Consider the following 72,089-nt stretch of genomic DNA (forward strand, 5'->3'; position numbering starts at 1 on the left):
GAATGGACTGGTTGGATCTCCTTGAAGTCCAAGGGACTCTCAAGAGTCTTCTCCAGCACCACAATTCAAAAGCATCAATTCTTCGGTGATCAGCTTTCTTCATAGTCCAACACTCACATCCATACATGACGACTGGAAAAGCCATAGCCTTGACTAGATGGACCTTGGTTGGCAAAGTAATGTCTCTGCTTTTTAATATGCTATCTAGGTTGGTCATCTGAGTTAAATTCTCCCATTCCAGTCCATTTTAGTTCACTGATTCCTATAATGTCTACGTTCACTCTTGTCATCTCCTGTTTGACCACTTCCAATTTGCCTTGATTCATGGACCTAACATTCCAGGTTCCTATGCAATATTGCTCTTTACAGCATCAGACTTTGCTTCCATCACCAGTCACATCCACAATTGGGTATTTCTTTTGCTTTGGCTCCATCCCTTCATTCTTTCTGGAGTTATTTCTCCACTGATTACCAGTAGCATACTGGGCACCTACCGACCTGGAGATTTCCTCATTCAGCATCCTATCATTTTGCCCTTTGATACTGTTCATGGGGTTCTCAAGGCAAGTATACTGAAGTGGTTTGCCATTTGCTTCTCCAGTGGACCACATTCTGTGAGACCTCTCCACCATGACCAGTCCCTCTTGGGTGGCCCCACATGACATGGCTTAGTTTCATTGAGTTAGACAGGGCTGTGGTCCATATGATCAGATCAACGAGTTTTTTGTGATTATGATTTCAGAGTGTCTGCCCTCTAATGCCCCATCCAATACCTACCAACTTATTTGGGTTTCTCTTACCTTGGTTGTGGAATATCACTTCACAGCTGCTCCAACAAAGTGCAGCCGCTGTACCTTACCTTGGATGAGGGGTATCTCCTCAAGGCCGCCACTCCTGCCCTTGAACATGGAGTAGCTACTCTTGGCCCTCCTATGCCCGTGTAGCCACCACGTCTTGGACATGGGACAGCTCCTCTTGGCCACCGCCCTGACCTTGGGCGTGGGGTAGCTCCTCTCGGCCATGCTTCTGCACGTGGTCGGATGTGCCGAGCCAGCGTCTGACCATTATATCTATTACTGTGGGCAGGGATCCCTTAGAAGAAATGGAGTAGCCATCATGGTCAACAAAAGAGTCCAAAATGCAGTACTTGGATGCAATCTTAAGAAAGACTGAATGATCTCTGTTCGTTTCCAAGGCAAACCATTCAATATTACAGTAATCCAAGTCTAGGTCCCAACCAGTAATGCTGAAGAAGCCGAAGTTGAAAGGTTCTATGAAGACCTAAAAGATATTTTAGAAGTAACACCCAAAAAAGATGTCCTTTTCATTATAGGGGACTGGAATGCAAAAGTAGGAAGTCAAGAAACACCTGGAGTAACAGGCAAATTTGGCCTTGGAGCATGGAATGAAGCAGGGAAAAGGCTAATAGAGTTTTGCCAAGAGAACGCACTGGTCATAGCAAACACCCTCTTCCAACAACACAAGAGAAGACTCTACACATGGACATCACCAGATGGTCAACACTGAAATCAGGTTGATTATATTCTTTGCAGCCAAAGATGGAGAAGCTCTATACATTTAGCAAAAACAAGGCCAGGAGCTGACTGTGGCTCAGATCATGAACTCCTTATTGCCAAATCAGATGGAAATTGAAGAACGTAGGTAAAACCACTAGACCATTCAGATATGACCTCAATCAAATCCCTTATGATTATAAAGTGGAAGAAAGAAATAGATTTAAGGAACTAGATCTGATAAATAGAGTGCCTGATGAACTCTGGACGGATGATCATGACATTGTAGAGGAGACAGGGACCTGGATCATCCCCATGGAAAAGAAATGCAAAAAAGCAAAATAGCTGTCATAGGAGGACTTACAATTAGCTGTGAAAAGAAGAGAAGCGAAAACCAAAGGAGAAAACGAAAGATATAAGCATCTGAAAGCAGAATTCCAAAGAAAAGCAAGGAGAGATAAGAAAGCCTTCCTCAGTGATCAATGTAAAGAAATAGAGGAAAACAACAGAATAGGAAAACAAGAGATCTCTTCAAGAAAATTAGAGATATCAAGGGAACATTTCATGCAAGGATGGGATCGATAAAGGACAGAAATTGTATGGACCTAAGAGAAGCAGAAGATATTAAGAATAGGTGGCAAGAATACACAGAAGAACTGTACAAAAAAGATCTTCACGACGAAGGTAATCATGATGGTGTGATCACTCACCTGGAACCAGACATCTTGGAATATGTAGTCAAGTGGGCCTTAGAGAGAATCTCTACAAACAAAGCTAGTGGAGATGATGGAATTCCAGTTAAGTTATTTCAAATCCTGAAACATGATGCTGTGAAAGTGCTGCACTCAATATGCCAGCAAATTTGGAAAAGTCAGCAGTGGCCACAGGACTGGAAAAGGTCAGTCTTCATTCCAATCCCAAAGAAAGGGAATGCCAAAGAATGCACAAACTACCACACAATTGCACTCGTCTCACACACTAGTAAAGTGATGCTCAAAATTCTCCAAGCCAGGCTTCAGCAATATGTGAACCGTGAACTTCCAGATGTTCAAGCAGGTTTTAGATAAAGCAGAGGAACCAGATATCAAATTGCCAACATCGGCTGGATCATGGAGAAATCAAGAGAGTTCCAGAAAAACATCTATTTCTGCTTCATTGACTATGCCAAAGCCTTTGACTGTGTGGATCACAATAAACTGTGGAACATTCTGAAAGAGATGGGAATACCAGACCACCTGACCTGCCTCTTGAGAAGCCTGTATGCAGGTCAGGAAGCAACAGTTAGAACTGGACAGGGAACAACAGACTGGTTCCAAATAGGAAAAGGAGTACGTCAAGGCTGTATATTGTCACCTTGCTTATTTAACTTATATGCAGAGTACATCATGAGGAACGCTGGGCTGGAAGAAGCACAAGCTGGAATCAAGATTGCCAGGAGAAACATCAATAATCTCAGATATGCAGATGATACCACCCTTATGGCAGAAAGTGAAGAGGAACTCAAAGGCCTCTTGAAGAAAGTGAAAGAGGAGAGTGAAAAGGTTGGCTTGAAGCTCAACATTCAGAAAACTAAGATTATGGCATCTGGTCCCATCACTTCATGGGAAATAGATGGGGAAACAGTGGAAACCGTGTCAGACTTCATTTTTTTGGGCTCCAAAAATCACTGCAGATGCTGATTGCAGCCATCAAATTAAAAGACGCTTACTCCTTGGAAGGAAAGTTTTGACCAACCTAGATAGCATATTAAAAAGCAGAGACATTACTTTGCCAACCAAGGTCCATCTAGTCAAGGCTATGGCTTTTCCAGTCGTCATGTATGGATGTGAAATGTGGACTGTGAAGAAAACTGATCGCCGAAGAATTGATGCTTTTGAACTGTGGTGCTGGAGAAGACTCTTGAGAGTCCCTTGGACTGCAAGAAGTTCCAACCAGTCCATTCTAAAGGAGATCAATCCTGGGTGTTCATTGGAGGGACTGATGCTAAAGCTGAAACTCCAATACTTTGGCCACCTCATGCGACGAGTTGACTCACTGGAAAAGAGTCTGATGCTGGGAGGGATTGGGGGTGGGAGGATACGGGGACGACAGAGGATGAGATGGCTGGATGGCATCACTGACTAGATGGACATGAGTTTGTTTGAACTCCGGGAGTTGATGATGGACAGGGAGGCCTGGCTTGTTGTGAATCATGGGGTCACAAAGAGTCTGACACGACTGAGCGACTGAAGTGAAGTGAGTTTGGTCATAACTTTCCTTCCAAGGAGTAAGCGTCTTTTAATTTCATGGCTGCAATCAGCATCCGCAGTGATTTTGGAGACCCCCAAAGTAATTCTGACACTGTTTCCACTGTTTCCGCATCTATTTCCCATGAAGTGATGGAACCAGATGCAATGATCTTATTTTTTTGAATGTTGAGCTTTAAGACAACTTTTCCACTCTCCTCTTTCACTTTCATCCATAGGCTCTTTAGTTCCTGTTCACTTTCTGCCATAAGGTTGGTGTCATCTGCATATCTGAGTTTATTGATATTTCTCCTGGCAATCTTGATTCCAGCTTGTGCCTCTTCCAGCCCAGCATTCCTCATGATGTACTCTGCATAGAAGTTAAATAAGCAGAGTGACAATACACAGCCTTGACGTACTCCTTTTCCTATTTGGAACCAGTCTGTTGTTCTATGTCCAGTTCTAACTGTTGCTTCCTGACCTGCATATTGGTTTCTCAAGAGGCAGGTCAGGTGGCTCTAGATATCTTAAAAGAAGATAATTTTCTGGAAAAATTATTCAAAGTCACATTTAAACTTTTTTTTTTATGGGAACTAATTCTTCAGGACACTATAACATGGGTTGATAGAGGATTGATGGCATGTCAGAAATAGGGAAACTTAGGATGTGACCTTTTTTTGCCGGCATTTGTGCCTTTCAGACCTTCTTAGATATTGTCTTACTTCTGCTTGATGGAGCTTTTGTGGTATTCTGGACTTTATAGAAACCACTAAGTCCTGATAGACTGTAACTGCTTGGTGTTCCAAATTTATTTAACTTCTACTAGGGAACAGTGGTAAATGGTTTCTTAAAAGCCGTGACTTGCTGTAGAAAGTTTGGCTTTCCTACAAAATTCTGATGGCATTAGTCATAATTCTCCTAAATAGATTTTTAGCAGCCCTAAAGAGAGTCCTGAAACTAATGAGACCCTTTAAACACTGTAGGCCCTACAGGGCTATAAGGGGCAATGGGATTCTATCATGGCCTGGACCAGGTAAATGGTAACACTCCTCCTCTGGCTTTCACTCAAACCTGGCGAACTTTCAGGTCACTGAATAAGTTAATCTTTGCACACCAGACTGTAGAGTGTGTTGTTTTCAAAATTCAAACAGGCCCATGCAACATGGGCTCTTTCTTAGTGTTGGGAGGGACAAAGTATGACAAATCTCTCCATTCTGGAGGGAATGGAACAGCACATTTTGAACAGTGATTCAAATTTACTTATTCTTGAATTTTGTATGGACAGAATCCTGCATAATGTATCCCCTTATGTCTTCAATCAATCATCAATTACAGCTTTAAGATTCACCCATAATGCTGTAAATAGCCCTGGTTGATTTATTTGTTGTCCATTATATCCTTTTATGGGGCTTCCAAGGTGGTGCAGTGGTAAAGAATCCACTTGTCCATGCAGGAGACACAAGAGAGGAGCGTTCTTTCCCTGGATCGGGATGATTCCCTGGAGTAGGAAATGGCAAACCACTCCAGCATTCTTGCCTGTAAAATTCCATAGACAGAGGAACCTGGCAGGTTACAGTCAGTCCATGGGGTCACAAAGGGTTGGACACGACTGAACACATATCCATTATATCCTTTCATGAACATACCATTTATTTATATATTCTGTTATTAGTGGTCTTTTGTGTTCTTTCCAATTGTGGATCATTAAAACGCTTCTGAGAACAGTCTTGTCTGGTAGATACATATCAGCTTCCCATTTCCAACTATAAAGGGAAAATATTCAGTGTCATAATTGAGTACAGTGTTTTCTCCAAAGGTTTTGAAAATACTCATTCCTAGGGTAAAGAAGGGCTTTTTTATTCCTAGCGTTCTGAGAGTTTTAAATCATGAACAGATGGTGAATTTCATCAAATGCCTTTCTTTCATCTACTGAGATAAACACATCTTTTCTCTTTTGTTCTATTACTGCTGCAGCAGGAGCTGCTGTGGTCCACATCAGATGAACCTCAGCACTTCAGTGTATTCAAGCACATTTCTCATTGCCAGTACTTGCAGTCCTTTTCCTGAAGATTGTGATGAAAGGTGTAGAGGCTGTTCTGCTTGTGCACAAAGCAGGCTTCAAGGGTATGGAAATGAATCCCATTACCCTCTTTCTCTACTAGGGACAGCCACACTCAACTGATTGCTGGCAGGTCTAGTATTTATTCCAGCTTCTCCTTCGCATGAGGGTAACTTTGAGGTGTGTCTTATACCACTTGCTTCGTTTCCCTGTTGGACTGACCTCTGGTTCCCATAGTGGTAGCTGACTTGATGACACAGCCTGCCTTTCCTTCTTTGTCTTACCTCCTCCTCCTCTAATCATGATTCAAGAGTCCCCCAGGCAAATCAATTAGACCTGAATCCTGGTCTTAGTTATGTTTCTGCGGACAGTAATCCAAGACCATTGTTGGCTTTTCCAACTTTGCATTCCTGATATAAGCTGTGTTCATTCCATATGATGTATTATATATTATATATTCATGAATTTGTTTTTATTCTATGGATGACTTTTGAATCCACATTCATTAGAGCCTGTAATGGCCCTTTCTCTCACTGCCACTGTTGGGTTTTCTAGCAAGGCAATGCTTGTCTTATAAAATGAGTTGAGAGCGAGCCATATTTTTCCATTTTACTGAAATACTTTGTAGAAGATTGAGATTATTACTTCCTTGCATGTTTAAAGGTACTCTTGAAGCCATCGTTGCCCTACATTTTTTTTTAATAGAGTTTATCTTTTATCCTATAGGGTATATTATTAAGGCCTCCAGGGTGCTGTTTCTTCCTGAGCTCCAGATCTCATCAACATGCTGCCATCACAGTAGCACAGCCACCAGGATATCTGAGGGGCTGGTGAGGCAGGCTAATTGAGGCCCAGACCTGGAGAATCAATGTAACTTTGAGTCAAGATAGTAAAGGAGCATTTTCATCCCTTCCATGTTATATAAAAAAAAAAAAAAAACTTTATTCTAACTGCAGTAGAGAATTAATACATTTTTAATCTGAGCTCTGCTGATTTGTTCTCCAGTAAGCGCTCAGGAAGGCTGTCCTGGTTCCTTCTGGAGATCTCACAATCAACCAACCATTCAAAACTGGGTCAGATGGTTCTCATCATCTTCCTGGAGTCACTTCTTATTGTGGTCACTGCACATGCCTTTCCTCTAGTGGTTAAATACCACTGCTCGCATGTCCTCCAGCATTCCCTTGATCTCTGGGGACGACTGGGAGTGGATTTCCATGTGCTAGCATGCCACTCTCAAAAGTACTTCTCAGCCTTGAAGAAGGAAAGGTCTCTTGGAGGACCACATCAGTTGAAACTAGGAATGGGGGATATCTCAAATATAGGAAGGGGTTTCAGATGATGATAGACCAGAAAAGAAAAAGACAGGAACTTAAAACAGAAGAGGAAGACCACAGACACAACAGCCTAATCACTCTCCTGTCCTGAACGTGATTCATGCCATGTTATTTTTATTTCCCTTGGAACACCTCTAACTCATTTTTTTTTTAAAGCATAATAAGAGTTCAGAAACTCAATTTATTGTTTCATAGTATTTACTGTCATTTAATTAGCTCATCATTTGTATCAAATTTTGAAATAAAGTACACCTGTAATATTGTTTTCTTCAAACTTGCTTTGTAAAATCAATTTAATATTTTATGGCACATGTTAACAAAACAGAAACAGAACAACACAGAAAATACTAGAGTGCATTTCAATGCATGCACAAAATAAGGATAAATATTGTTTTCTGAAACTTTTGCTTCCTTCACATACAGTGAAATGCAATAAAATATTCAATGATTCTTTGGATTTAACACTTTCACTGCTCATATGATAGTCAGCTTATATTTATTTATTTTAAAATTTATATATTTTTTTGCCAACTTATTTTTAACATCATATTTGATTCCTATCTTTGTTAGAGAATTCAAAAATACATATATGCTATTTTTCTTTGACCCCTGACTATTTCAGAATAATTTTATTCCTTCAAAAATGAAAATACAATTTAGCTAAATATAAAGTTATTTTGTTACAATATTTTCACCATTATATTCTTTAATCCATCGTCTTCTAAGATTTGTATTATAGAGAATTCTAAACACGTATTTGCTAATTTTTATCACTTTTTTTTTTTTTGGTGCACTGTTTTAAATTACAATATTTTACCAACAAGTGCCTAGGAGTGAGTCTCGTTTCTTTCAATCTGTCTGCACTTTCAATTTATATACTCACACTTTTAATTCGAATAACATTTGTAATTATTGTTATTATCAGTGCTATACAAAAGCAGTCCTGATCATCTTTGAATCTGTTTCCTCCTCTAAATCGTCAATTTTAAATTGGCATCAAACTGTTGAGTTCAATTTTGTCATGCTTAATATAACCCTGCAGCTTCTATACAAATGTATAACTTGACTGACTACTTGAAGGACTCAGTTTTGTTCCCAAGGATGTCTTGTTTACAAGCTAAAATCAACCCCAAAAGAAGCGGGCTCCAGAAAGCAGAATAAAACCTCACCAGGATTTTCTGACCTCCTGTCAGGGAAGTCCCCTGACTTCCCACACTCCAGTGCTCCCTCGGGCAGGGGTTTTGCACAAGTAGTTCCCTATCTCTGAAGCCTCTTCTTCCAGATCCCTCTTGACTGGCCTCTCATCATTCAACTTTTACACAAATGTCACCTCCTCAATCTCCCTTGACCACACCTAGTCAAACTCTTTAAGAAAAACTGGGTTTTTCTTCTTAGAATTTACCAATGTCTTATATTTTCTTCTTTATTATTGCTTATTTTCTCTCTTTATATACAGGAAAGGATCTTATCTATTTCATCCCTGAAACTCTGAGGTCTACAACACTTCCTGATTAATAGACTGCTTCCTTCATTAATAAGGAGTCTTAAAATTAAAGTTATTTGGGTTTAATATTTGAAATTATGTACCTACATATTTTGTAGCTTCACAGACTTAATTCCAAGATGCAGTCATCAGTTTGTTATCTGAGACAGATTGCATTTGCCCTTTCCAATTATTTTTCTCATAGAAATTACCATTAATATTTTCCCTTTTATAAAGGATCAGTACCAGAACTGCTTTTTTGAATAGTATCTTCTGTGTATATTTTGTAAAGTTATATTTTAAGATTTTAACATTGATCCTAAAAATTCAACAGATATCATGCCATATTTATTCATCTATGCTGTGTATCATAAATTTAATAAAAATTTCCTGGACTTAAAAATATATGCTTTCTTCACCAATATAGATATACTATTTCCCTTAACATGTCCTGCTTCCAAGAACTTTAAGATAAACTAGTTCAAAATTATAATAAGTAGGCCCTTTCAGGGGCTTCCCTGGTGGCTCAGCAGTAGAGAGTCTGCCTGCAATGAAGGAATCAGAGGAGAAAGGGGTTTGATCCTTGGGTTGGGAAGATCCCCTGGAGGAGGCATGGCAACCCACTCCAGTATTCTTACCTGGAGAATCCTATGGACAAAGGAGCCTGGCGGGCTACAGTCCATTGTGTCACAAAGAGTCAGATACGACTGAAGAGACTTAGCACACATGCATGCAGGTCCTTTTAGTTGCTCAGAAGTATCTAACCTTAGTTTTAGGTCAGCAAATCATAATCTAATCACTTTCAGAATCAATGGATGTGAAGGACAATCTCCATTAAACAAATACACATGTGCAAGAATATGTGTATAATTTCAGTGGGTTCATGGACTCTGCTAATTTTATTTACTAACTCAGATTAAGAGCTCCTGCCTTAGATGATTTTTGTTTATTTTATGTTCCAGCATTTTCATTTGCATTGCCTTATTTTTAAGAAGTTTGTAAATTTTTAAGAAAGGACTCAAGAATTTGACTTAAATTCATGTAAGCAATTTGAGCTTTTTGTGACTTTAATAAAAATATTCATCATATAACCTTGGAAGTCAAGGTTAAGAAAGTCAAATAACTTATTTTTCAATCTTTATTTGCTTCTATAGTCATAGTTACATACCAAGTAATTAGTCCCAGAGGGACAAAATATATGGTAAAACTAGACATCTCTTTGTTATAGTTTTTGTTCTAATATTTAAGATTCACATTAAAATTTCCAGCTTGGAGAAATAGATTGTATGCCATGTTCTTGCTCAAAGAACTCAGTAAGTCAGACTCTTGGTAGCACACTGACAAAGAACTCTGTTATTTTGTACCCTGATGCAATGAGTGTAATGAGAGTTCTTTCCAACCAGCATAATGTTCTTTATTACAAGCGAGCATGGTGAACATCACTGATACAGACACAAGTCCATCTTGCCTTAGAACCGATCTCATGACCTGAACTTTGTGTAAATGTAAATTAAATGGTGGATTTTCCCAGTATGACTGAATTTGAAAATTTATAATTATTTATGTTTGAACATATACAAACATTAGAGTCCAGATAGACTTAATAAGTAACATTTATCTTGTTATTTCATGCATTTTAAGCATTAACCTTGAAAGAAAATAAATTTCTAAGTTAATAAAATAGTGCAATCAAATCTTTTATTTATTTTTTCTCATTAGACTGAAATAGTAAGCCAAGTGAACAAAAAAATGTCAATAAAAGATTTAGCATGAAACATAATTTCTCAGAAGATAATGTTAAGGATATTATGAAAATATCACATTGCCTGTAACTGAATTGCAGAAAATTAATGCATTTACCTTTGAAAAGCAGAGGTATTCATTGCTTCAAGCTCCAGTCTAGGACCTTAGGCTTGGTGCTGCTGGTCCTATAGAGATGATCTTCTGGTTTGTTATGAATGAAAATGGAAGAATCTCTCTGGAAGGAAAACTCAGGTAATTTCTATCTCAACCATATCTATTCCATAGTGTATATGGAACATAATGCTAGTTCTGCCTATCATTCTTTGCCAGAGCAGAAAACAGTTTCCAAACAGAATAGTCATAAAGCCCCAAGTAAGAATGAAATATTAAAAATTATAATTCACTTAATTAGTGAAAACTGAACATAATATCTTCTTTAGTTGGGGATTTGTAATCAACTTTTGCATACTATATTTAGCCAACAACCAAATTTTAATTTTAATTAGCAGACATTAAAATATAATTAGCAAGTAACAGAATAACAAAGCTAGAAAAATTCATACAGATCAAAGGAAGCAACATTTTTTTAGCCATAGCAAAAAGTGTTCTTTCATGAATTTAGGGACTCATGATGACTACTTCACTTACCCCATATCCCCTTCTCAGGCAAATTTCATAGAGACAACATTGCTTTTTGACAAAAATGATGGTGATACAGGAATGACTGTCAAAACGAGAGCATGTACATTCTCAGAGTCAAAAGATCCTCAAACTTCAATAACACCTTATATAAAGAAACATAGCAAATTCCAACACAGGATACACACAACAAAATTAATTCATTTATCAGAGACCAATACAATTTTGAATATGCATTTTCCAGAAGGAAGCAGGGGGCAACAGAAGCCACCTGCAACTGTGAAGCCTGTGGAAGTGAAACAACGCATTACAAAATCCCCACCAAATAGGAATTCTAAGTGAAAAACAAATGCTTTATCCAAAAAGAAAGTTGGTTCATGGTCCAACATATAGATATTTATTTGTATATATTTATATAGAGAATGATAAAAATCAGCTTGCATGAGGCTCAGAGTCTATCTACTTTGAAGTTGTATCACACATACTATAAGCAATTTACAGAATTTGTCATTTGCGTATACAAGAATTGCAAAATGACTTAAAATGCACTGAAATATAGGCTGCTTAAAATGTCTGCATATAAACCTCCCAGGATTTACAGGGATTGGCCATAATCAGCATTTGCCAGCATGGAATAAGAACTACAATCAAGAAAAAGGAGACAAACCCAAGAAAAAGGGGAAAATTAAAAAAAAAAAATTCTCTTTTATTATTTCTTATTTAAAATTTTTATTTTTTATTTAAAATAATGTTGTTGACTTGCAGTGTTGAAAATTTTGTTCTTGCGCCCAGCCAGGGGTTTTGTTTGATGATAGTTTATGTTTTGTAGCCTTTTGATCTCTGCTTACTTTCTGCAGAGGAAATCAGTCTTTAGTAGGAAATCAGTGGTGTCTGTGGTCAATATTCACTATACCGAGGACGGTCAGGCCAACCCCTGATCAGTCAGTGAGATGATGCTTTGAGTAGCCGAAAGAAAAGGAAAAATATAGATGTTGCTATTAGAAAATGTTCTATCACTTCACACTAATTCTCTTGAAATAAAAGATCAGCGATTTGCCCAAGAAAATGTTATGAACAAAGCGTGAGACAGCCTCTTCGTTTATGCTTCGGAAAGCAGGCGCTCCTTGTGTAGGTAATTAGAGTACAGTGGGTGCAGAGTGGTGCTTGGAGTTTAGGGTCAACTTTGCTGTCCGCTCCGTAGATTTTACAGGCGATTTGCTCTTTGCTTTAAGAAGAGAAAGTGATATTGGAAAAAAGTCAGCACTTTAGACTAAAGCAAAGCACCCTTCACAAAGCCACAGACAAGAAGCAGGACAGAAAGTCCATGGCTTGTAGCTATCCTCGCACCTGCGGAAGAAGTTATAAGATATTCGCTCATCTCGAAGATTTCCAATGCTCCTTATTAGGCTGTTTTAAACACATACATATATATATTTAATTAGCTCGCCAGCTTGGCTCTGGTGCCCATGAATGTCTTGGCATGCACTGCAAATAACAACACATACAAAGTATTTCAGTCCCAGGAAGTGGTCTTGTTTGCTTTGTCTGTTTTCAAACCATGCCATTTCACAGTTGGGAACACTGAGAGGAACAAATGCAGATACTTTTTCCTCAAGCAATTCTGTGAGGATTAATCCCTATAGTCACTTGGTTGTTCCTAAATGGGTGTTTAAAAACACATCCCGTTTTACCACTGCAAGCATAAAACCCCAGGAGGTAAAAACCAAACCAAGGGCAGCAGGCTTCTCAAGGGCAAGGAAAATAGGCTGGAGTGTGTGCATTTGGGCATCTGCTTTTAGAGGAAGAGTTTTGTCAATATTTTATCCTTAAAATCTGAAGAAAATTTAGCATTATCAAGAACTGGGCATGTTTGACAGCTCTCTGAGACTACATAAGGGAGGGAATGAAATTGTCCTTTTGCATTTTTCTTCACATATTTTATCCATGAATGTAAATGATATACCTTTACTAGTAATAATCATTATTGATAAGAAAACAAAAATATGATGGACCTTAAAGCATTTCTTTTCTTTCTTCCTTTATTTTAATTCAAGAAAACTTAAAAGGGTTTGAAGGGAGTGAAGGCAGGCAAATTCAATCTTTTGAATATTTCAGCTAAATCATGTTCAAGTCCTCATTGGTAGTGACAGAAATTAAGGTGAAAGCACACACTCTCAAAAAGTCACTGTAGAGTAAATATTTAGGGTTCTAAAGGGGTGGTTTAGCAGACTCACATTAATGTTTCCAATTAGGTTACTTGAGTGTAGCCATTGATTTGCCTTGTTTAGGGGGTGAGTCATGAACACAGAAACCTGATGACTCAAAACCCAAGATCAGTGGTGGGTCTCTGGAGTGTGTTGCTTCACTCAAGCTGGGTGGCAAATTTCAAAAATGCAAAAGTAAAGGTACAGTCCACGTGTGGCTCTAAACATAAAGATTATGCAAGGAAAATATAGACAATCCATGTAGAATCACTTGCATCAGAACCAAAATTAAATATTTGCCCTTGTTATCTTTGAAGGGAGACTCTTTGACAGGAATTCATTTAATTAAAAGAAAGAAATTCATGTAATTAAAAGGAAGAAAGAAACAAAATGATTACATGACTCCTTAAATTGCCAGTAGTACTTGACACAAAGTATGTCTGATAGTGAACAAAGGTTTGAAAAATACTAAAAACAATAAAACCAAGGAAAATGATTCACTCTTCAAAAATGATATTTTGTGAAATAATGTTTCCTTTTCAGTATAAGCATTGCGGATTGGCTCAAACTTGCTGAAACTGTGAATTAGTGCCTCCTTTCTCAACTAATCAACCCTTCACAGGAGATGTCCATCATTCTTGAGAATGATGAGATTCGAAGGGAACAGCTACCATTCTGACACAACATTTTATATTACACTGTGTCCAGTATGTGTGAATTAAAACAAAATTTACATGGGCAGTATAACTGCTGCTGCTGCTGCTAAGTCACTTCAGTCGTGTCTGACTCTGTGCGACCCCATAGACGGCAGCCCACCAGGCTCCCCTGTCCCTGGGATTCTCCAGGCAAGAACACTGGAGAGTATAACTGCAAACAAACCCAATTACACACTGTAAAGAATATGTTAAGGTTAATATTTTGAATTGCCATCAGATATTCAATAAATCATCGCAACACATAACATTTTTTCAGATTGTAATCATTCATCCACTTTAGACACTTGCATTACTAGCATATTGTTCATTAAGTGAAATTTATTTCTGTCAAGCCAATTATGTTTTATTTTTCCCTATACAGTAAATTCTAGAACAAATCTGTTTTGTCATCAAATCACAGATTGTTTCTCTCTTCTTTCTAAAGGTTTTATTCATGTCTCGAAAGAAGGGATATGTCCTTCTTCATCTTTTTAACCCCAAAGATTTCAACAGTGAAATCTGAGACTCTAAAATGCTATACTGTGTCCTATGTAATTTTAACAAATAATCGTCATAGTCAATTTCATTTAGATGCACACTATTCTGAATATATAGGAATTCCCAAGTGGTGCTGGTGGTAAAGCCAATGCAGAAGATGTAAGAGATCTGGGTTCAATCCTTAGATGGGGAAGATCCCCTGGAGGAGGGCATGGCAACACACTCCAGTGCCCAGAGAATCCCATGGACAAAGGAGCCTGGAAAGCTACGGTCCCAAAGAGTCAGACACAACTAAAGCCACTTACCACACATAAGCACACATTCTGAATATAATATTACTGTATTATCAAACATGCTGTGGTTTATTCTAAAGAAAATTAAAAAACAATACATTTTTGTAAAGTGCAAACTTTGGCTACTCATTATGCTCTATTGTTGTTTTTGTTTTGGAATGATGAGAATCAGGATTGCAATCAGGAGCCCTGGATTTCTAATTTCCTCTGCAGCCACTCACTTCTGAAATCTCAAAAAAAAAAAAAAAAGTATTTATTTCTTTGATGTTTCCTAAAATGTGCATATCAACTGTTTGCATTTTATTGTTTTATATATATTTTCTCAAGAGGAGGCCGGAAATTGTATTTGGTCATCTGTTTTGCTTTATTTGGTTTCCTTTTGCTCTGTGCTCAAACCAAGCTAGATAACCTGTTTTTCCCTAAAAATGATCATTCATTTAAGCAACTCTTCCCCTCAGATAACCTGTATCCTGCTGTGTCTGTTCCCATGAAGTAGCTGTAAGCTCTCTCTCCTCTAATCTTCCTGGTGATTCTGGTTTTGCCTCTCTTATGGCCTTAACAGGGCTCATATTGACTTATAACTCATTATATTTGTATCTTACCCCACTGATTACACTGTAAACTCATTAAAGGCAAGAATAAAATTTTAGGAATTTTTTTATTATTCTTAAAGTGTAAAGCAATGCCTTGAGTTTTTAAACTTTTGTCCCCAACACAAAATACCCTGTGAAGATGAAAGGGAGATGCTATTATCCAAATTATGCCTAGGAAATGTGCACATAACATGCTTCGATGAGGAGCAGTCTAACAGAATCTGAAGATTTTTCTCTGATTCAGAATGTGATTTCATGACGTCCTTTGACTTCAGTGTAATAATGACGCCTTTCATTTGTTTTTATGTTTAAAGATTCCTCAGTGCTCTCTCAGGTGCAATTTCTCATGCCTTTGTAAGGTAGGGTGAGGAGGGATTTGCTCCATTTTGCAAATGGAAAAGTCTAAGAAGTCTTCTTAGAAGTCTCATGAGTACAGGCACTTAGGTTTCTTCTTCAGCCCTTTTTGTTTCTCGTGATAGTGCATCACACTGCCCTCACTGGGATGCGGATAAACAAGACCGCTGCCCAAGACCGTGTCTGTGACAAACGAGTTTGGCCAATGAGAAATAGGAAAGAAAAAAGCTTCAAATATTTTATCTTCACTATGTACAACAATTATTTCAGAGAATAACAGAAAATTCCATCTACTTCTTTTATAAGAAACAAGACAAATAAGAACCTATCACAACAATGCAGAGTTGAGACCTCGGAGTCCTTTGAGATCAGGTGGAGAAGAAACTATTTACCCACGTTCTCAGTCACTGCCTTCCTCCTGCCTTGATTGACTCAGCACAGCATACGAACTGGAAAGCCTGCCTGGCCCTTATCTGTTTGCAGATGGAAGGACTTGGCTCCTTTTTTGCACCTTCCTTTTTAGATGGTTCCATCTGAACCCTGCATCTACAGCCATGAGGCTGGAAGACACTGGACAGATTGAACAATGCTGCACCCTCTCCTTCGCGCCAAACTGGAAGATTCAGCACCTACCATGTGTCAGGGAATACGTATACATGTGACATACAAATATTGTCTTAGTTTACCCTCTCATTAGGCCCATACAGTGAACACACAGATTGGGAAAATGTAACTTAGTGGGATGGAATAACTCAATCTAGGTTACACAGTTAATAGGTAATTAAACAACGGTACAGAAATGAGGACACAGCAAAGCAGTCAGATCAACTCAGGGTCTGGATGTGCTTTTTTCTGAAACTCCCTCAGGCATTGCAACCTTGCCTCAATGCCTCCACATGTTAGATTAAGTTGTGAAACTATTATTTAAATATACAATAATCTTTTCAGAGAAAATGCAACTTGCTTTAGGGAAAAAATAAACTTCTTTCCCTAAGACTGAACTGATAATTATTGGATATGAAAACATCAGCTTGTTTTCCCTAAACATTAATAAATAAAGTTTGTTTTGTGCCATACAGTATGCCAAATGTCTGATGATATAATATTATTTTGAAATTTTCATATTATAGTCTTTTAGATCTTAAAGGTTCCTCCAAATTCATTTAAATATTTGAATGAGACGTGGTCCCACCCTTCTTACATGTTCTCTTCTTTCTATGAACTCTTTTCTATATTTTTAATCTAAATTTGATAGCCTGGAACCAGGAAAAGTTAAGCTGATGTTCAAAGTACCACCATTAGTGATGGGAAGAGAAAGACAACCAAAACTTCTGACCACCAGGGAAGATATGGGATGTGGATATTTAATTCAAAGAAGTAAGCAGAGCATTGAGACAACTATCTAGATAATTTATCGCATCTAAATCTTGCCAGCTCTTCAAATATCCTCTTCCTCTGGGCTGAGACTGTTTTGATGGATTAATTTCCTATGTGAGGACAACTCTTGGTTTTGAGCTGGGAAGAGTCACAATTCAGGGAACCGATCCACAGATTTAGGTATAATCCTCATAGGTTTTTATTCTTGTTTGAGTATCTAGTGGGATTAAAAGGAGCAAGAGAAGAGAAAGGACACAACTTATGTCCTGCTGTGGCTCTCTGATCTGGCTCCAGAATCTTAATTTTCTCAAAGTGAATATTTGTGATGCTTATCCTATGAACAAACTTAAAATAGAAAATTTCCAATAATAAAAGAAGCAAAACTGAAATGCCTGTGAAGAGGCCTAGGTTACAGCTGTAGGGACAGACAGGCCTTGACTAACCTCTTTTTTATTATAGGTGTCAGCTTTATGATATGAAATTAGCTGTGAGAAAATCTGAGCTATCTTTTAATTCAGGTTTGCATATACTAAATCACGACTTAAGGGGAAGGGTCAAATAATAGGATGATTTTATCCTATAATTTTTTGAAAAAAATATTTTTTTATTAGATTCCTATGGAACTAATGCCAATTTCTTATAGAGATCCATTTTTTAAAACAAATGTGCTTCATTTTGACCTAATACATAAATCGCCTATTTTGCCCAGGCATATTGGCAGCAGTTGTTTAAATTTCCTTTCCTGCTTTCTGTTAGTCAGCAGATTTACACCTCTATTCTAGTTACGAGGCCTCTTGTAGCTGAGGGAGACAAGCACAGCTGCCCATGTACACAAAGGTCTAGGTGACAAGGTGAAGAAGCGATACCCCATTCACCACAGAAGGTTCCAGACTTTTTTGCTTATAGCAGGCTTTTGGGGTTCATACTTTCCACAGCAACTCAAGAATGGGCACATAAAAGTGAAACTGCCTTCCGCCTTCTAGGACCACAGTGCATCTCAAAACAGCACATTTTCACTGTAATTGATTCATCCAAGGAAGAACTGATATTGGTGCAGACAAGTTGATGATTAGGACAATAGCAGCTAATATTTCTTTACCTCTGACTGTGGTCCCAGGAGGCTGCCACAATCATTCTGCTGATTAAGGAACTGAAACTGAGAGGGGTTATACAATACACTGTGCTCAGAGAGCAGGTGAAGGACTGCTACTCAGGAGTTCTGTCTGAGGCAAGAAACTGATTTGCATCTTCAGATATGTTTGTCTGAGCACTTAAAGAAGCACATTCAACTCAAGAATAATCTACGAGGACGATTGGTGCCAAGGTGGGATGGCTTTGCTGAGTTTTGATCCCATCACAAGTAAGGACAGTGTCCTAAGGGTGTCCCTAGCTTTTGTAATTTGCTTTATTTCAATCACTGAGAGTTTAACCTATACTGGATCTTTTAATGCAGATAGGATTCTGAATTCATACAGAAATGCTCTCTCGGACTTTTTTGAAGCAGTCATATGAAATAAAACACGGTTAATATGTATAAAATCCCCCAGAGTATTGACATTCCCTGGTGCCCCTGGTGAAAATACCATTGCTCATCACTTTGATCTCCCTCCAAATTGGGGGCTCAGTCAGTCACATTATAGAGAGGAAAAGTAATTGCATGCAATTTTATTTAAAGACTTTATATGTGCTTGATTTATTTAATCAATATAAATTTATCAAGATAACACCCAATAAGAATAATCTGATGGTCAGATTCTCCAACCAGCTCCCAGGAAATAAGATAAAATGCTCTTAATTTCAATGCTACTAGCAATTTCTAGGGACACCACTTTCATCTTAGTGCTTTTAATATACATACACACATATGTGTATATACATGTGAGTTTTTTTGTCATAAACTTCACAATTACACAAAACTTTTACTTTTCCTTTGTTTATTTGTTAAATATATTTTCTTTGTTTTCTCTCTCAAGAGCTGTCTGACACTGGCTTATTTTTAAATTTGGGCAATTTAAAATATCTTTTTCTCATGAGAAAAGTAATAAATCATCAATGTACAAATGTTATCAATACAAACAAAATAATCAAATAATTTGATGGGCATTTTCATATTATTTCTTGTCATTTTCTATGTAAATATCTCAGATTGACTTAAAATTTAGTATTCTTTATGTTTTCACTTTAAAGTTCTTTGTCCTATATTTTTTCGCATTCTATTACATATTGCTTCTTTTCTAATTTCATTAAACTTTCTTTGAAGACATGAGTCTAGAAGGTGCTTACTATCCATTGTATGGTTTTGCCATGTGCACTGGGACACTTCCCTCCTATTGGTCCTCTGAGAATTTCACACTGTGGGCAGAGCTCTGTGATATGCATTCCAGTTCACAGGTCTGGGTCTGCCTCACTCCTGAGCTCCTTGGATTTTCCTCCAAGAGCATCATCTCAGGGCCAACTTCAAACCCTGAGACCGATCTTTCTTGCCAATTTCCCTCCAGAAGGGAAGTATCAGTTCACCCTGCAAGCAATGATATAGCAGAATACCTGAGTCACTGTAACCTTGCTGACATGTGTTGATTATTGAGTGAAAGTGAAAGTTGCTCAGTCGTGTCCGACTCTTTGCAACCCCATAGACTATACAGTCCATGGAATTCTCCAGGTCAGAATACTGGAGTTGGTAGTCTTTCCCTTCTCCTGGGTATCCTCCCAACCCAGGGATTGAACCCAGGTCTCCCACATTGCAGGCAGATTCTTTACCAGCTGAGCCACATCTTTGCCTAATTACATTTGTCAAGTTTTCAAAATTGACTAAGGATTTGACTGGGAATGCAACAAATCTACAAACACTTTTGAAAAACTTGACATATTTCCAGTACTGAGATTGTTCATCCAAAAACAGCATATTTTCTCATTTATTCAAACCTAAACTCTTCTAACAAAGTGTTCTAATCATTTTCATATTTATACTACTTATTTGCTATACCCTTTTCTTTTTACTACTGAGGATTATATATTGTGCTGCAAATATTTTCTATTTGGTTATTGCTGTCATATGAAGAACTGATTTAAGTTTATATCTTTGCCTTGAGCTTATCAATATTACATGATCACTTTTGATATCTCTAAGTCATTTGGAGTAGATTACATAATCATTTGCATCTCTAAAATGGACATTTTCACTTCTTTCCCTGAGTATTAAACACAAATATTTCCTTGTTTATTACACCACTTATTAGTTACACTTCATTTAATCAAATGTTTTAAATTATTTATAGTACAATGTTACTTTCACTTGTATATTTTGTAACTTTAAACCTTCTTTAGTAACTTTAAACCATCAGGCCTCTGTTTTTGTGCTAATCTTCCTGTGTCAAATTTTTCTTTTCTGCTCAGCTCTTTATTTAATTGAAGTTCATTTGGATATGTAGCCTAAATTGTAATATCTTTTTTTGTTATTTATTAAATAAATTCACCTTTAATTATTATATTTTAATTCATCAGATGTTATTGTATTTTACTATTTTAGAGCCTTCTCTGTTTATATTTATGTTCCTTTATTGCCCTCTTTATACATGGTTATTTCAGAGAACCAAAAAGTGATGACCTCACTCATGTGCCAGGTTTACTCTGCGAGATGTTTAAAATATATCATGACACAATGCTAAAATGTTATTTGGGGTACATGTGTCACTACCTCAGTTTTATAGATAAAGACTCTGAGGTTCAGAGAGATTTGTATGCAGCTCACTCAACAAACAAGTTATCTAGGAAACAATCTGTTATCTACTACTACTATGCCATTCTTATTATAAGGTTCTAAATCCATTTTGCTTTTCTCTCTTTTTAAAGCTTTTAATAATATTCTTGTTTATGTTTTCAGATGCACCTATGGGGTTGCAAGGAGTCGGACACGACTGAGAGACTTTCATTTTCACTTTCCATAGTTATTTTGTGATTTAAAATATTCGGAGGGTCTTTTCTGAAAGCTTGAATTTAATCACAATAGCAGACAGTATTTATAAATTCAGCTTCCCAAAACATATTACTTATTCAGGTCACAGTTCAAAGTCCTAAAAATCCTTTAAATTTTATTATTTTGTAACCAATAAAATCAACCATCTAGTTATAACCTTGGTCAAGAGAGCTGGTGGCTAATGTGGTATGGTTATGTAGGGGACAATTTATCATTAATCAGCATCAGTGTGACAGAAGAAAAAAAGGAAGCTCTGAAATTATGAACAGTAAAATGTAGTCAGGAATGAAGACCCATTCTCCCTTCTTTAGGTCATCACCTACACACAGCCAACTGCTGCTGCTGCTGCTAAGTCACTTCAGTGTGTCCGACTCTGTGTGACCCCATAGACGGAAGCCCACCAGGCTCCCCCGTCCTTGGGATTCTCCAGGCAAGAACACTGGAGTGGGTTGCCATTTCCTTCTCCAATGTGTGAAAATGAAAAGTGAAAGTGAAGTCGCTCAGTCATGTCTGACTCGTAGCGACCCCATGGACTGCAGCTTACCAGGGATTTTCCAGGCAAGAGTACTGGAGTGGCTTGCCATTGCCTTCTCCGAACACTTGTCACTTATCCAGAGTTGATCAGTGACACGCTCTCTATGTATATAATTTCATTTAATTCTCAATACCATGAGGATCATTCCTATTAAATAACTGAGGAAGCAGAGGTACACGCAGCTGTGAGTGATGGACATGAAACGAGAACAGTCTAACAACTGTGCCCACCACCTCCCCTGGTGAGAGAACCAACTGGTCTAAGAAGCACTTTCCCCTGGATTTCTGCCTCTTTGGTGGCGATGTAAAGAATCTGCCTGCCAATGCCGGGGACCCAGGAAACGCTGGTTCGATCCCTGGGTGGGGAAGATCCCCTGGAATAGGAAATGACAACCTACTCCAGTATTCTTGCTGGAAAATCCCATGGACAGAGGAGTCTGGCAGGCTACAGTCCATGGGATCACAATCAGAAAGACTGAGCTGAGCACGCGCAGCTGAAATGAATACACCTGTGACAGGCTATAGGTGGCAGCAGTGTTCCTTGGAAGAAGAAGCCCTTGCCTTTCTTGAGAATTCACGCTATTTTGACCAACAGAGTGAGGTCTTTCCAGCAACTTCTCAACCTTTGGTCATCTATCCAGATAAAACTCCTCTGGCAGCTTCCTGAAACCTTAAGGAGAATGAAATCATTCGTGACAAGATTTTAAAACACTGGCAAATTCTGCTTCATGGCGCCTCAGTCACAGAGCCCTAGTAATCACAAATGAACCTTGCAGAACCCTTAAGTGTCCATGCACTGAAAAACCCTTACAGCACAAAATGGAGCCTTGGTTTTGCAGACACAGCTAGTTACTGAATTTCAACCAGTTAAATATAGTTTACAGGAGAATTTAGCCAGTACAGACTCTTACTCTGCATAATTCGAGCTCTAACATAGCTCCAGCAGATCTTTTGACCTGTATTATCCAAAGCATTGCTTCAAATATATTTTTCATCTTATTCATGACTGCTTGATTTACATAGCAGCCATTTAACTGATAGAATTACAATGATCAAATTAATTTAACCTGTGTAAGCAGTCAAGTTGGATTATTAAACCAAAATCAACATTGAGGTCTGGATTATACATGTGACTCTCTACGTGGATATCGTGTACTATTTCCTCATATTTTAATTCAGGAAAATAATCTCCAGCAAGACACTGAGCCCCTCATCTACGTCCCCTCACCAGCTCTGAAATCTGTTGTAAGACCATTTCTCTAACTTTGACCACTTTTGGAAAGCTGCTACATTTGTAAGCCAGAGAGGAGCTTCCGGAGCCCTTGATTCTAGAAGCTGGAGCAGCTGCTGCCTGTCAATGCTCAGGTTCACATCATGTTGAAAACACAACAATCATTATTTCTCAGTTCAGAGAATCAGTATTCCTGCTGAGCAACCACACGTGGAAACATAACTACACCTTAACTATGGCCAGTTTTCTTATGAGTGCCAGCTTGAAGAGAACAGCTTCACAAAAGTCCAAAACAATACTGGAAAAAAACAATAGCAAAAGACCAGTTTCTAAAATTGTATTTTTTAGTATCACACACATGCACACACATCTCATAGTGTGTAATAAATTTTTTTCTCTCACTCATAAGAACATTTTAGAGAGAACAATTCTCATAATTAACTACACATAAAAATGGATATTTCTGCTTCTAGACTCAGACATTTGTTCTGGGATATGAACTTTTTAATAAGCTTCCTTGTAAGTCTGGCATAGGACATCTGCACTTTGAAAAACACTGTTTAGGAGTCTTGATCATTTTTGAAACAGAGGCAATGTAATCGATTTATGCAAATATAACAAAAAAGAAGACAAAAGCAAAGTTATATCTGCCCTCTCTCTTCCTTTTCTCCCCAGACAAGATGTCCACTTGTCCTAGGCACTTACAGGAAAGCAAAAGAAGTGGTGATCTCTGTAGCCAAAAAGCCATCTTTAGGGTGACTACTATTTTGTCTGTGTGTCAGGTTTCCCAGAAAATGGGACTTCTAGCACTGAAAGGAGGAATGCCCCAGGGAAAAGGGTACAATGAGGACTTCAAAGTAAGTGTAAACAAGTTGCTGTGGGGACCTGAATGAGGAAACAGCCAGTTCTGACTAAGACAACAGGAGAAAGTTTTATAAAAGAATCTGCATTTGAGTATGAGTCCAGCAAAGAGGGAAAGAAAACATCATTTTCAAAGTCATAGAGGTAAGAAATATCTGAAAAAAACTTTATGAAAGAGCAATTTAGAAGATTATGTGTGAGGGTTAGGAAATCAGGAGAAACAGCTGGAAATGAGACCTTGAAAATCTGTGATGGTGCTTTGGAAACGATAATTATTTAATACTTATGTTCTGTTGTGATGTGTTCCACATATTGAGATAGTCAAGATTTCCTTATTACCTGTGATGGTGTTATTAAGAGAACTGGGGAACACCAGAGGAAGAAAATTTCTTTTTGGTGAGAAAGCTAAAATAATAAATTCAAGTTTTGAATATTTAGGGACCTGATCTAAATATTTATTGCTTTGAAACAAGCCACCCTAAAACCTAGCTCCTTAAGACAATTTATTATTACATCTCACAGGTCTGGGGGATGGTCAGCTGGGGCTCAAGTCAAAGGCTGGCTGCCTTCAGTCAGCACCATATCTCAAGGCAGTTGCACTTGGTGCTCAATGACTGATTCTAAGGCCACAGCAGAGGCTGCCTATCCTCTTGTAGGAAAGGTCTGAAATTGGCTGGTGAGGCATTACTCCTTCCTATTTCATTGTCACAGCAGTCACAGTCCAGTCCAGGCTCAGGGTGGGGACAAGTGGCACATGTGTCAACAGCTGCTGTCAACCACTGTGCAGGGGCTCTGCTCTGCACACGGCTCCTGGGACAGACATGGCGGTGGTGAGGGGACAGCAGGAGCCCTAGTCTAGGTCTCCTGAGAGAAGTCAGGATTAGACTATCAATTTGTTAGGGGAATCACTGACCAAAACCACCTGCCTTGGCCAGGCACAACAGCAATCACTTGCATGAGTTATCTTACAACAGGAAGTTCTGTAAGGAACGTGGAACTAACAAGCTACCACCGACAGGAAGGATTTGGGAAAGGTCAAAAGAAGAGAGGAGATATCAGTTCATATGTCAGACCTATGAGGTCCTACCACCTCCCAGAATCCTACTCACTGGAACCCATCTTGGCTGAGCGATGCACAAGACACCAGTAAGGACCCCAAGTCACCAAATATGGGCCAAACAGGATGATTTGCCACAGACAAGCTGGCAACTAACCCCATTACCATAAGCCCAAGACTGAAAGTCATGTGGTAGAATTTCTCCTGGGTTCTCATACCCTGCTGCTCTCCACCCAGGTGTCCCCTCCCAATAAAGTCTCTTGCTGTGTCAGCACATGTGTCTCCTCGGACAGTTCATTACAGAGTGTTACACCAAAGCCCACTCTCAGGACATGGAATGGGTTTCCCTTTTTGCAACAGATTGAGAAATTTTCTAAGGAAAACTTAGTAGTTGAAATCATAGAAATGGATGAGACTGGAGCATTGAGAATGGGAAAATAACTACATTTAAGAGAGGAATTTAGTTGGAGAAGTCCACAGAGAGAAAGGGGAATGCTAACAGTCAACTTGAAGGGGCCAGAGGGGAGTTCAGGAGACCAGCAGCTGAGGGGTGGGGCTGTGGGTGTGACCTTTAGGGGTGTATCTGCGAGGCTGGGGTGGGACTGGGCCAGGCTGCATTCACAGCTTCATTGGCTTGTTGGCAAGGGTGTGGAGAGGGGATCCATAGAAGGGAATATAGGCTGGGTGGGGAAGGACAAAAGTAGGAAACTGGGGTGGTGGTGGATGGAGGGGATGTTTGGCTTCTGTATGAAGTAGATATTCTCCATGAGACAGAAAGAAATGAGTAGAGAATGGTGTAGTTTATTGAGGTACTTGGGGATCTGTTCTTAGTGCAGATGGAACTAAACCAGTTCATGCTAGAATCAGCACTTGTTACCCTCAGAACACCTATAGGACATTCTAAATGTTAGTTATTGCTACAAAGATTGGAGAAGAGAAAAACCTAAGGGACTGCAAAAGCCAAGTTCTGTTTATTTGCTTTATGATTTTTCTTCAGTATTTTGGTCCTAATTGTGGATTATCAAATGTAGGTAGAATTTAAAAAATTAAAAATAAATACCATAAAGATACAGCTCAATTGGATAGTTACATGTGCATTAGCTTTTGAAAAAATATCTGGTAAAGTAGTTATATATTTTGTGATATACAGATAATAAAAGACTATTTTTCCATATTTTTGACATAAATTTCTGCTCTAGGAAAATTGAGTAATTTGACTGTTATAATATACATTCAGAATTATTTTCAGCTAATACTTTTCCTTCAAAGAGAGACAGAATTACTTTGACAGAACGAAGTATGAATTAGGAACTGAGTATTTCAAACTAAATAGTTCAGTCAACTAAGTAAAAACTGTGATGAAAATAAAAGGCCAACAGCCCAGCTTTTGGTAACAGGTTGGTATTATAGTGTCACAGACACCATGGATGACACATGCCTCCCTATGTCAAGTGAAAAAACAAAAGGCTAACATAGCTCTTGGTCTATAAAGGCAAGATTTCAATTATTTTTTCTTCATCATGTCTTGCCTTTAATAAAACAGGAAAACAAAGATGCGTGGTCAGTGTAATTTACAAATATTTTGTTTTCTCACAAATAAAAATATAAAAATGATTAACTCTTTGAAGAATGGAAGTATGTCTTCCATTTTTGTATCATTGTGCTTGGCATACAAGCTCTTGAAAGGATGGAGAGTGAATAAATGAAGCATGGGTATTGAAATCAGCTTTATTTGAATATAACCTTGAAAATCATAAAGTGAAATTACAAATCAGGATGTGGGTGTTAGAATAAATATTATATATATATATATCTAACTCAAATACTTTATCTTATGCAATAATTGTGCAAGCACAGAGACTTACACATGAATAAAATGAGTGGCTGGGCCACCATAGCTTCTGCACTAGAAGTTAGAAAACATTAAATGTATATAAAATATTTTCCAGTATTCAATTGTAGAAGAAAATAGAAATGAAAATTTTGGATGTGTTTCAGATTAACCTTTGCTATTGCTGATAATTTTTAGTGGAAATGGCTTTGGATGGATACAGGCTTCCATGAGCAGTACACCCTGTTCCTTTAGAAGAAGCAATGGGTGAGGCTGGTGATGGGTAGAAAATGAGTGGTGATTTCTCTTTGAAAATTGTTAGATTTGTATAGCTTTTGCCATTTAGCACCAATCACAAGACTAAGAAAAAGATATTAAAATGAAATGAATCTTTTTAGAGTACATTATTCAATCCAAAATGTAAAGAATTTAGAAATAGAACTTTTCATCTTATGCTTAGAATCTTTCATCTGTGATAAGTAATTTGATTCCATAAAATGGATTTATGATTTACAGCTTGGAATAATCTATGTAGGCTAATAACTTCAGTTCCATGATTTGGAGTCCTCACCAGTTAGGCTGTAAATTGTCTGTGGAGTGGTCTCTGTAATTTTGCATATAGGATCTATGTTCTTCTTTTGACAGTGAGAAAGGGACAAAGACAATGTCTCCAAAAGTATAAAATCTTTACCAAATAATGGCTTAAAAAATAACAACCGTTAAGTTTGTGTGTGTGTGTGTGTGTGTGTGTGTATACATATATATGTGTATGAGAAGGGAATGGCAATCCACTCCAGCATTCTTGCCTGGAGAATTCCATGGACAGAGAAGCCTGGTGGGCTACAGTCCATGGGGTCGCAAAGAGTCGGACACGACTGAGCGACTAAGACACACATATATGTGTATATATATATATATATATACATATATATATTTTTTCAGCTATGGTTTTTTTCTTTTGGGAACAAAAGAGATGATAAAGAGGAAAATGAGACAAAGTCATACAAATCTGACTTCAAAGAAGCTGTCTCCTTTCAGCATGGCATAAGGTGCCATAAGCAAGACTTGCTGGGAAAGCTGCTTACCTACAACACAAGGACCCTTAATGAAGCTCAAAACAAATAGTGTCCATTAGCACATGAAGCCTAAGGATGAATCTAGGGTGGCATATATTATTTTTAAAATATTGTTTATAAATAAGGATTTAAAGATATACACATGCACATGGGCTTCCCAGATGTTTCAGTGGTGTTTACCAATGCAGGAGGCACAGGAGACACAGATTTGATCTCTGGGCTGGGAAGATCCCCTGGAGAAAGGGGAGAAATAGCAACCCATTCCATTATTCTTGCCTGGAAAATTCCATGGACAGAGGAGCCTGGCAGGCTATAGTCCATGGGGTCTCGAGTTGGATGCGACTGATATTATATATGTACATATTTTTACATATAAATGTAAAATATATATTTAAATGTTTATTTATATATAAATAATCCTGATAAAATGATGAAATTTTAAAAATCTAGTAGCTAAAAATAATTTGAATGTTAGCAATATAATTTTCTATTACAATAGTAGTATCAATAATTCTTCAATGATAAACTATAATGAGACAAACTCAAAAATGAGAAATTCAATATTTTATGCTCCCTTCATCCTAAAATACTGCATCAAGCATTTGAGCAGGATACAGAACAGTCTAGGGTGTTGTAAGGTACTGCTCATTCTATGCCAAGGTTAAAACTTCAGTGAGTTTCCATTGGCTGAATCAGTACATAAATTAATGCTATTCAGAATAGCTTTGACTTGCACAGCTGACTTAGGAAATGTGTGACTAAGCTTCTAAATTGGCATCGAAGCCACATTGACAGGAGCTGCCTTATCACTGTACCACTTTCTGCCTTTCACCCCCCTTACTTCCTCCCGTTACCATAATTACTTTCATCACAGGCAGCTGAAATTTCTCCTTCAAAACAGGAGCCCTTGGTAACTGGTCCTGCTTAAAGCTATGGGTCCCTGAAAATGTGGTGTGTCTGTTTCATTTACATGTTGATGAAGTGAAAGTCTCTTAATTTGGGTCATTATCGATACATAAATCTGTAGAGAAAATGAACATGCATTTATAATGCAACCAAATGCACATGATTTATTGTGCTTATAGAGTGTAAATACAGAAGGAAAAGAAGTCCAGCCTGCAGATTCCCTGGACATGAAGCACTGCCAGCTACTAATGGGGCAATTCACACCCTCAGGAAAGGTCAGTCTCCGACTCTCATAGCTCATCCTCATTTTAACTGAACTAGCTCTCCAATTTTAGAGAAACCGTCACACATAAATCTGTCTACACTGACCAATCTTCCTGTGGAGGGTTTGTGAGTGGTAAAATGGGTTTCCATACCTGATTGTGGACTTTGTTTGGGGATTTTGGCTACCTCTTGAGGGCTGGAAGTGGAGGGCACTCGCTGGTTGGCAGAGCTGTGCATGCTGCTGGGAGCTGCCACGGAGACATTCTTGCGAGGTTTCATATCTTGCAGCCACATGGGCGAGGCCTCGAAGGCCTGCATCCTCCGGGCGTGGCTGTTGGCGTTGACTTTTAGGTAGGCCTGGGCTTTGTGTTCCTGAAGCTCTCCATAATTGGCATCGGTCACCCTGCACTCATATAAGCCTTCATCCTTTTTCCTCACTTTGGAAATCTGAAGCTTGTGAGAGATGTCATTGCCTTGGACTTTCACTGTCTGAAAAATTGCAGGTAAAAAAAACAAAGTGCTACATCAAGTGATTTGATTCCCATGTCTTGTCCTGAGCTTGCTAATGTTGGAAAATTAAAAGGTCTTATTGGCTTCACAGCCACAGTCAGAAAGCTTTTTATTTCCTCAGCAGTCTAATTAGAAGATCTTATTTATCTTATTCTATGAGCACCTAGATTCACAAGATCATGGAAACATGAGTTCAGTCCGGCTGAACCAGATTCCATCAGCCACACGGTTTGCATTTGGTACCAGCTCTACCATGATCCCACCATGGGACTGGCCTCTGCCAGGTGAGCTCAACTGAATGAAACAGGACCTAATGCGTGAATAGTTTACAAAGCCTCTCTTCTTCACTGTAGGCTACCTACCACTCTGAGAGATCACAAAAACATGCTGTTGGTCACAGCTGAGTTTAAGTGAGAATGTGCTTTTAATCCCCACTTCAGGATGATTACTAAATGGACTGACAAAATGGACTTGGATAGTAAAGTTTTTACTCCAGCTGTTGGTGCAGTCTGACCTATAGTCATGGGGTGGCAAGACTCAGGGAGCAAATTAACATCACCTGAAATCCTATGACTCCGAGTACATGCCCCTGCAACCACAGAGTCTGTGTGCTGCTGGAACTTGAGATGCCATTAATTACAAACAGCTTTGATTTTCAAAATAGAAACTAACTCTCACTTCTGATATTGTTTACACCAGATTAATACCAAGGAGATATATATATAAATATATGGTTATATAGAATATATAAAATTCTATATAATATGCAATAGATCTGTAAGCATCTTTATCAGAAGAGGTAGATTTGATATACATCATATTATCATATTATCCATGACTGACAATGATGGACTTCATATGACATTCAAGATCTGCATTTGGATAATTTCCAAATTAATTTTAAAAGACAAAGAAGAGAAGTGAGAAGGCAGAAAGTTATTCCTGTACTGGGCATTACACTTTCAAATGGCCATAAATAATTTAGAAAATTTGGGACGTGTTCATCTGGTTTTTACATATAGAGTTGTAGATATAAATAGTTTTCAACATCTGAACCATAACCATAAGTATGCATTTATGTACATGAAAATTACACACAAATATTATTAAGGCTGTAAAACTAATGGGAAACAGTAGTTTCAAATATATTCTCAACCTAGTCTCCTGATAATGTTGGGGTAGTCAGAGTGCTTATATGTTGTTATTATCCCATTTTATAGTAAACTGAGGCTTAGGGGGTTTGGGTCAGTGCATGTCAATGTTGACTGTACACTAGAATCATCTGAGGAGGTTTAGAAAATACTCTCATTTGGATTAATGCAGAAACACTCTGTATCTCTCCAGGGCAAAGCTCATACTATATTTTGTAAAATCTCACCTGGGAATTTAAATTAACTGCTGGCTTGGGACCTATGTTCAAGGTTACACACTGCTTTCTACTTCTGTGTTTAGAGCTCTTTCCAGTTGACCAGACTGTATGAACTCTGGGCACTGATAATGCTGTTAGCAGTTGTGTGCATGACTATGCAACTAATTACATGCTTCTCTCGGTCTTCGGAGGATTGGGGTATAGGCGAAGAATAGAAGATGACTAGGAAATAAACAATCTAATTATATGTGTATACATAAACGAATATTTAAGAAAAACATCATTAATAACTGATCTTACCAATAAAGCTTTTCTAGCACTGTTGGAAAACAACAGATAATGTGATATAAGAATAATTAAATTGAAAGAGTCTAAAAAGTCAGTGAGTTTATGAAAAGAAATTGGGAGTTTCTGGTCTATATCTGATTTTTGATATTTTCTTCCATGCTGAGATTATACATTTAGATTAGATAATTTGATTGTATTATCATATTTTTACACTTTTAATTATGATGTAACCCCAATATTCTATCACTTTATATGCTCTTAAAATAGCCTTGGAATAAATTTCCTTTTAAAATGTGATTTTTAGATTCCTGATACACATAGTACTTCTAGTAATGGAAACTTGTTTACTAATTATCAACAAACTGAGCAATTCTATTAGTATAAAGTGATTCTAGATGGCTTCCTCTGAGACATAGTAATTTTTTTTTCTAATTTCAGACAATTATGACCAGTAATAACCAGCAGAGTAGAAACACATCTCTGTATTTTCAACAGGTTAACCTCCTCTAACAATGCTTTTATATTTATACTGGCTTTTGGTCTTATATTACATGATTTTGAACACTGGCATTAGAAATGCCAATGACATGGAAAGTCGAGTTATTTTCATTACAACTTCAACACCCTGTTGGATGTTTTAACTTTTTTTCTGCCTGGGAAGATTTTCATCTTTTACTTGCTACTGAAGGATAATTATTGATATAAATTTGAATGTACATTATTAGTATTGCTTCCTTTTACTCTTATAGTTAATAAGAGCAAGAAAGTGTCACATTCCTCTTGGGCTGCAAAATGATTCCAAGTAATTTTTCAAATATTTACGCCATTATGATAAATAATTTTATTGTATGAATTCTAAATTTGCTTCAATGTGTTTGTACCCAGTTAGGTAAGGTAAGACAGAGCCAAAGGGCTCTTGTCCTGCGTGTGCAAATTTCCTCCACTGGGAACAGTAAGTAAAAACACTTTTGAAAACCGAAATTCACTAACTGGTGCCCGAGTGCAGTGGTTGCGTTGACACTCACGCTGATCTTGGTCCCATCTCCGTCAGGGTCCCGGTCTGGCAGCAGCTCAGCCTGCAGGGAGGGATGGGGAGGGGGGCACACGGATGTTCAGACCTCGCCCAGCCGGAGCCCTCCGCGGCGCAAACCTGGAGGGAGGGGCGCTGCCCCAGCCACCCGCCAGAGGACCAGTCCCTGTGGCTGCCCTCGTGAACGCAGGAGCGGTAGCGGGGATTAGGGGACGGGGGAACTCGGCGGGTGGGGGTGGGGTGAGAAGTCGGGGCGGGCGCGGGCGTGCCCGGACTCGGGGGACGGGGACTCGGGAACTCGAGAAGCTGCATTCAGGTCAGTGCCCGGGGTGCGCAAGTCTGCGGGGGATGGGGGACCTGGGAACTCGGGGGACTGCATTCTGTCATTCCCTGCTGTTACTCCCACAGACCTTCACTCGCCCCCGCACATCCGCAGCCTCTTTTGCAGAACTACCTCCTTCTCTGTTCAGACCGTAGTTTCTCTACCCGCCCCCTCTTCTCTCCTCCCCTCCCCGCCCCCTCTCCGCTCGAGTCGCCTTGGGTTCCTCCGTCACTCCCCATTCCTTTTTTTCCGCCGTCACCCCGTCTCTCCTTTCCCCATCTCCCGCCTCCCTCCTCGGTCTCCTCCCACCTCCTCTCTCCCCTTCCATTCCCCCTCCCCTGTCTGTCCGCCTCCGGTTCAGTCTCCCGCTCCTCTCCATCTCTCTCCCCGCTCCCTCCCTCTGCGTCTGGCAGAGGTGGTAAGAACCCAAGGGGTTGGGGGTGGGGGTGATGGAAAAACCGACAGAATTTGCCCCCATCCCACCATACTGAAGGGATAGCGAGTGTCCGGGGATGTATCAACGCAGCAGTGCCATCACGGGCTGCTGACAATGTCCAGTACTAAAAGGTGGAGTCTATTCCCAGTTCTTAACCGGGATAGACTAGACAACCTGCTTTCCCTTGCGGTGTCGCCAGGACAGGGCTCACCCCCTGGCATCCCCAGGCGCCATCCTTGCTGCCAGGAGAGCCAGGGGTGTTCCCAGGGGCTCCCCAACACCATCTTGGTCAAGATCCCGGCTGGACACTCAGGAGTCTAAGTCAGTGAGTGGGCCGGACACCAAGCAGGCAATTCGGGTGACGCAACTCCGCTACCTGTGCCCCGGCCACATCGGCCCCAGGCTCCAGGTCCTCTGGCCCCCGCAGGAACCACCACTGGATCTCCAGGTACACCGAGGCAGAGCCGCTCTGGAAAGCGCAGGACATCTCCACATTCTGCCCCTCGGTTGCTGTCACATTCCGTGGAAACTCGGTAAATTTTGCTGCAAAACAGAAACGCACCCTTTTGGAACATGCACTATGCACTCCACTCTTGACAGCATCTCTTGTGAGCTCACTACATTTCCCTGGGTCTTTAAAAAAGAAAAAGCAACAACCCCCACCCCGCTATGATATCCCCGAGGCTCCCCCCCACCGCTTTCCTTGGCCTCTTTCTTGTCTTATTTTTGGTATTATGCCTAAATCATTTTGTTGTTGATCAAATCCAGATAATAGAAAGGTTAACAAGCTTGCCAATAACTCCCCTCTGCTAGCCAGGCTGCTCACAGTTAGATAAAAATACCTTTTGTCAGACTGCAGTATTCCCCAAAACTTACTGACGGATTCAGGGAAGTACATTTTACACAAATCTGTCAAGCTGATGCATGGAGAGAGCCTCTTATGTCCAAGTTTCTAAACAATCTGTGACTAACTGGATGTTCCATGTGATAGAGAAAAGATCACGATTACCTGTCAAAATTTACATTCCTGATATATATCATATTAGCAGTTGTGATTGGAGGGCTACAGCATTGAAACAAGTTGCACACTTTCTAAGCTGTGGATATTTCTTTCTTCCTTTCAAATTAACCTTCATATCTGTTCCCAACAAGCTATTGTACTGTAAATTGTCACACATCATGGGATGTAAGAATCACACACCTGGGCTTGGTTCAGATTAAAGATTGCTCTAAAGTCACTAGAGACATTTTCTTTTTTTTTTTTTTTTGAGCCTTTTCAATACAAATCTTGACACTGCTAGTTTGCAAGATTCATGGAGTCATGGTGAAACTCACAAAAATATGTTTCCTCTCTCCCAAAGGCACTTCCCTAACACGGAATGCATTGGATGGTTGTTCTTATCTTGTCTAAGAGGCACTCTGAGAAAGGATGATGATTCCTTAAAAGTCTAGGAGATATTTGTAGCTTAAGGAAGTGCACAGCTACAATGCGTACTCATGGGGAGGAGGACTGGGGGGCTGCAGGGTCGATTTAGGGTGGATGCACTTTGCCTCCACTTTTTAAAGCAAGGCGCCATCAGTGTCTCTTTTAAAAAATTATAAAATCCCAACATGATTTCTACTGAAATAGAACTGTATTTATACTTAGAGGAAAAGGGAGATGTTAAGAAGACATTCTGATCTGAAAAGGACTTTTCCGTTGATGGCATTTCTGTCTGCAGAAGTGATGCAGTCTTCTGGCAGTAGAGATGTGATCTGTTCATGGTGCTGAAATGATCACTGCAGCCTGCGAAGTCCTGAACAACTGGATTCAGCAGGCTGCTGCTGCTTGTAATGCATGTCGTGCCTTTTTATGGGTCCTCAGAGGAGTCTGTCCTTTGATAAACACACACGCAAACGAAGTCACACGGACACAGAAAAAGGAAACTCTAAGCCCATAGTGCCTACATAGAGGAGGGCTCGCCATGGAGAGATTCCATCCCCAGCTCTGTTTGCGATAATAATGTATGCAAGAGTGGTTACCCTGTGCATGCACACAGATAGAGGGAACACACACACACACACACACACTCATAGCTCTGTGTTTTTGCTCACCGAGGAACCCACCTCATTTTCAGGAACCAACTGGATTTGCTCTCAAATCTAGCTGGGCTACTATTAATAAACTTTAAAGAAAAATGCCAAACAGAACACTATTGTTTGTTACTTGCTAAGAACCTGACTACATCTGCCTGGCCGTTCTTTGAACGCAAAGACACACACACACACACCGCGAGCAAATGTATATTTACCAGTGAGCACATACTTACCTTGAGAAGAAAGCCCTTGCTGTACATATAAAACGGAAAAGAAAACAAATCCAACATATGCCAAAAAGATCCCCATCATTCCAAAAAGTGTAAGGTGGGGGGGGGGGTCACATCGGTGTATCCAACAGCCAAAAAGCTTCGAAAGAAAGGAATGCCACTGTCCGGCAGGCTTGGTCTCAGCGCCCAGGGTGCGGCGCTGCGAACATCCCGCCGCTCGCCGCCTCGGACTGCTCTAGGGACCCGGAGCGGGGACTGGGAGTCGGCGGCGCGGTCGAGGGCTGGTACTGGGCTCGGCTCTGGCGGGCTGCGCTTGCACACCCGGACCTCGGCTCGGAGTAGTGCTCGCCGCTCGGCTGCCCGCCTTCCGCTTCCTGCGGCGGGTCCGGCGTCAGCCCTCGGCGCGGGGCGCGGGGACGACGCGGGGCGGGGGCCTCGCGGGCTCGCGCCGTCTCCGCTCTTCGCGCCGCGGCGCCGTTAACTCCGTGCGCGCCGGGCCGCGTTCGGTCTACGCCCGCGCCCCGGGAGCGGCGGCAGCGGCGGCAGCGGTCCTTCCGCACGCGCTGCTTCCGGCCGCCTGAGCCGCTCCCGCCTCGGCGAGTCCCGGAGCACGGACTGCGGCGGGGCTACGAGGAGCGGGCCGGGGCCGCGGGCGGGAGGATGGGGCTCGCCGGGAAGGAGAGGGACGGGACTGGGCGAAGACACTGCGCCGGGGCGACGAAAACAGCCATTGGAGGGAGATGTCGCTTAACCAGTTATTAACTGCTCTAACCAGGAAGAGCGCAAGCTATTATTTCACCCGGATTTATTGCTGAGCAACCTCGCGCGGAAGAGAAGCGACTCCTACAGGGACCGTATCACTCTTGCTGGTGAATGAAGAGACGAAAAGTACGAAAAGTCACATATTGAGGGAATTTTCCAGAAAGAAAAGTCGTACCACATTTACGCTTTCATTTGTTTGTTTTTGTTAATTCATATACTACTTCGCTTTCCCAGCCTTCATCTCACGTGTATTTTGGCGGTGGGGGAGGGGTCTCAAATACCATTAAGGTCTTTATTCTACTGTATATTTTTATTTTGTTTTGTTTTTCTTTTGGCTAACACAGTAATGATTTAATGTTCCCTCATATTCTATTAATAACAAATACTGTTTTAGGAACTAAAAGTACAGTAAGTTTTACTATTTGGAACAAATCTAGCTGTCTTCCATGGAGAAGATCTGAGATGTGTATTCTATTTCTTATTAAGAATCTAAAAGCGATATCTGTCGCTTTAAAGACTCTGTCCACCGTTAGGCAGTGAATTTAAATCTTAATAAAATTATTTGCCCTTTAAGCACGGTGCCAGGTATTTTATTCTCACTGTTACTTCTATGCAACTCTACCGCAGATTTTCAGTATTATTTGGAAATATGACTGTTAACATTACAGTATATGCATTTTCATTTTATTGCTAAAAATGTGTAGGTGGCTAATTCCTTCACAGACCAGAAAAAACAAAAAATACTGTCGGGTTATTAAACCACTTATCTGCTGAATACAGCAGTAACTTAAATGTTCAGAGAATTAAGGCACAATAACTTCAGAACAATATTATTTTCTGGAGATATATTTATTTTTCACTGTGGTTTGGCAGACTGTAAGACTTGGAGAAAGTCATGAGAGACTTTTTATATTTGTTCATGTTTAAGCTAACACGACTCATCCTTCCTCTGTTGAGAAAAGAATTCTGAATGATGTCTTTTTAAGAAAATAAATCTTTTTTACATTGAAACATTCTCTTATGGAGAATGTGTTCACAATATAGGAAAAAAACAATTCCAAGTTAATCCAGCTTCTCAGTAGAGTATTATCTGAAAAATAAAAGTATGAAGATACTCGATCCTCAAAGGTTAGTCACCTCCAGCCTTAAATTATATGCCTAACAAGATGTGTGCAGTGTTTAATCACAAGGTTTTAGCTTTCTTTTAATATTTCACATAAACACGAGATTAATATGTCATGGAAATGACCTGACTTGAAGGTTATCTACGGTTAGAACTGTTTCTAATATAAAGAAAAGGGCATCCATTTTAAACAAAAGAACTTCTGAATTAATTTAGCAAAGCAAATCAGCTCTTTTTAAGGGTAACTTGTTCAGTGTAACTGCAGAAGTACAATACAAATAAGTTGAAAATGTGAAAAGTAGAGTGAGAAACGTTTTTGTAGGACAAACTATCAAGCTTCTTTAAATAGAAATTTATAAGCATTTAAGCAGTGAAAGAAGGAAAATGATGGAAAGAATGGAAAGAAGAAAGGAAAAAGTAAGTAAGAAATGAAGAAAGAAGGGAGATAAAATTGGGAAGAAAAGTATGCTCTTTTCCTTGTGAAAATTGCTTGGTATATATTTTATTTTCAGTCTTGCCAGTGAGACCAAAGTGTTTTCTTAGTACTTGGTACACATCACAAGGACATTTGCATTACCTCTTTTAGAACGTTTGCCTTATTAAAGACAAAATGTCTCTATATGAATAGTTTGAAATAAAATTAAATAAAATTAAAACCCAAATATATCCAATATACCAAATGACACAGTTCTAAGTCTCATTATTTTAAATAAGTCCTTGTTATAAGATTTGAAGCAACTTGTCTGTATATGAATAGTTTGAAGTAAAATTAATTAAATAAAATTAAAACCCAAATATATCCAATATACCAAATGACACAGTTCTAAGTCTTATTATTTTAAATAAGTCCTTGTTATAAGATTGGAAGCAACTTCAAGGAAAGACAACCTGTCTTCATCCAGTTGTGGGAGAGATATTTCCTGCTCATTGCTATGCCTTATCTTATAAAATGATTGCATTTCTCTTCTTTGAAAATACTTATGAAATAGATGCTACAAAATATTATGATCTCATTTTTATTATTGTGTTCTTGCTCTTTGAATTAGTTTTTGATCTTTTATTTTTCTTTTCAAAGTTTCAATATCAACGGACATATGTGTGCTAAGTCGTGTCAGTCTTGTCCAACTCTTCATGATCCTGTGGACTTTAGCTTGCCAGGTTCCACTGTCCATGGGATTCTCCAGGCAAGAATACTGCAGTGGGTTGGCATACCTACCTCCAGGGGAATCTTCCCAACCCAAGGATCTCTTAAGTCTCCTGCCTTGGCAGACAGGATCTTTACCACTAGTGCCAACTGGGAAGCCCAACAGTGGACATGAATTTGTGCAAATTTCAGGAGATAGTGGAGGACAGAGGAGCCTAGCATGCTACAGTCCATGGGGTCACAAAGAGTCAGACACAACTTAGTAACTGAACATTGTCACAGCTCTTTAATCCTAAGATTATAATAGAAATGTTTATATGCTTCTTTCTCAGCTTGAGTTCATTCCATTGTCTTCCTTTGGTTTTTATTTTTCCTTCCTTTCCTTTCCTTCCTTCCTTTCTTATTTTCATTGGAATTTATTCTGTGTGTGTATAAAAAGAAACTTGTTTAACTTTTGTCTTTCAAACACTGTTCCCTTATGAGTATGTACGCCTTTACAAATGCTTTCAGAGCCATCCATCCATCCAAGAGATGAGTGGAGAGGGGGCTCATCAAGTTCGGTGATTATAGACTATATAATTTATTTCTCCTAGGAAGGCTTTTAGGCATTTCTGCATCTTGGACTTAATGGGAAATCACCACATTTCACTGTCATAGGCTTGTGATGCAGTGATATTTTATATTACATTTCCATCATTTCTCCTAAGTTGGGGCTTAAGTGCCCAATGTAAACATTTTTCATTTTCTGATTAAGTGGAAGTCACAAAATTATGTATTTTATTTATAAATAATCATTAAAGCCAATTCTGGAATAGGAAGATCACCCTTAGGAGCTGGAGGCACAAACTTCATCTCTTCATCTATCTTGCAGACATCTCACAGTGCTGTGAAGTGAGCACAATTTTCCATTCCTACACCTAAAGAGCCTCCCTCTGTGGTCTTGAACACATTCTTTGAAGAAGCTCAAGACTGAATAAGAAAGAATATTTCAGGGTATTGAAGAAAAATTTCATTTGTAGCCTTATGCCTGCATCATTTTTTTCTCATTTGGGAAGATAAGAGGAATTAAATATTAAATAATATTAATTATTAATAATTAAACATTAATATTTAAATAATTATATAATAATAAAACAGAGTCTTTAAATATTGAAGTATATTGACAATTCAAAGAAGCTGTTTCAACTAAAGAAAACATATGTTGAAGAGAAAGACATTAACTTTTATCAACTAAAGATGAGCTTTAAAATCTGTTTTCCTCCGAATTCTAGAAGCTTTGGTAATGCTGGGTTTACCAGTATCCTCCACTTTGTCAGATTTCCAAAAATTGACAGAGTCAAGGACACACAATAATGACAAAAAATATGAAAAATATTCTTTCCAGACGTATACATAGCATATCTTCACAAAATAAGTGAATTTCAGAACCAGAATGGAACTCAGTAAGGAATGAATCCAAACCATTCTACATATGAGGGATTAGGGCTGCTAGTGATAGTCACTTGTATCACACACACACAAAGACAAAACCAAGTCAAGGCCTTATTTCTTTAGGCTCCTAGCTCCAAAATACTTAAAATGTAGGGCAGAGGATTAAACAATTTAAGACAAACAAATGAACAAACAAAAGTTTGTTGTTCATACTCTTGGTTCTATTTATACTGAAAAAGTGAGCATTGAAAATAAAATTAACTCCACCAAAACTCTTTCCTAGGCATGAATGCACAAGTCATTTGTATTTTCAGACTCTGAAATCTTTGAATCTTTGAATTGAGTCTTTGAATCTTCTCTATACAACTTGTTGTTTCATATTTCTTCTTATAAATGATTCTAAGAGTGAGGTTACTGATGGTTGTTGAAAATGAACAGCAATATCAAAGAGCCAGATGGCCTATATAGACTCTAATTGTCCATCATACAACTGTTCATTTTAAACTTCTGCATGGCATTTTCCCCTCTATCTGTTCCTTCTGTACATGACTAAACTATAAATTACCTAGATCTAAATTATTCTGTGGAGCTCTAAGTAACTTTTGAATTGAAGTTCATGAAGTTAGAACTCTTAATGATTCACGAGGTCATGTTATGTCATTTTGAAAATGTAACATCTGGCCTGGCAGTGGCCCCTGGAAACAGCAAAGGAAGTGTCACATTTTCTGTAAGAGTTAATATCACGATCCGCTTAGATGCCCTCTACAAGCCTATGGATCCTTTTCGTAAGATTGTGATAGTCGATGTACATTATTATATAAATTACAGGTGTACAACAAAGTAATTTACAATTTTAAAGCTTATACTTCACTTATTATAAACTATTGGCTATATTCCTTGTATTGTACAATATATCCTTGTAGCTTATTTACTCTATACCTAATAGTTTTTAATTAATTAATTAGGGCATGTCATATCTTAGTTGTGTCATGTGGGATCTTTCCTTCCAGTGCAGACTCTCTAGGTGTGTTGTGCCAACTCAGTAGTTGCATTGTGTGGGCTTAGTTGTTCTGTGGCATGTCGGAACTTACTTCCCAGACCAAGGATCAAACTTGTATCCCCTGCATTGCAAGGCGGATGCTTAACCACTGGACCACCTGGGAAGTTCCGCAAAGTTCAGTTCAGTTCAGTCGCTCAGTCGTGTCCGACTCTGCGCGACCCCATGAATCATAGCACGCCAGGCCTCCCTGTCCATCACCAACTCCCGGAGTTCACTCAAACTCACGTCCACAGAGTCGGTGATGCCATCCAGCCATCTCCAAGTAGTTTTTACTTAATCCCCCACCCCTATCTTGCCCCTCACTTTATACCCACAAGTGTTTTCTGTTAAGAGCTTCACTAGAAAAAAGTTAACATGAATAGTATATGTCCATCCCATAGTAAAATATCTATGACTAGAAACCATGAGGTAAGGAAAGCTGAGGATCTTGTAACTGAATCTGCTATTTCCGGACTATTTCTTCTTATTTCAAAGTCAAAAAAATGAGCTTTTGAGATATTTATTAATTTTAACATATGCACCCAGGGCAGATTCATGTCAATGTATGGCAAAAACAACCAATATAATGTTGTAAAGTAATTAGCCTCTAATAAAAAAAGAAAAATATATAAGCTTCCCTGGTGGCTCAGAGGTTAAAGCGTCTGCCTCCAATGTGGGAGACCCGGGTTCGATCCCTGGGTCGGGAAGATCCCCTGGAGAAAGAAATGGTAACCCACTCCAGTATTCTTGCTTGGAGAATCCCATGGACGGAAAAGCCTGGTAGGCCACAGTCCACGGGTCACAAAGAGTTGGACACAACTGAGCGACTGAAAGGAATGGAACAGAATAATAAAAAGATTTTTTGATACAAAAAAAGTGAGATTGATTAGACATGAATAACTACTTTCTAATCTATTTTTGTACAATGGGTAATTATTTGGGGAAAAAAACCCAAAATACAAGAAAACCAGCAATTTTTGGGAGAGTCTATAATTTCCATGGTTTTTTGCTTTTATTTATAAAATGAATAATAAATTGTATGGTGTTGTGCGGTAGTTTGAGCATTCTTTGGCATTTCCTTTCTTTGGGATTGGAATGAAGACTGACCTTTTCCAGTCCTGTGGCCACTGTTGAGTTTTTCAAATTTGCTGGCATATTGAGTGCAGCACTTTCACAGCATCATCTTTCAAGATTTGAAATAGCTCAACTGGAACTCTATCACCTCCACTAGCTTTGTTAATACTGTTGCTTTTTAAGGCCCATTTGACTTCACATTCCAAGATGTCTGGCTCTAGGTCAGTGATCACGTTATCGTGATTTTCTTGGTAGTGAAGATCTTCTTTGTACAGTTCTTCTGTGTATTCTTGCCACCTCTTCTCAATATCTTCTGCTTCTGTTAGGTCCATACCATTTCTGTCCTTTATTGAGCCCATCTTTGCATGAAAAGTTTCCTTGGAATCTCTAATTTTCTTGAAGAGATCTCTTGTTTTTCCTATTCTGTTGTTTTCCTCTAATTCTTTGCATTGATCACTGAGGAAGGCTTTCTTATCTCTCCTTGCTATTCTTTGGAACTCTGCATTCAGATGCTTATATCTTTCCTTTTCTCCTTTATTTTCAATTCTCTTCTTTTCACAGCTATTTGTAAGGCCAAAGAATGCTCAAACTACTGCACAATTGCACTGATCTCATACGCTAGTAAAGTCATGCTCAAAATTCTCCAAGCCAGGCTTCAGCAATATGTGAACCGTGAAATTCCAGATGTTGAAGATGGTTTTAGAAAAGGCAGAGGCACCAGAGATCAAATTGCCAACATCCGCTGGATCATCGAGAAAGCAAGAGAGTTCCAGAAAACCATCTATTTCTGCTTCATTGACTATGTCAAAGCCTTTGACTGTATGGATCACATTAAACTGTGGAAAATTCTGAAAGAGATGGGAATACCAGACCACCTGACCTGCCTCTTGAGAAAGCTGTATGCAGGTCAGGAAGCAACAGTCAGAACTGGACATAGAACAACAGACTGGTTCCAAATAGGAAAAGGAGTACGTCAAAGTTGTATATTGTCATCCTGCTTATTTAACTTATATGCAGAGTACATCATGAGGAACGCTGGTCTGGAAGAAGCACGAGCTGGAATCAAGATTGCTGGGAGAAATATCACTAGCCTCAGATATGCAGATGACACCACCCTTATGGCAGAACGTGAAGAGGAACTCAAAAGCCTCTTGATGAAAGTGAAAGAGGAGAGTGAAAAGGTTGGCTTGAAGCTCAACATTCAGAAAACTAAGATTATGGCATCTGGTCCCATCACTTCATGGGAAATAGATGGGGAAACAGTGGAAACAGTGTCAGACTTTATTTTTGGGGGGCTCCAAAATCACTGCGGATGCTGATTGCAGCCATGAAATTCAAAGACGCTTACTCCTTGGAAGGAAAGTTATGACCAACCTAGATAGCATATTAAAAAGCAGAGACATTACTTTGCCAACCAAGGTCCCTCTAGTCAAGGCTATGGTTTTTCCAGTGGTCATGTATGGATGTGAGTGTTGGACTGTGAAGAAAGCTTATCGCCAAAGAATTGATGCATTTAAACTGTGGTGTTGGAGAAGACTCTTGAGAGTCCCTTGGACTGCAAGGAGATCCAACCAGTCCATTCTAAAGGAGGTCAATCCTGGGTGTTCATTGGAAGGACTGATGCTAAAGCTGAAACTCCAATAATTTGGCCACCTCATGCCACGAGCTGACTCACTGGAAAAGACTCTGATGCTGGGAAGGATTGAGGGCAGGAGGAGAAGGGGATGACAGAGAATGAGATGGCTGGATGGCATCGCCGACTTGATGGACATGAGTTTAAGTGAACTCTGGGATTTGGTGATGGACAGGGAGGCCTGGCGTGCTGTGATTCATGGGGTCTCAAAGAGTTGGACACGACTGAGCGACTGAACTGAACTGAACTGAAGGTGCTGTAGAAAATTTTTCGAGAAACAAAAGAAATTCATAATCATTTAACTAGCATTACATTTTTAAGTATAAATGTTTCCTAATTATTTATTATTACAGACTGAGTTCAAATGTCTCCTCAGTATTTATCACTATATCCTCAAGTAAGTGACATCCTCCCCAGATGTCACCCAGTTTCCCCATAAATAGGGTTTTATATCTTCTGTGGAAAATAGGGGACCTTAAATTCCAGGGCATAATGCCTGATGATCTGAGGAGGAGCTTATGCAATTATAATAGAAGTTAAGCACTCAATAAATGTAATGCACTGAATCATTTCAAAATCTACCCCCAACCTTGGGCCACCATCTTTGGAAAAATTGGCTTCCACAAAACCAGTCCCTGATGCTAAAAATATTGAGGACCACTGTTCAGTAAAGTCTCAGTAAAAGCTAATTATTACTTTATTGTCATTTACCCTAATTTTTACTCATGAGCCTTTTCATGAAAATCAGACTGAATGAAAAAAAAGTCTAGTTAAATCTTACAATGAGTTGTTAGGAGGAAAGTATGGGAGTCTTCTCAGCTTCTCCAGAGGCATGCAGTGGTAAATTATTACTGTATTTCTGAAATAAAGTTCCTGAAGTCTGAGAGAAACAATGGAATTCAAAACATCAAAACTAAATAAAAACCTGTATTCATGAGGTGTATATTAGGAGGTGCCAAGGCAACAGTTCAGAGGTTTAGAATTGGTTTAGCCCTGTTATACCACAGAGTTATACTAGGGAAAGGACTTTGTCCTGACTCCAGTATGTATGAGGTTTCAGGAAACCAAACCAGATATGTTAATAGTGACTATTAATAAATCTTTATTGCAATGAACTTAATTGGAATCAGTCTAGCTGTAGTAGAAAGGGTTCAGTGAGTTAGATAAGGGATCACTGTCATCATAATAACTCTGTGTCTTCCCAACTCAATCCCAAGCCTTTTAAGGGAGTGTCCCAGAAGTCCTATGATGGTTAAAGACATAGTGACCACACTGGAATGGTCTTTGTTCTTATGAGCTGTCTCACCATAATTGTTTACAGCACAAACTTTTGTTCTAAGAAACCAGCTCCTTTTGGATGATAAATGATATAACCATTCTAGTTAAAAAGGAAAATGAAGCTTTTAGATTTATATCAGCTTCAGGATCGTGACTGGATAAATTGCAATATACAAGATGAAAGACTAATACGTCTTTTTCTTTTTTTTTTTTTTTAAGTTTTCTAACCTAGATAGCATATTAAAAAGCAGAGACATTACTTTGCCAACCAAGGTCCCTCTAGTCAAGGCTATGGTTTTTCCCGTGGTCATGTATGGATGTGAGAGTTGGACTGTGAAGAAAGCTGATTGCCAAAGAATTGATGCTATTGAACTGTGGTGCTGGAGAAGACTCTTGAGAGTCCCTTGGACTGCAAGGAGATCCAACCAGTCCATTCTAAAGGAGATCAATCCTGGGTGTTCATTGGAAGAACTGATGCTAAAGCTGAAACTCCAATACTTTGGCCACCTCATGAGAAGATTTGACTCACTGGTAAAGACTCTGATGCTGGGAGGGATTGGGGGCAGGAGGAGAAGGGGACGACAGAGAATGAGATAGCTGGATGGCATCACCGGCTAGATGGACATGAGTTTGAGTGTACTCCAGGTGTTGGTGATGGACAGGGAGGCCTGGCGTGCTGTGATTCATGGGGTCGCGGAGAGTCGGAGACGACTGAGAGACTGAACTGACTGACTGACTGACTGAGCCCTTTATACGTACTCTCTCTCTCTCTCTCTCTCTCTCTCTCTATATATATATATATATATATATATATATATATATATATATATATATATGCTTTTCTACTATGCTTAATAAAAGCTTGAGAAATAATATCCAAAAAAAAAAAAAGAAATAACAGATGAAGATATTGGAAAACATAAACTAAATTACATGGGAGCACTGAATATGAAATAGAAAAAGTGAAACAATCTAGGTAAAAGTAAAAAATAAATAGACTAAAAGCCAGTTGTTTTTAAACATGGTTGCTCATTAGAAACATATTTGGAGCTTTGGAGAAAAGAGTAATACCTGGGTATTTGTATTTTTCAAAATATTCCAAGATAATTCTTATATGCATCAGGATTTTGAAAAACAATTACAGGTTTTTCTATTAAATGGTAGTCTTGGTGATATAGAATTCTATTATTTTTCTGTTGACCAATCATGATACAATGGTATTTTGTGAGTAATAGCTACATGATCACAATAGTAAAAGATGTTTATCAGTTTTTACATCAATAGCCAGACCCCCCCCCCAAAAAAAATAATTACAATTGCAAGTCACAATTGGAACATGATTAACCTAATATAAAAATACATAATTACAATATGAAATAATTACATACAACTTGAGGGGTCCAGTAGTCTGATGTGATAAGTGGAAGTACATGTATGCACATGTTTTCATCCACCCTGAAAATCTATGTCTTTTGGTTGGTGATTTTAATCCATTGGCATTTAAGGTAATTATTGATATGTATGATCCTATTCAGTTCACATATTGCTGAAGCCTGGCTTGGAGAATTTTGAGCATTACTTTAGCAGCGTGTGAGAAGAGTGCAGTTGTGCGGTAGTTTGAGCATTCTTTGGCATTTCCTTTCTTTGGGATATCAGTGAAGACTGACATTTTCCAGTCCTTTGGCCACTGCTGAGTTTTCCAAATTTGCTGGCATATTGAGTGCAGCACTTTCACAGCATCATCTTTCAAGATTTGAGATAGCTCCACTGGAATTCCATCACCTCCACTAGCTTTGTTCATCGTGATGCTTTCTAAGGCCCACTTGACTTCACATTCCAAGATGTCTGGCTCTAGGTCAGTAATCACGTTATCATGACTACCTTGGTCGTGAAGATCTTTTTTGTACAGTTCTTCTGTGTATTCTTGACACCTCTTCTTAATATCTTCTGCTTCTGTTAGGTCCATACCATTTCTGTACTTTATCCAGCCCATCTTTGCATGAAATGTTCCCCTGGAATCTCTAATTTTCTTGAAGAGATCTCTTGTTTTTCCTATTCTGTTGTTTTCCTCTATTTTTTTGCATTGATCACTGAGGAAGGCTTTCTTACCTCTCCTTGCTATTTTTTGGAATTTTGCATTCAGATGATTATATCTTTCCTTTTTCTCCTTTGCTTTTCACTTCTCTTCTTTTCACAGCTATTTGTAAGGCCTCCTCAGACAGCCATTTTGCTTTTTTGCATTTCTTTTCCATGGGGATTGTCTTGGTCCCTGTCTCCTTTACAATGTCACGAACGTCCGTCCAGAGTTCATCAGGCACTCTATCTATCAGATCTAGTCCCTTAAATCTATTCCTCACTTAGACTGTATAATCATAATGGATTTTATTTAGGTCATATCTGAATGGTCTAGTGGCTTTCCCTACTTTCTTCAATTTAAGTCTGAATTTGACAATAAGAAGTTCATGATCTGAGCCACAGTCAGCTCATTGTCTTGTTTTTGCTAACTGTATACAGCTTCTGTGAAATAGATGGAAAAACAGTGGAAACAGTGTCAGACTATTTTTTGGGGGCTCCAAAATCACTGCAGATGCTGATTGCAGCCATGAAATTAAAACACGCTTACTCCTTGGAAGGCAAGTTATGACCAAACTTGATAATATATTAAAAAGCAGAGACGTTGCTTTTCCAACAAAGGTCCGTCTAGTCAAGGCTATGGTTTTTCCCGTGGTCATGTATGGATGTGAGAGTTGGACTGTGAAGAAAGCTGATCGCCGAAGAATTGATGCTTTTGAACTGTGGTGTTGGAGAAGACTCTTGAGAGTCCCTTGTACCGCAAGGAGAGCCAACCAGTCCATTCTAAGGGAGATCGATCCTGGGTGTTCATTGGAAGGACTGATGCTAAAGCTGAAACTGCAATACTTTGGCCACCTCATGCGACGAGTTGACTCACTGGAAAAGACTCTGATGCTGGGAAAGGTTGGAGTCTTGAGGAGAAGGGGACGACCGAGAATGAGATGGCTGGAAGGCATCACCGACTCTGTGGACATGAGTTTGAACTGAACTGAACTGAAGACACCAAGACCTTATTTAATCAGTTCAGTTCAGTCACTCAGTCGTGTCCGACTCTCCGCGACCCCATGAATCACAGCACGCCAGGCCTCCCTGTCCATCATCAACTCCCGGAGTTCACTCAAACTCATGTCCACAGAGTCGGTGATGTCATCCAGCCATCTCATTCTCGGTCGTCCCCTTCTCCTCCTGCCCCCAACCCCTCCCAGAATCAGAGTCTTTTCCAGTGAGTCAACTCGTCGCATGAGGTGCCCAAAGTATTAGAGTTTCAGTTTTAGCATCAGTCCTTCCAGTGAACACCAATTACCATTGTATTAATTGATTTGGGTTTATTTTCTGTAAGTCTTTTCCTTCTCTTGTGTTTCCTGCCTATAGAAGTTCCTTTAGCATTCATTGCAAAGCTGGTTTGGTGTTGCTGAATTCTCTTAACTTTTGCTTGTCTGGAAAACCTTTGATTTTCCATCAAATCTGAATGAGCTTTGTTGGGTAGAGTACTCTTGGTGCTAGGTTCTTCCTTTTCATCACCTTGACTATATTGTGACATTCCTTTCTGGATTAGAGAGTTTCTGTTGAGAAATCAGGTAGGAGTTCCCTTGTACATTGTCATTTTTCCCTTGTAGCTTTTAACATTTTATTCTTGTCTTTAATTTTTGTCAGTTTGATTACTATGCATATTGGGGTGTTCCTCCTTGGGTTTATCCTGCCTGGGATTCTCTGTGCTTTCTGGATTTGGTTGAGTATTTCTTTGCCATGCTAGTAAGTTTTCATCTATTATCTCTTCAAATGATTTCTTGGGTCCTTTCTTTCTCCACTTTCTGAGATCCCTATAACGTAAAAACAAACAAACAAAAAACACATCTACTTCTGCTTTATTGACTATACAAAAACCTTTGACTGTGTAGATCACAAAAATCTGTGGAAAATTTTTAAAAAGTTGGAAATACCAGACCACCTTACCTGCCTCCTGAGAAATCTGTATGCAGGTCAAGAAGCAAAAGTTGGAACCAGACATGGAACAAGAGACTGATTCTGAATTGGGAAAGGAGTACATCAAGAATGTATATTGTCAACCTGCTTATTTAACTAATATGCAGAGTATATCAAGCAAAATGCTGGGAGGGATGAAGCACAAGGTAGAATCAAGATTGCCAGGAGATATATCAATAACCTCAGATATACAGATGACACCACCCTTATGGCAGAAAGCAAAGAAGTACAGAAGTGCCTCTTGGTGAAAGTGCAAGAGGAAAGTGAAAAAGTTGGGTTAAAACTCAACATTCTGAATACTTAAGATCATGGTATCCGATCCCATTACTTCATGGCAAATAGATGGGTAAACAATGGAAGCAGTGAGAGACTTTCTTTTCTTGGGCTCCAAAATCACTGCAGATGGTGACTGCAGTCATGAAATTAAAAGACGCTTGCTCCTTTGAAGAAAAGCTGTGACCAATCTAGACAGCATATTAAAAAACATAGACATTCCTGACAAAGTTCAGTCTAGTCAAAGCTATGATTTTTCCAGTAGTCATGAGTAGATTGAGAGTTGGACTATAAAGAAAGCTGAATGCTGATGAATTGATGCTTTTGAACTGTGGTGTTGGAGCAGACACTTGAGAGTTCCTTGGACTGCAAAGAGATCAAACGAGTCAATCCTAAAGGAAATCAGTCCTGAATATTCATTGGAAGGACTGATGCTGAAGCTGAAACTCCAATGATTTGACCAGCTGATGAGAAGAACTGACTCATTGGAAAAGACCCTGATATTGGGAAAGATTGAAGGCAGGAGAAGGGGATGACAGAGGATAAGATAGTTGGATGGCAAAACCGACTCAATGGACATGAGTTTGAGCAAGCTCCAGGAGCTGGTGATGGACAGGGAAGCCTGGCATGCTGCAGTCCATGGAGTCACAAGGATTCAGGCACAACTGAGCAACTGAACTGATAATGAATGTTCGTGGTTTAATGTTGCCCCAGAGGTCTCTTGTTGTTCAGTTGCTAAATTGTGTCTGACTCACTATGACCACCCCCTCCGCTGACCACCAAGGAACTGCAGCACACCAAACTTCCCTGTCTTTCACTATCAAACTCAAGTCCATTGAGTCAGTGACACCATCCAGCCATCTCATCCTCTGTCTCCCCCTTCTCCTCTTGCCCTCAATTTTTCTCAGCATCAGGGTCTTTTTCAGTGAGTCAGCTCTTCACTTCAGGGGGACAAAGTATTGGAGCTTCTGCTTCAGCACCAGTCCTTCCAATAAATATTCAGGGTTGATTTCCTTTATGACTGACTGGTTTGATTTTCTTGTAGTCTAAGGGACTCTCAAGATACTTCTCTAGCACTACAGGTCTCTTAGGCTATCTTCTTTTTTTTCTCCATTCATTTTTTTTTTTTTTCTATATTCTATTTTGTGGCAGTGATTTCCATCTTTCTGTCCTCCAGGTCACTTATTTGTTCTTCCTCAGTTATTCTGCTATTGATTCTTTCTAGTGTAATCATACATCTCTATTTGTTTATTTTTTAGGTCTTTGGTAAATATTTCTTGCATCTTCTCCATTCTATTTCTGAAATCCTGTATCATATTCACTGTCATTATTCTGAATTCTTTTTCTGTAAGGTTGGTTTATTTAGTTGTTTTTCATTTAAAGGTTTTTCTGGGGGTTTATATTGTCCCTTCATCCTGGCTGTAACTCTACATTTTCATCCTGATTAACTTTCTGTAATTTTTTTTTTTTTTTCTAGCCACAGTGAGATTGTGTTTCTTCTTGTTTCTTCTGTCTGCCCTCTGATGGATGAGGCTAAGAGGCTTCTGTAAACTTCTTGATGGGAGGGACAGGGTAGGAAAAACTGGCTCTTGCTTTGGTGGACAGGGCCTTTCTCAGTAAAGCTTTAATCTAATTATCTTCTGATGGATGGGGTTGTGCTCCCTCTCTGTTAGTTATTTGGCTTTAGATGGACCCAGCCCTGGGAGCCATACGATCTTTAGTAGGGTTAATGATAAATTCCAAGAGTACTTATACCAAAGGGGGTCCTCCATGACTGCTGCTGCCAGTTTCCTCACCACTGTGCTGAGTCCCTGACAAACCATGCCTCCACAGGAGACCCTGTAACACTAACAGGTAGTTTTGGTTCAGTCTCCTATAGGGATGATGCTCCTTTTCTCTGGGTCTTGGTACATGTAAGATTTTGTCTGTGCCCTCCAAGTTTGGAGCCTCTGTTTCCCTGAGTCCTGTGGAAGTCCTTTAATCAAATCGCACTGGTTTTCAAGGTCAGACTCATTAGAGATTCCCGGTCCCTTTGTTGGATTCTCAGATTGGGAAGCTTGACATGGGGCTCAGAATCTTCACGACTGTGGGAAAACTTCTTTGGTTTTATTTTTCTCCAGTGTGTGGGTCACCCACCCAGTGGGTATGGGATTTTTTAAATCATGTTTCCCCTCCTACCATCTCACTGGGGTTTCTTCTTTGTCTGTGCACATGGGATTCCAGTGTCCTCCTGTCGATGTTTGTTCTATAGCTAGTTGTGATTTTGGTGCTCTTATAAGAGGAGATGAGCGCACATCCTTCTACTCTGCTGTCCTGAACCAGAAAGAGACAAGGTAAGACTTATTTAAAAGGCTTGGATTTTGTAGTGAGAATTTTTGAGTTTGGATGAAAGGAAATTTTGATTCGAACTCAGAATGGTGTAAATTCTCAGAGTAAAAATCATCTTATATTCTCTTTAGACAGACCTATAGGCCCTGTGGGAGCAGCCCCCAATGGCTAGACTGAATCATCAATTAGTCTTGATAATTGCTACGAAAGAGCAAAAAGCCTTTGAGTTTAAAGAAATATGAGTACAGGAAACTGTACTTTGAAAAAATACCTTGCAACATAAGAAAGAAAGAAACAGATAAAGGAGGTCTTTAGAATTTCCTGAAATTTGTTCTGTGTTTGGAGGACAGGTTTACTAAGTCATGAAATGTGCATCCATAACTCCATTTTGAGAGTAAAGGACTGTGTGTGTGTGTGTGTGTGTGTGTGTGTGTGTGTGTGTGAGCGTGCATGTAAGTATGCATGCATGCATGCATAAAAGGTGTGCTGCAGCAGTGAAATACAGTGAAGGAATGCAGCAGGATAAAAGGTGGTAAATATAAGAGTAAAGAGAAAACTGCAGCTGGAACTCATTTTTATATACTGTTTTGGCCAGATGACTATATTAAACCACATATGCTTGTCCCAGAATGCTATGTTCTCCATGGAAGAGGTACATCAGCCTTCTTAATTTATTGAGGATTCAGCACTTCATCTCTTAATCTCTAACCTATTACCTATATTTATCCTTTCATCCTTTAGTTATTTCAACCTTCATTTGGATGGTGCTTTCCAAATACTGGTATCTCATACCTGTAGTTTCATACAAAATAACAATATTGTTTACCCTATTAAAATTATCTGATTTCATTGTCTCATTATGAACTCTGCCATTTTCTAGAACAGTTGTACCTTGGAAATAATAAATTCTGGCATATCATCACTTACCAAAACCTTTTATTCTTTCAATCATTTTACTCCACTATCCTAACAATGTTGGTTGGCCAACTATCTTGCAAAATCTATCCAAAATCCCTCTTCTGACCCTTCCACATGTATCATTTTCTCCAGTGTTCCCTGCCATCCCTCTTAAACTTAGATTCAGTATGCTACCACTTTAACCAGTCTTGGCCTCACTTATTACATAAAGAAGCTGATATAAAAATTCTGCAAGTTTCTGAGTATGTCTAGGTTAATGTTCATTCAGAAAAAAGAGAAATAGCCGTAGGATTGGTTAATAGACTCACCAGATATAAGATTCCATTTATGAACTGATTTCAATAAGTTACTGAACTGGCGAACTATGGTGGCATTCTAGGTCTCAAGGTATTGGTATGTAAGGAAGCTTCTTTAAGGAGACCCAGAGAATTCTATGATCAAAGGGGTTTTGTAGTGATTTATAATTTGAAGGAATGAAGATATACATACATTTACATTGTACATATATATAGGAGGGAAATTACAGTTGGTAGTGTAGCACAGTGTCAGACTATTTTTTGGGGCTCCAAAATCACTGCAGATGCTGATTGCAGCCATGAAATTAAAACACGCTTACTCCTTGGAAGGAAAGTTATGACCAAACTTGATAATATATTAAAAAGCAGAGATATTACTTTGCCAACAAAGGTCCGTCTAGTCAAGGCTGTGGTTTTTCCCGTGGTCACGTATGGATGTGAGAGTTGGACTGTGAAGAAAGCTGATCGCCGAAGAATTGATGCTTTTGAACTGTGGTGTTGGAGAAGACTCTTGAGAGTCCCTTGTACCGCAAGGAGAGCCAACCAGTCCATTCTAAGGGAGATCGATCCTGGGTTTTCATTGGAAGGACTGATGCTAAAGCTGAAACTGCAATACTTTGGTCACCTCATGTGACGAGTTGACTCACTGGAAAAGACTCTGATGCTGGGAAAGTTTGGGGGCAGGAGGAGAAGGGGACGACCGAGAATGAGATGGCTGGATGGCATCACCGACTCTGTGGACATGAGTTTGAGTGAACTCCAGGAGTTGGTGATGGACAGGGAGGCCTGGCGTGCTGTGATTCATGGGGTCGCGGAGAGTCGGACACGACTGAGCGAGTGAACTGAACTGAACTGAGTGTTAAGCACATCTTAGATTTAATAGAAGTATCAATCTGTTTAAGAATGGTAGCACTGTTTTGCTACTGCTCCTACTAAACAGCATGAGCTTTCCTATGTTGCTTTATAGGCAGCCAACAATTGGCAACATCAACTATTTTTAGTTGTAGCTATGCTAATATTAAAATAGGAATGTGTATAAATGTGTTCTAAGAAACTTGTACAAGCATATTTACAACAGCACTATTTTTAATAACTCAAAACTAGAAATAAACCAGATGTTCATCTACAGTAGAGTAGAAAAATTGTGTATTCATATATCAAACATCAAAGAAAATTGACAAACACAGCTATAAACAACAAAATTGACACACCTCATACACATATTGAGCTCAAGAAGTCAGAGACAGAAGAATAATGTACTGTATTGTACTATTCAATACAATTACAAAAAACAAAAACAGAGCTGAAGTCAATATTGAAATTGTAGAAAGAGACTCGAAGGGGAGTGGTCATATCTGTTTTTGTCCTGGGAACTGTTTTTGTGTGTATTCTCAGTGTGATAATTTATTGATTTGAACATTTATGTTTTCTGTAGTTCCCTTTAATGAAAAGTTAACAAGAAATTCAAAATCATTACCATTAAACTGACATCGTTAAACATTCATTTTCACCAGCCTGAGCCAGCCCCTCAGTGAAGCCTGTAACTCTGCTATTTTCACTGCAGTAATAGCAAATCTATTATTTTCCTAGTTGGTTTACTCCCATTCCCCACAGCTACTGTTTCAGACTTTTGCCAGCTTCTTCAACCATCAACTTCAGAGCTCCTCTTTTATGACGTGTGAACACCCTACTCTCACTCCAAATATTAATAGAATTTCTCAATCATAAGAAAAGTTCACCCAATTTTCTGTCATCATACACACAATCTTCCTGCAGGATTGAAGTTAATTATTTAAAGAGGACAAATTTATTGGTAAGAATTAAGTTTTGCTCAGAGTGATAAAAAGCAAACAAATAACAATACTTTAAGCAAGATTGAACTTCAATTCTCTGTCCTGTAGACAATATGGTGAGAGGATATCAGAGGTTCAGGGCCCATCAGGCTTTCTACTCTTGGGAGTCTCAGAAAGGCAGAATGTTCCTTTTGTCCTCATGGTTCAACACAACCATATCTGCGTTATAGACAGCAGCATAGAAGAAAGGAAAAGACACAGGGCAAATATGAGGATTGTCAGAGGACTTGTTATGGGCAATTCACATTCCTCTAGGTCTGCTTTTCATGATTTTCTGTTCTTTACACCACACACACTCTAATGGAATCACATTCTTCCCAGAGCATCCTCATGGGCTCCCTCTCCCATTTGTAATACATTTTATTTATAAGAACTTCTATGAAGTGCAGCAAGCTCCAGTGCAACAAACCCATCTATGTGCTCATGCAAAAGATGACTTATACCCACTTTCATTCACTATTTAATCCAGTGTAATCTGGATTTTGCCAACAAAAGTCCCTGAAATTATTTCATTGCAATGACTTAAATCTCTCTTGCAAAATAAAACTCCTAGACGTTTTCCATGCCTTATCTATTTTGATTTCTTAACATCATTTCATTCTGAAGACTATCCCATTCTTCACAGATGGTCTTTTCCCTTGATTTCTGAACATCTTTCTCTTGATTTCTTACCCCCAATCAAAAGACATTGAGAGTTTTCAGGGAACCATTTTTAAGACAATATTTGAGGTTTGCAAGGTGCATGACTATCTTGTGCTTTCCTGGTGGTGAGGTGACAGGGATCTTAAATCCTCAACCTTCTGGTTCCAACCAGTCTGGGGTCTAGTGTTTGTGCTCAGCAGACAGTCACCAAGTCTCCTACCCAAGTTTACCTGGGTAAGAGTATTCTTAGTTTCTGCCGAACAACTCAAAGATATGCATCAGATTATTGTTTATCCCGTGAGGAAGAACTCGGACTGTTTTATTACTGAGTATTGTTTAAGCTACCATTTGTTTTCTTGCTGGACTGCTTTTCTTTGTTTCTGAATTCCCTCACTTCCCTAATCAGTGGCTGCTTAAGGTGCTCTGGGTTCCCCAGGCAGGCAAAGAATCTGCCTGCCAATGCGGGAGACACAGAGACATGAGTTCCCTTCTTGGGTCAGGAAGATCCCCTGGAGGAGGAAATGGCAACCCACTCTAGAATTCTTGCATGGGGGAATGCCATGAACACAAGAGTCTGATGGGCTACATCCATGGGGTCACAAAGAGTCAGACACAACTGAGCAGATGGATAAGTCTACTCTTTGGAGCTAAGTGAAGACTGAAGCTACTTTTTGGTTCAAACAAGAAAAACCTATGAGGACCCTTCAGTGTTCTGCTTAATTTCATTTGCTAACATCCATTGGATCATTGAAAAAGCAAGAGAGTTCCAGAAAAACATCTAATTCTGCTTTATTGACTATGCCAAAGCGTTTGACTATGTGGATCACAATAAACTGTGGAAAATTCTTAAAGAGATGGGAATACCAGACCACCTGACCTGCCTCCTGAGAAATCTGTGTTAAGGTCAACAAGCAACAGTTAGAACTGGATATAGAGCAACAGACTGGTCCCAAATCAGGAAAGGAGTACATCAAGGATGTATATTGACACCCTTTTTATTGGACTTATATGCAGAGTACAACATGAGAAATGCTGGGCTGGATGAAGCACAAGCTTGAATCAAGATTTCAGGAAGAAATATCAATAACTTAAATATGCAAATGATACCACACTTATGGCAGAAAGTGAAGAAGAACTAAAGAGCCTCTTGATGAAAGTGGAAGAAGAGAGTGAAAAAGTTGGCTTAAAACTCAACATTCAGAAAACTAACATCTTGGCATCTGGTCCCATCACTTCATGGCAAATAGATGGGAAAACAATGGGGAAACAGTGACATACTTTCTTTTCTTGGACTCCTAAATCACTGCACATGGTGACTGCAGCCATGAAATTAAAAGACGATTGCTCTTTGGAGGAAAAGGTATAACAAACCTAGACGACATATTAAAAAACAGAGGCATCACTTTGCTAACAAAGGTCCATCTAGTCAGAGCTATGGTTTTCCCAGTAGCCATGTATGGATGTGAGAGTTGGACTATAAAGAAAGCTGAGCGCCGAAGAACTGTGCTTTTGAACTGCGGTGCTGGAGAAGACTCTTGAGAGTCCCTTGGACTGCAAGGAGATCAAACCAGTCAATCCTAAAGAAAGTCAGTACTTCATATTCCTTGGACCATGATGCTGGGAAAGATTGAAGGATGGAGGAGAGAGGATGACAGAGGATGAGATGGTTGGATGACATCACTGAATGGGGTCGCAAAGAGTCAGACACGACTGAGATACTGAACTGAACTAAAGTGAACATTTTTTTCAAGACCCCGTTTTCCACCCTGCTCAGTACTGCTAAGCCCTCTGTCCTATTCCACCTTCTGTTCATTCTTTACCTAATTCTTAACAACTTCAGCTCTTTCAGTTTCATTACACTATAGGCAACTCCCAGGCCTGTAATTTTATCTAAAGCATCTCTACTGAGATCTAGGATTACCTGATTGTTGAAAATATCCCCAAGCTCACAAAACTCACATCTTCTTCCCAAATCTGTATTTATTTTGTTTTCTAAGTCAGGAATGGCCTTATGCTGTAAATCATTCTGCAATTAAAAGATTTCCAAGTCATCTTGCTTTTTTCTTTCTTTCCCTTTGTTCAGTGAGCTACAAGTGCTGCTGAATTTACCTTCTTGAATTACTCCAATTTCAATTCTTAGCTTCAACACCAAGGCACTATAATTGTTTACCTGAATCACATAAATTTTCAAATGTGGTTGTCTTCTTCCACTCTTCACTACCCCTGTCTTTTCCACTCTGTAGTAATAAGAATTTTCTGAAAGTGCAAATCAGATATTGTCACTATTTCAACGTGATCATTGGAATATTTGCTGCAGTCTTAGGGTTATTTCTACTACCAGATTCCTGCCTACTTCTTTAGTCTTATCTCTTGTCACTGACACATTTAAATTTTGTGTTCCTTCTCATACTTGGTGATGAACTGTGCTTTGTCAGCACACAGTGTTTACCCTCTGAACAGTATCTTCCCCACCCGGAACCCTGATATTCCCAGTCCCCACCCCTAGCCTGTGATTTTAAATCAACATAAAACTAATGCACTCCAGATCCTTTCATACTAGAATACTCTTGTCCTATGATTCTTAATCACTGTCTATTTCTCTTATAAAACATCATACTGTTTGTCAATTGCTTCTTTAGTATTCTGCTTTACCTGACAGGCTGTTAGCTCTGTTTATGTAGAATTTGAGTTATTTTGCTCAATGTTTTTTCTTCAGTACTTAACTTTGTGTTTAACAATAAAAATGTCCCTGGGAAGGAATAGCAAATATAATTCAACAAAATGTTATATACCTAGAAGTTGGATATATTTTTGTTCAATGCCTGAGATAAATAATTGCTTGTTAAACAATGAAACTAATCTAAATCCATTATCCCCACTTCAAGAGACTTTGGAAATGTGTCCACATCAGTGATTAAAAATACATGAAGTGACAAAGGCACAAGGACCACTCAATAGAGAAAATAAAGTATTCAACAAGCAGTGATTTAATAATTGGACTTCTGTATGTATTGATAAAATAATGTACCTAGACATATATACACTTTTCACAAAATTTATCTCAAGAAAGGATGATAGACACAAATCTAGAATTCAAGGATGTATAACTTCTGAGCCTGGCAGGCTATAGTCCACGGAGTTGCAAAGTATAGGACACAACTGAGTGACTGAGCATGCATGCACTGTGGCATTCCTCAGCATCTAATTCTCTGTATTATGTTGATTACAGCTGGCAAAACTTAAAGTGGTGTCTGTATTACTGATCATCCTATAACTTAAAATACTGAGTAAAGTATCTAAGTAAGGTTAGAAACAGCTGTATAACTTCTAGAAGAAAACAGTATAAAATCAACATTACTTTGGGTTTTGTGGTGATTTTTTTTTTAGATATAATGCCAAAAGCACAGTTCATGAAAGAAAAATGGTTAAGTTGGAACTCTTGAAAGTTAAAAATATCTGCCATATGAATGAAATTGTTAAGAGAATAAAAAGACAAGCTACAGACCTGAAGACAATATTTTAAAAACATGTTTGATAAGGAACTTACAATATTTGATCTCAAACATACAAAGAACTCTTAAATATAAACAGCAAGAAAACAACAATATTAAAATATATAAAAATATGTGAACAGTTACCTCACCAAAGAGGGGAGAATATTCAAAGAGGATATCTGCAGAGAAAACATGAAGATCAGCTTGTGAAGAGGCTTTCAGTGTATTTGTCATTGAAGAAGTGAAGCTATAAAACTACAATACCTATTGGAATAACTAAAATCCCAAAATCTAACAATACTAAGTACTGATGAGGATGCAGAACAACAAGAATTATCATTCATTGCTTGTGGGAATGCAATATGGTACAACCACTTTACAAGACATGCTTACAGCTCTTTGCAGAGCTCATAATTGCCTTAATGTATGATAAGCAGTAGGGCTTCCAGATATTTACCAAACTTATTTGAATACATATGTCCACACAAAAACCAGAATGTACAATTATTGTATAAATCTTCATTTATACTGTCTAGGTGAAACTATGATATCTTACAATAGGTGAATAAATAAATAAACTACAGGACATCCCTACAGTGGAATATTCCTAAGCAATGAAAAAGAATTAACTGTCAAATTTGTATGACAACATGGATGAATCTTAAATGCACATTATCAAATTATAAAAAATCAAGCTGAAAAGACTGTATGCAGTTTGAACCCAGTTATATATTATTCTCTAAACAAAACTTGTTGCCAGGCTCTCAAAGAGGATGAGAAGGTTGAATAGGTGCACATTACGTTTTTAGGGTAATGTAACTATATTGTGACTTCCCTGGTGGCTCAGAGGGTAAAGGTTCTGTCTACAATGAGGGAGACCTGGGTTTGATCCCTGGGTTTGGAAGATCCCCTGGAGAAGGAAATGGCAATCCACTCCAGTACTATTGCCTGGAAAATCCCACGGACAGAGGAGCCTCGTAGGCTACAGTCCATGGGGTCTCGAAAAGTCGGACACAACTCACTTTCACTTTCAACTATACTGTATGATACTGTAGTGATATATATTAAATATTGGTTTTTTAGAACTCATAGAACTTTATAGTACAAAGTATGAGCCTTTGTACTGTAACTTTGCATTATAACCTTTAGCATATGCACATTTAAAGCCTCGGTTGAAGTTTTCAGATTCCAAGATAAAATGCAGAATATAACAAAGGGATCTAACTCTATCACATTTGTGTGAAACAAAGTTGCTGAACATAGTGGGGGAAACGTGTTGAGCTCAAGAACTTTGGAATTGAGTAGAGTCTATAGAAAAGTCTAAAGGGGAGAGGAAATGATCTCAAGCACTTTGTTCCAACTAACAGAGTTGCTTTTTCTGAAGGCATGAATTAACATTTCATAAGCCACTGCATATTACACTGGAATTAGTCTGAACAGGTGGCAGGTGACTGGGAGCCAATCTTTCACTGTTGGAATGGGAAGTTTCAGTCAAGCAACAAGAGGAGGCTAGAAAAACCATGAAGACCCATGTGGTCATGAGTTAGAGTTGGAGACATTAGTATGAATTCATGAGTAAAATAATTAAGATGCAGTTGATTACCCAAAGAAATATATGTGTGTATATACAATGTTAGTGGATACTCTTTTATATTTCCATTTTCATCATCTGAGAAGGCCTAGGTGCAGTAGCAATGAGCACATATTCTCTAAGAACTTGTTTTTTCTTTATTTAAAAATTATTTATTTATTGGAAGCTAATTACTTTACAATATTGTACTGGTTTTGCGATACATTGACATGAATCCGCCATGGGTGTACATGTGTTCCCCAGCCTGAACCCCCCTCCCACCTCCCTCCCCATATAATCCCTCTGGGTCATCCCAGTGCACCAGCCCCAAGCACCCTATATCATGCATCATACCTGGACTGGCGATCCATCTCACATATGATAATATACATGTTTCAATGCCATTCTTCCAAACCATCCCACCCTCGTCCTCTCCCACAGAATCCAAAAGACTGTTCTATATATCTGTGTCTCTTTTGCTGTCCCGTATACAGGATTATCATTTCCATCGTTCTAAATTCCATATATATGTGTTCATATACTGTATTGGTGTTTTTCTTTCTGGCTTACTTCACTCTGTATAATAGGCTCCAGTTTCATCCACCTCATTAGAGCTGATTCAAATGTATTCTTTTTAATGGTAGAATAATACTCCATTGTGTAAATGTACCACGGCTTTCTTATCCATTCATCTTCAGATGGACATCTAGGTTGCTTCCATGTTCTCTCTACTATAAACAGTGCTGCGATGAACATTGGGGTACACGTGTCTCTTTCAATTCTGGTTTCCTCGGTGTGTATGCCCAGCAGTGGAATTGCTGGGTCGTATGGCAGTTCTATTTCCAGGTTTTTAAGGAATCTTCATACTGTTCTCCATAGTGGCTGTACTAGTTTACATTCCCACCAACAGTGTAAGAGGGTTCCCTTTTCTCCACACCCTCTCCAGCATTTATTGCTTGTAGAATTTTAGATAGCAGCCATTCTGACTGGTGTGAAATGGTACCTCATTGTGGTTTTGATTTGCATTTCTCTAATAATGAGTGATGTTGAGCATCTTTTCATGTGCTTGTTAGCCATCTGTATGTCTTCTTTGGAGAAATGTCTGTTTAGTTCTTTGTCCCATTTTTTGATTGGGTCATTTATTGTTCTGGAATTGAGCTTCAGGTGTTGCTTATACATTTTTCAGATTAATTTTTTTGTCAGTTACTTCGTTTACTATTATTTTCTCCCACTCTGAAGGCTGCCTTTTCACCTTGCTTATAGTTTCCTTTGTTGTGCAGAAGCTTTTAATTTTAATTAGGTCGCATTTGTTTATTTTTGCTTTAATTTCCAATATTCTGGGAGGTGGATCACAGAGGATCCTGCTGTGATTTATGTTGGAGAGTGTTCTGCCTATGTTTTCCTCTAGGAGGAAATTGTTTCTGGTCTTACGTTTAGATCTTTAATCCATTTGACTTTATTTTTGTGTATGGTGTTAGAAAGTCTTCTAGTTTCATTTTTTTAGAAGTCGTTGACCAGTTTTGCCAGCACCACTTGTTACAGAGATTATCTTTTCTCCATTGTATATTCTTGCCTCCTTTGTCAAAGATAAGGTGAACATAGGTGCGTGGATTTATCTCTGGGTTTTCTATTTTGTTCCATTGATCTATATTTCTGTCTTTCTGCCAGTACCATACTGTCTTGATGACTGTGGCTTTGTAGTAGAGCCTGAAGTCAGACAGGTTTTTCCTCCAGTTGCATTTTTTCTCTAGATTGCTTTGGCTATTCGAGGTTTTGTGTTTTGTTTTTTTTTTTCTGTTTCTATACAAATTGTGAAATTATTCGTTCAAGTTCTCTGAAAAATACCATTGGTAGCTTGATAGGAATTACGTTGAATCTATCAATTGCTTTGGATAGTATACTAATTTTCACTATATTGATTCTTCCAATCTATGAACATGGTTTATTTCTCCATCTATTTGTGTCATTTTTATTTTTATTTTTTTTGAACAGAGGAAAATTTATGCATCGAACCTGGACTGTATTTGTGTCATTTTTAAATTTCTTTTATCAGCATTTTATAATTTTCTATATATATAGGTCTTTTGCTTCTTTATTGGGGTTTATTCCTAAGTATTTTATTCTTTTCATTGCAATGGCGAATGGAATTGTTTCCTTAATTGCTCTTTCTGTTTTCTCATTGTTAGAGTATAGGAATGCAAGGAATTTCTGTGTGTTAATTTTATATCCTGCACCTTTACTAGTTTCATTGATTAGCTCTAGTAAGTTTCTGGTGGAGTTTTTAGTGTTTTCTATGCAGAGGATCATGCCATCTGAAAACAATGAGTTTTACTTCTTCTTTTCCAATCTGTATCCTTTTACTTCTTTTTCTTCCCTGATTGCTGTGACCAAAACTTCCAAATTTATGTTTAATAGTAGTGGTGAGTGTGGTCATCCTTGTCTTGTTCCTGAATTTAGGGGAAATGCTTTTAATTTTTCACCATTGAGGATAACGTTTGCTGTGGGTTTAGCATATATGATTTTATTATGTTGAAGTATGCCAACAAAGGTCCATCTAGTCAAGGCTATGGTTTTTCCAGTGGTCATGTATGGATGTGAGAGTTGGACTGTGAAGAAAGCTGATTGCCGAATAATTGATGCTTTTGAACACTGGTGCTGGAGAAGACTCTTGAGAGTCCCTTGGACTGCAAGGAGATCCAACCAGTCTATTCTAAAGGAGTTTGATCCTGGGTTTTCATTGTAAGGACTGATGCTAAAGCTGAATCTCCAATACTTTGGTCACCTCATGCGACGAGTTGACTCACTGGAAAAGACTCTGATGCTGGGAACGATTGGAGGCAGGAGAAGAAGGGGACGGCAGAGGATGAGATGGCTGGATGGCATCACCAACTCGATGGACATGAGTTTGGGTGGACTCCGGGAGCTGGTGATGGACAGGGAGGCCTGGCGTGCTGTGATTCATGGGGTCGCAAAGAGGTGGTCACAACTGAGTGACTGAACTGAACCCTATCTTCTGCCTCCGTTATTCTACTCTTGTTTCCCTCTAGAGTGCTTTTGATCTCCGTTATTGCATTATTCGTTATTGATTGACTTTTTTCCGTTTCTTATAGGTCCTTGTTAAACTTTTCTTGCATCTTCTCAAACCTTGTCTCCAGAGTATTTATTTGTATCTCCATTTTGTTTTCAAGATTTTGGATCATCTTTACTATCATTATTCTGAATTCTTTTTCAAGTAGACTCTCTATCTCCTCTTGTTTGGTTCGGTGGGATTTTATCATGTTCCTTTACCTGCTGAATATTTCTCTGCCTTTTCATCTTATTTAGGTTTCTGTGTTTGGGATGACCTTCCTCTATGCTGGAACTTTGTGGTTCCTCTATATTGTGGAGGTTCCTTCCTGTGGGTGGGGTTGGATGAGTGGCTTGTCAAGGTTTCCTGGTTAGGGAAGCTTGCATTGGTCTTTTGGTGTGTAGAGCTGGATCTCTTTTCTCTGGAATGCAATGAAGTGTCCCTTAGTGAGTTTTGAGGTGTCTGTTCGTTTGGTGTGACTTTTGGCCTCCTGTGTTTTTGTGCTCAGGATTATGTTCCTGCGTTGTTGGAGAATTAGATTGGTGTGTCTTACTCTAACTTGTTGGATCTTGGGTGGATCTTAGTTTCATTGTAGGTATGGAGGCTTTTGGATGGGCCCTTGTCGCTTAATGTTCCCTGGAGTCAGGAGTTTTCTGGTGTTATAAAGTTTTTGATTTAAGCCTCCTGCCTCTGGCTGTCAGTCTTATTCTCACAGTAGCCTCAAAGGTTCTCCATCTATACAGAACCAATGATAAAACATCTAGGTTAATTGTAAAAACATTCTCCACAGTGAGGAACACCCAAAGAGATTCACAGAGTTACATGGAGAAAAGAAGAAGGAGGAAGATAGAGGGGACAGGAGGAGAAGATGGGGGATCAAAGGGGAAAGAGCAAGCTAGCCTGTGATCAGTTCTCTAGGTGTTCTCCACAGCCTGGAACACCCTAAGAGATTCACAGAGTTAAGTAGAGAAGAGAAGGAGAAGGGAGGAGATAGAGGTGACCTGGGGGAGGAAAAGGAGAATTAAAAGGGGAGAGAGCAATCAAGCTGGTAATCACACTCCGAAGCAAAAATTGGTACTGAAGATTGGATTCTTAAAGGTACAGAATTGATAACAAATACCAAAAAGCAAGCATTAAAAATCTGCAGTAAAAGTTAGACTCTCAAAACTACAATATTAAAAATACAAACCAAATTGCAAAAGGTATAAAAAAGCATATGAAATTTGCTTTAAAAATAAGGTCTTTTTCTGGCAATGTAATAATAGGTTTTAAAAATGAAAATTAAGGGAGCAATAAAGAACTTAAAAATAAAAAATAATTTTAAAGTGACAATAGTAAAATATATCTAGGAATTTCCCTGGAGCTGTTGAGGGCCGTGTGGGGACAGTTCAGTTTCAGATAGTTCTTTGTTCCAGTTTATACCTCTTCACAAGGTCTATAGTTCCCTTCCAATATAGCCAGTTCTAACTACAGGGTTTTAATCTGTTGCACCTGTCACTTCCAAGGAAGTTCCCTCTTATTTGTTTATTTTGCTTCTGCTGTTAGCAAGTCTCTTCAGTATCTAGCTTCTGTCCTGACACAAGGGGGCGAAGGTGGTCATTTATTTAGGCTCACTTGTTCAATTGTGCTGCAGGGAGGGAGGAACACTGCAAACAAATATCACTGGCATGTGTGGGGAGTGCTCACAGTGTCTGGGCCACACTGGGTTTGCCCCCAATCACAGTGTGTTTGCTTTCCCCCTCTATACTGCTCAGGCTCCAGGTTGATCTGCAGGGGAACTGTCTAAGGTGGACCCTGGGTTGCATGCACTTCCCAGGTCTAAGCTGCTAAGGTTCAGGTTCTTGGGTACTCCACAAAGGCACAGACTCTTTTGGGCCTGCGTTTTTTTGCCCTTCCCTGGTAAGAGCATCTCAGGCAACCAGGTGCTTGGAGAGCGCACTCTCCCCAAGTAGATGGTGCATCTTACCTCCCCCATACCAGCTGCTCAGGTTCCTGGGTATGCAATGGGAACACCATCTCAGGCATGCCATGTGTCTCCTCTGGGGAGCTGATCTCTGGCTGTGACCCTCCTGACAGATGTCAACCGTTCAGGATGCCTGGAAGACTTGGTTAGCAACTGGGAGCCTGTTCACAATTTGGTGGTGGATGCCATCTCTGGGGCCGAGTTTGCCCCTTGCCTTCTGTCTCTGGCTCTCGCCAGCATGCTTCCTGTCTTTGGCAGGGGATGGGCCAGCCCACTGCTGGCTAGCTTGCTGGTATTCGCTCAGTCCTTTATTCTGTGAGAGGGCCAGCAGTGCCTTAGGTTAGTGCTTTTTGAGGGAAAGTTCTCTCTCTCTTTCTCTCTCTTTTTTTTTCTTCTCTCTGGCTATCCCAAAGTTTGAATTGCTATCTCACATTAGCTCCCTCACACTGCCCTCAGGGCATTCAGGCCCTGTCCTTACCCTAAGTAATGCAGCCCTTGCCTCCCTATTCAGTTCCTACTTGCTTGTGGCAGACGTGAGCGTCTGGGCTACTTCTCCGATCGGAGCTGCAGTTAGGGGCATAATCTGTGAGTTTTATTTACTTATTTTTTCCTTCCATTTATGTTGCCCTTTAAGATTCCAAAACTCCCTACAGACCCACTGTTGAGAGGGTTTCCTGGTGTTTGGAAACTTTTTCATGACACCCTCCCTGGGACTACTTTCATCCCTAATTCTTTTGACTCTTATTTTATCTTTTATATTTTGTCCTACCTCCTTTCAAAGTCAATGGGCTACCTAAAATGATAGGATACTGAATGAGGAATTCCACAGGTCGGTAGGTGCCCAGTATGCTACTGGAAATAAGTGGAAAAATAACTCAAGAAAGAATGAAGGGATGGAGCCAAAGCAAAACGAATACCCAGTGGTGGAAGTGACTGGTGATGGAAGAAAGGTCCGATGCTGTGAAGAGCAATATTACATAGGAACCTGGAATGTTAGGTCCATGAATCAAGGCAAATTGGAAGTGGTCAAACAGGAGATGGCAAGAGTGAACATAGACATTCTAGGAATTAGTGAACTAAAATGGACTGGAATGGGTGAATTTAACTCAGATGACCATTATATCTACTACTGTGGGCAGGAAAGCCTTCGAAGAAATGGAGTAGCCATCATGGTCAACAAAAGAGACCGAAATGCAGTACTTGGATGGAATCTTAAAAACGACAGAATGATTTCTGTTCGTTTCCAAGGCAAACCAATCAATATTACAGTAATCCAAGCCTATTCCCCAACAAGTAATGCTGAAGAAGCCGAAGTTGAATGGTTCAATGAAGACCTACAAGAGCTTTTAGAACTAACACCCAAAAAATATGTCCTTTTTGGGGACTGGAATGCAAAAGTAGGAAGTCAGGAAACACCTGGAGTGACAGGTAAATTTGTCCTTGGAGCACGGAATGAAGCAGGGAAGAGGCTAATAGAGTTTTGCCAAGAGAACGCACTGGTCATAGCTAGCACCCTCTTACAAACTCAAGAGAAGACTCTACACATGGACATCACCAGATGGTCAACACCAAAATCAGATTGATTATATTCTTTGCAGCCATAGATGGAGAAGCTGTATACAGTTAGCAAAAAAAGACCAGGAGCTGACTGTGGCTCAGATCATGAACTCCTTATTGCCAAATTCAGACTTCAGTTGAAGAAAGAAGGGAAAACCACTAGACCATTCAGATATGACCTAAATCAAACCCCTTATGATTATACAGTGGAAGTGAGAAATAGATTTAAGGTTCTAGATCTGATAGATAGAGTGCCTTATAAACTCTGGACGGAGGTTCGTGACATTGTACAGCAGACAGGGACCAAGACCACCCCCATAGAAAACAAATGCAAAAAAGCAAAATGGCTGTCTGGGGAGGCCTTACAAATAGCTGTGAAAAGAAGAGAAGTGAAAAGCAAAGGAGAAAAGGAAAGATATAAGAATCTGAATGCAGAGTTCCAAAGAATAGCAAGGAGAGATAAGAAAGCCTTCCTCAGTGATCAATGCAAAGAAATAGAAGAAAAAAACAGAATGGGAAGGAAAAGAGATCTCTTCAAGAAAATTAGAGATACCAAGGGAACATTTCATTCAAAGATGGGTTCGATAAAGGACAGAAATGGTATGGACCAAAAAGAAGCAGAAGATATTAAGAAGAGTTGGCAAGAATATACAGAAGAACTGTACAAAAAGGTCTTCACGACGAAGATAATCATGATGGTGTGATCACTCACCTGGAGCCAGACATCTTGAATGTGAAGTCAAATGGGCCTTAGAAAGCATCACTGCAAACAAAGCTATTGGAGGTGATGGAATTCCAATTGAGCTATTTCAAATGCTGAAAGATGATGCTGTGAAAGTGCTGCACTCAATATGCCAGCAATTTTGGAAAACTCAACAGTGGCCACAGGACTGGAAAAGGTCAGTCTTCATTCCCATCCCAAAGAAAGATAATGCCAAAGAATTCTCAAACTAGGACACAATTGCACTCATCTCACACGCTAGTAAAGTCATGCTTAAAATTCTCCAAGCCAGGCTTCAGCAATATGTGAATTGTGAACTTTCAGATGTACAAGCAGGTTTTAGAAAAGGCATAGGAACCAGAGATCAAATTGCCAACATCTGCTGGATCATGGACAAAGCAAGAGAGTTCCAAATTACATCTATTTCTGCTTCATTGACTATGCCAAAGCCTTTGACTGTGTGAATCACAATAAATTGTGGAAAATTCTGAAAGAGATGGGACTACCAGACCACCTGACCTGCCTCTTGAGAAACCTATATGCAGATTAGGAAGCAACAGTTAGATCTGGACGTGGAACAACAGACTGATTACAAATAGGAAAAGGAGTACGTCAAGGTTGTATCTTGTCACCCTGCTTATTTAACTTATATGCAGAGTACATCATGAAGAACGCTGGTCTGGAAGAAGCACAAGCTGCAATCAAGATTTCCTGGAGAAATATCAGTAACCTCAGATATGCACATGACACCACCCTTATGGCAGAAAGTGAAGAGGAACTCAAAAGCCTCTTCTTGAAAGTGAAAGAGGAGAGTGAAAATGTTGGCTTGAAGCTCAACATTCAGAAAACAAAGATGATGGCATCTGGTCCCATCACTTCATGGGAAATAGATGGGGAAACAGTGGAAATAATGTCAGACTTTATTTTTTGGGGGGCTCCAAAATCACTGCAGATGCTGATGGCAGCCATGAAATGAAAAGACGCTTACTCCTTGTAAGGAAAGTTATGACCAAACTAGATAGTATATTAAAAAGCAGAGACATTACTTTGCCAACCAAGGTCCGTCTAGTGAAGGCTATTGTTTTTCCCGTGGTCATGTATGGATGTTAGAGTTGGAATGTGAAGAAAGCTGGTCACCAAAGAATTGATACTTTTGAACTGTGGTGCTGGAGAAGACTCTGGAGAGTCCCTTGGACTGCAAGTTGGTCCATCCAGTCCATTCTAAAGGAGATCAATCCTGGGTGTTCATTGGAAGGACTGATGCTAAAGCTGAAACTCCAATATTTTGGCCACCTCATGCGACGAAGTGACTCATTGGAAAAGACTCTTATGCTGTAAGGGATTGGGGGAAGAGGAGAAGGGGGTGACAGAGAATGAGATGGCTGGATGGCATCACCGTCTTGATGGACATGAATCTGAGTGATCTCTGGGAGTTGGTGATGGACAGGGAGATGGCGTGTTGTGATTCATGGGGTCGCAATGAATCAGACATGACTGAGTGACTGAAATGTACTGAACTGAACTGGTTTCCTCCGCCAGTGTTCAGAAGTTGTTTTGTGGTATTTGCTCATCGTTCAAATGATCTTTCCTTGAATTTGTGGGGTAGAAAGTGGTCTCCACATTCTATTCCTCTGCCATCTTAGGACCACATCATTTTTAAGGTTCTTACATTACTTGGAAAGTTTTTAAGAGAGTCATTAAGGTACAGTCTAACAGGTAAAGAACTAATATTGCATTACATAGGTAAATACTATATTAAGTTTTAGAAATATATAGCTAAAATGTAGGTAATATGAGTAATAAATATTCCAAAAGAAGGCAAGAAAGGTACAATAAGGGAATCTAAAACATATGAAGCAATTAGAAAGTAGAAAGTTTATAGAATCAAAAATTATATCCGAAAGTTAATGTAATTGCTACATTAAGTTTAAATGGTTAAAGTTTCCAATTAGAAGATAAAGATCATCAGTTCAATCCAGTTTAGTTTAGTTGCTCAGTCGTGTCCGATTCTCTGCGATCCCGTGAATAACAGAACGCCAGGCCTCCCTGTCCACCAACTCCCGGAGTTCACTCAGACTCACGTCCATCGAGTTGGTGATGCCATCCAGCCATCTTATTTTCTGTCGTCCCTGTCTCCTCCTGACCCCAATCCCTCCCAGCATCAGATTCTTTTCCAGTGAGTCAACTCCTCGCATGAGGTGGCCAAAGTATTGGAGTTTCAGCTTTAGCATCAGTCCTTCCAATGAACACCTAGGATTGATCTGCTTTAGAATGGACTGGTTGGATTTCCTTGCAGTCCAAGGGACTCTCAAGAGTCTTCTCCAGCACCACAATTTTAAAGTATCAGTTCTTTGGCACTGAGCCTTCTTTATGTTCCAACTCACATCCATACATGACTATTGGAAAAACACATACTTTTGACTATATAGACCTTTGTCAGCAAAGTGATGTCTCTGCTTTTTAATACACTGTCTGGGTTTGCCACAGCATTCCTTCCAAGGAAAGCATCTTTTAATTGCATGGCTGTAGTCACCGTCTGATGTGATTTTTGAGCCCAAGCAAATAAAATATGTCACTGTTTCCCCTTTTATTGCCATGAAGCAATGAGGCCAGATGCCATGAAGTGATGAGACAGGATGCCATGATCTTAGTTGTTTTTAATGTTGTTCATTAATGTTGCACAATAAAAAAGAGCAAAATTCTACTACTCTAACATGAATGAACAACATTGCTGAACATTATTCAGAAAAATAAATTAGACATAATAGCTTAATAATGAGTGATTCTGCTTATATATAATTCAGTAGAGAAAAGATTAATCTATGATACAAATCAATGATAATTTTCTCTAGTGTGAGGTGGGGACTTTGATGGGAGAGAGCTTGATAAATCATTTGTGATGATGGAAATGCACTATATCTTGTGTGAGTTAAATGTGTATATATTTGTCAAAATTCATAAATTGTAATTAAGATTTCATGTTTTCCTGCATGTAAGTTATGCATCATATATTTAAAAGGCAATGCATATTTATATTTTATGAAGCTAAGAATTTGTTGCTTGGATTGGGCCATTCTTTATTTTTATTAAGTTAAATCTATCAATTTTAGAGAATATTGCTTTGATTCCCAGGCTTTTATCTTCAATCTTTGTTTCCAGGGTGATTTTGATGGGTCCTAAACAGGAAAACCACCACACAAATGCACAGAACTTCATTCATCTTTCTAACTGTTGAATATAAATCTGTGAACTCAGGACTTAAAAGCTATACATTTAATTTAGAAAAATAATGACCTATAAAAGTAGCTTTTACACCTCTTTTTGCTGACATTCTAAATCATAATTGAACAAATGGAAATTAAAAAATCTATTTCAACTCTAAAACAAAAGAGAGAGAGATAGGCAAGGTTCTAGGGAAACTGTGAGCAACATTTAATGAACCATGACTAAGAGAAAAGAAGAAAGAAAGTTTTAGAATACATTAAAGATTAGCCTGGAGTAAACAAGCACTCTGAAACTCATTAAAATGTACATATTTCACCATTAATGTTTTGTGATTTAATTATTTTGAAATAATAGATGAAATACTCATGTTTTAAGCCACTTACATATAGTCACAGCTCTTTAAAAAATGATTATCTCTCCTTCCCTTTGCACTTACTTCACAGCTCAGAAAGGACCCCATTTGATTTTGTGTATTCTCTAATAAAAGCAAAACAATGACAGAAAGAGACCCAAGCTATTTCATCAAACATGCTCTCTCATTACTATTTATCATAGAATGCAAATTAACTTTGAGATTTCATATCGTTATGAAGATTTCCACCTATTTTTGCAACGATAAAATAGCCCTAGATTTTGAATAACAAGTGGCTTCCTTGATAGCTCAATTAATAAAGAATCCACCTGCAATTCAGGAGACCTGATTCAATCCCTGGGTTGGAAAGATCCCCTGGAGAAGGGAAAGGCTACCCACTCCAGTAGTCTGGACTGGAGAATTCCATGGACTCTATAATCCATGGGATCTCAGAGTCAGATACGACTGAGAGACTTTCACTTTTCACTTTGACTAACAAATATATTTTTAAATGGCTCAGAATAAGCATTATCAGAATAAATATTTGTCTTCATTTTTATTCATTTGTCTTCAGCAATCATTATGCAAGATATAGATTTAAAAATCTATTCCTAATAAGGACAAATAATTAAAGGAAGAAAGATGGTGGAATATATTTCTATCATTGTATAGTTTTTAAAATTTACTGGCTGTGATTTTAAATCTACTCATTTTATGATTTTTAAATCCCATACTTATACATTTAAGTAAAACATGAATACCAAAAAATGTGAGTGACTTGATTTTCCTGAATCCTAGTGTCTTTCTGAATGATTTTCCTAAGATTCACCATCTCCATAATCCTGTACCTAATACTGTCCCCAAAATGTTTTCATTCTTATTCACCCACAGCATCTCTGATACTGATACATCTCCAGCTCTAAGACAATTGAACTCTTATTTCTGATATTATTATGAAACACAACTTAGTAGGGTGGGAATCTTATTTTCAGATTTCCCACTGTTTGAATATTCATCCCTAAATTTCCTACATCTGTTTTCCAGCACAGCCTCTCTAATATTTCAGTTCACTTTCAGTTCAGTTTAGTCGCTCAGTCGTGTCCGACTCTCCGCGACCCCATGAATCACAGCACACCAGGCCTCCCTGTCCATCACCAACTCCCGGAGTTCACTCAAACTCATGTCCACAGAGTCGGTGATGCCATCCAGCCATCTCACTTTCGGTCATCCCCTTCTCCTCCCGCCCCCAACCTTTCCCAGCATCAGAGTCTTTTCCAGTGAGTCA

The 72,089-nt window shown here is 39.1% G+C and overlaps 1 protein-coding gene across 2 annotated transcripts; it reads right to left on the bottom strand.

Annotated features, from left to right (window-relative positions):
- Positions 1-11,815: 11,815 nt before the first annotated feature.
- VSTM2A (V-set and transmembrane domain containing 2A) lies at positions 11,816-35,362 on the bottom strand. Of its 2 annotated transcripts, XM_088832013.1 has the most exons (5): positions 35,009-35,362; positions 33,076-33,242; positions 31,937-31,987; positions 28,897-29,233; positions 11,816-12,222 (listed from the first exon to the last, which is right to left on the bottom strand). In XM_088832013.1, the coding sequence occupies exons 1-5, from the start codon at positions 35,085-35,087 to the stop codon at positions 12,134-12,136; spliced, it is 723 nt and encodes a 240-aa protein (XP_088688139.1). In that variant the 5' UTR covers positions 35,088-35,362; the 3' UTR covers positions 11,816-12,133. The 2 variants fall into 2 exon arrangements, with proteins under 2 accessions (XP_088688139.1, XP_088688137.1); XM_088832011.1 differs by lacking the exon at positions 11,816-12,222 and having other exon boundaries at positions 28,598-29,233.
- Positions 35,363-72,089: the final 36,727 nt, after the last annotated feature.

Source organism: Moschus berezovskii, chromosome 3, assembly GCF_049115385.1.
Source record: "Moschus berezovskii isolate FMDL1 chromosome 3, NW_MosBer_1.0, whole genome shotgun sequence".
Taxonomy (NCBI): Eukaryota; Metazoa; Chordata; class Mammalia; order Artiodactyla; family Moschidae; genus Moschus; species Moschus berezovskii.

Bases quoted from the DNA above. Each gene is read 5' to 3' on its own strand.
- VSTM2A (XM_088832011.1), bottom strand. From the start codon at position 35,087: ATGATGGGGATCTTTTTGGCATATGTTGGATTTGTTTTCTTTTCCGTT. The intron at 33,243-35,008 runs GTAAGTATGTGC...TCTGTTTTGCAG, and splicing joins GCAAGGGCTTTCTTCTCAAG to CAAAATTTACCGAGTTTCCA. The intron at 31,988-33,075 runs GTAGCGGAGTTG...CCCTCCCTGCAG, and splicing joins CCGATGTGGCCGGGGCACAG to GCTGAGCTGCTGCCAGACCG.